The 71,167-nt window shown below is 43.2% G+C and overlaps 4 protein-coding genes across 8 annotated transcripts in view; 2 read left to right on the top strand and 2 right to left on the bottom strand.

The window, feature by feature from the left end:
• CST8 (cystatin 8) overlaps positions 1-5,693 on the top strand; it is a 10,189-nt gene extending 4,496 nt beyond the window's left edge. For both annotated transcript variants that reach the window (XM_077745483.1, XM_077745482.1), the window contains exon 4: positions 5,511-5,693. In XM_077745483.1, the coding sequence (XP_077601609.1) occupies positions 5,511-5,594 (84 nt within the window). In that variant the 3' untranslated portion in view covers positions 5,595-5,693. The remainder of the gene's footprint in view (positions 1-5,510) is intronic.
• Positions 5,694-20,564: 14,871 nt separating this feature from the next.
• Positions 20,565-34,859, top strand: LOC144216210 (cystatin-13-like). 4 transcript variants are annotated; one of them, XM_077745486.1, is made up of 4 exons: positions 20,565-20,773; positions 23,191-23,529; positions 30,637-30,750; positions 34,643-34,859. In XM_077745486.1, the coding sequence occupies exons 2-4, from the start codon at positions 23,302-23,304 to the stop codon at positions 34,724-34,726; spliced, it is 426 nt and encodes a 141-aa protein (XP_077601612.1). In that variant the 5' UTR covers positions 20,565-20,773; positions 23,191-23,301; the 3' UTR covers positions 34,727-34,859. The 4 variants fall into 4 exon arrangements, with proteins under 4 accessions (XP_077601612.1, XP_077601611.1, XP_077601614.1 ...); XM_077745485.1 differs by having other exon boundaries at positions 23,188-23,529; XM_077745488.1 differs by lacking the exon at positions 20,565-20,773 and adding an exon at positions 20,789-20,909.
• Positions 34,860-40,086: 5,227 nt separating this feature from the next.
• LOC144216196 (cystatin-9-like) lies at positions 40,087-43,304 on the bottom strand. The gene is made up of 3 exons (XM_077745470.1): positions 43,037-43,304; positions 41,123-41,232; positions 40,087-40,218 (listed from the first exon to the last, which is right to left on the bottom strand). Exons 1-3 carry the CDS (start codon positions 43,302-43,304, stop codon positions 40,087-40,089), a joined length of 510 nt encoding a protein of 169 aa, XP_077601596.1.
• Positions 43,305-46,191: 2,887 nt separating this feature from the next.
• On the bottom strand, positions 46,192-49,397 carry LOC144216216 (cystatin-9-like). The gene is made up of 3 exons (XM_077745496.1): positions 49,144-49,397; positions 47,282-47,398; positions 46,192-46,376 (listed from the first exon to the last, which is right to left on the bottom strand). The coding sequence occupies exons 1-3, from the start codon at positions 49,381-49,383 to the stop codon at positions 46,287-46,289; spliced, it is 447 nt and encodes a 148-aa protein (XP_077601622.1). The 5' UTR covers positions 49,384-49,397; the 3' UTR covers positions 46,192-46,286.
• Positions 49,398-71,167: the final 21,770 nt, after the last annotated feature.

The following is a 71,167-nucleotide window of genomic DNA, read 5'->3' as shown; positions in this document are numbered from 1 at the left end:
CCCATTCATTCACTTAGATACTCATCAACGTTTACTTTGCACCGGTTGCTATTTTGGGTGCTGGAGATTAAGCAGTGACTAGGCCAGACAGTGTTCCCACCCTTCTAGACTTACAGTTGATTCTTGCCATGCTCAGCCATGATTTCCAGGAAGATCATGGAAGAGCCCAAAGATCCCCACCAAAGGGCTGGCCTGGCTCAGAAGCTCTGGTCTCAGAGGTGGGGAAAGTCCCAGATTCATGCAAGAGATTGGTGAAGGCCCTAGACTTTCTGAAGGTTTGACCAAGGGTTGTGTCTTTGTCTTTGTTTATACCAGTGGTTCTTTATGTGAGGAGGCACCAGAATCACCTGGAAGCCTCAGTAAAGCCAGATGGCTGGGTCCTACTTACAGAGTTTTAGATTCAGGTAGGCATTCAGTAGGTCTGGAGTGGGATCTCAACATTTTCATTCTTAACAAGTTTCTGGCTGCTGCTGCCGCTGCTGGCTGTGGGACCATACTTGGAGAACTATTATTTCATGTAGCCATGGCACAGGAAAGTGCAAGGGCTCATTAACAGTGCACTTCTACGTTTCACTAAAGCCGACATTGTCTGCTGAAACTGAACCAATCCATTCATTTCTAGTTAATAGTAGACACTTCTCAGGACAAACATTTAAACAGGGAGCATGTCTTCATGCCATCTGGCTTTTATGCTGCATTTGTTTATCTTTTACTGTTAGTAGAAGTATGGTTGATTCAAATTTATATACTCTACAGAGTCCATTTGGGTTATAGAAAAGTTGTTGCTTTTTACCTGTTTATAGAAAATCTTAGAGAGAATTAAGAATTGTCCTCAAGGAGCTCATTTATTGTATATAAGACTTCCATGGACGATCCCAAATTTTAAGGTGCATGTTTTTAAGACCATATTTGTCGATAATGAAAACTATTTTTTTTTCTTTACAAGTCTTCGGAATAACACTGGAAAGCAATAATGCTGGATAGTTTTTCTTATTCCTAGCTTTGATTACAGTGCTTTCAGTATTTATAACCTATTTTAAATATTATATCAAGTGCTGATTTCTGGAATTCCTCCAATTTCTTCTGCCAAAAGTTATTTTTTAAATTAAGAATGTTTCTTCTATCAATTATTCTTTCAGTGTCTATCAAGTGTGTTGAATAATTGTTCTTCTCTGATGCATTAGTGTAATAAGATATAGATTCACTAATATTGAGTCATTCTTACATGTCTAGAATATGGCCCTTATTGAAGGGGATTTTATAGCTTGGATTGCCAGTGGTTTGTTCTCCTCCATGTTGACTGACTGTAGGTTGTTCAAAGTGGCGACAATTACATACGTAACTAATATATAAGCTTGTTCAGGGAATCTCTATCTTCATTGCATTTTCTGGACAATTGCACATGAATATGGCATGGTACACTCCTTATTCCTATGACCCAGATAGCTTTGTTGAGCTTGGTGTCAATATGCACATTTATCTCTTTCATGGCAAAGTTGTAGCTCTCCCTGACTTCCCTGGGGGCACACTTCTTGAAGGTCACTTCCTGGGTGTGCTGTGAACATGGATAGTATTCTCAGGCCACCTCACTGATGCCAGAACAGTCCTTTCTTCTTCCTGCCTTTCTTTGTGGAGACAATTTTGTTGGGCTCAGTTTCAAAAGGAAGAACGTGATGGATTGTGTTTGCCCTTGTCTTTTAAAACATGGTGGGATTCAATGGTGGGAGGAGGAGTTAAGATTGTGGAGAAGTAGGGACACTGGGATTTTTCATGTTCCTCGAACACAGCTGTATTAAGGTCAGATCACTTGGAACACCCAGGAAATAGATCTGCAGTGTGGCGGAAGGATCTCCACAGTTGAAGGGAGACAGCTTGGCAGGATCAAGGTGTGTGTGTATGTGAGTTGGGGGAGATAAAATGGCAAAGCTATGGAGGAGAGGGAACCCTTTCTATGGATACACAAAAGGGAGAGAAAGAGACAGAGATTGTAAAAGTGCGGCTTGACTTAGCACAAGAGGAAAACCTCTTTGGACCATAGACCTGGAAGCTAGAAGTACCGAGTGTACTAGTTCTTTTTTGCAAACGGTCTTTAGAACTGTTTCAAAACTCCAAGGTTTTTAAATTGTGTGACTTTCTCCATAGCAGATCCATGGCATGAGCTCCTGGGGAGGAGGAAGCTAGCCCCAGAATGCATAGTGTGGAGTAGCAATCTCCAGAGTGCACGGGAGAGAACAGTCCTTTTCCTGGAGAGCTTAGGGAAGAGGGTTTATTGCCTCCCTAAAGACAAAATCCCTGCAGATGCCAGCCAAAGACCTTTCATCAGCAGGGTGGAGAGGCTGCTCCGGAGGAGGGGAGCAGATCTGTGCTGTGCTGGGTCCTTTAAGACTTCAGGTTTTGAATCCCAGCTGAATGCCAAGGAGAAGCTGCAGGATAATTGTGGCATAGGGCAAGCTCACAGCCATCTCTGTTCTGTGAAGGCTTCCTGAACAGCGGTGTTGAGACATTTGGTCTGGGAAGGAAAGATTGGGCCGATGCCATTTCCCTCCCAACACCAACAAGGTGGGACTTCACAGAGCAGCACAGTGGCCCCCGTGGAGGCAGGACACACTTACACCAAACTCTGCTTCTGTGCCTGGCAACTGCTGATTTACTGGGGCAAGACTGACTGATCCAACGCAGCTGGCCTCTCCTCCAACCAGCACAACTACCAGCCCCAGGCACCAACAGGCAACTCTTTCTTTTCTCTTTTCCTTTGCTTCCTCTTCTTTTTTTCTTTTGGAATCAAGTTCATAGTTTCTGATTTCTTTTTTGTAATTTCTTATTATCTATCTCTGTCTGTCTGTCTATCTATCATCTATCTATCTATCTATCTATCTATCTATCTATCTATCTATCTATCATCTATCTAATATAACCAGGCTTTTTTAATTCTATTCTTTTTCCATCTTTTCTATTTTCTTCCATTTTTTTTTCTTCCTTTCTCTTTCCTTGAAATCAGCCTTATAGCTTTTTTATTCTCTGTTTGGTTTTCTTTTCTCCTCTTTCCTTTCTCTTTTTGTGGGATCAGGCTTTCCCCCTTTATCCAGGGTTACTTCAGCAAATCAAAGCCTACCTAAAGTCCAAACACTCCACCATTGCAAGCAAGGAGGAATTCTGCAGAGGACTGACCAATGGGATAGAGCAGCCAAAACCCAATAGCAGAGTGCACACAGTATACACCAGAAACACTTCCTAGAGTGCCAGGCCCTGGACAGAGTATGACCCATTTTTAATACAGTAGTACTCTCAGGTGCAGGACACATAACAAACTTTTAAAACATGCCAAAGACAGAAACTTAGCCAAAATGGCAAGACAGAGGAATTCTCCCCAAAATAAAGGAAATCACAGCCAAAGAATTGCTCACATATCTGAAGAATTTAGAACAGTAGTCATAAAACTAATAGCTTGGCTTGCAAAAAGCATGGAAGTCACCAGAGAAACCCTTGCTACAGAGATCAGAGACCTAAGAACTAGTCAGTATGAATTTAAAAACGCTGTAATTGAGATGCAAAATAAACTAGATAAAGTGACAATGAGGATTGCTGTGGAGAGAAAAGATGAAATAGAAAAAAAAATACATGGAAAATAATGAAACTAAAAAAAGAGAGAAAGGAAATTACTAGATCATGATGAGAGAATTAGAGAACCGAATGACTCCATGAAGCAAAACAATATCCATATCACAGGAGTCCCATAAGAAGAAGAGGGAGAGAAAGAGACAAAAGGTTTATTTGAACAAATTGTAGCTGAGAATTTTCCTAATCTGGGGAAGAAAACAGGCACCTAAGCCCAAGAGACATAAGGAACTCACTTCAAAATCAATACAATATGGTGAAATTCAACATGCCATCTTTTTTATTTAGGAATTTTGATTAGATATACTCTTAAACCTCCCTAATGTTAAAAAATTAGGGGTGCCTGACTGGTTTAATTGGTGGAGTGTGTGACTCTTGATCTTGGGTTGTGGATTTATGTCCCTTATTGGATGTAGAGGTTACTTAAAAAAAATAAAAAGAATCACTTGGAGCATGTGGTGACACCACACACACACACACACACACACGTTCCATGGCCTCATCCCAAACTTACTGAGTCAGAATTTTCAGGTACAGACACCCCACACATTTCATATCACTGGGAAAGTCTGGAAAACATTGCATCAGGGACAGTAATTGTTTAATATGCAAATGCCTTTAATTTGCTAGTATTTTATTTTTAGGATTTTTGTTTTAGGTAAGTTTAAATTTTTTGACATTTATTTATTTTTGAGAGAGACAGAGTGTGAGTGGGGGAGGGGCAGAGAGAGAGGAAGACACAGAANTATATATATTAATTAAACAATTTTTAATTTAAATTCAAGTTAGTTAACATACTAAGTGTAGTCTTGGCTTCAGGAGCAGAACCCAGTGATTCTTCTCTTACATATGCCACCCAGTGCTCATCCTGAAAGGTACCCTCCTTAAGGCCCATCACCCATTTAACCCATCTTCCCACCAACACTCCTCCAGCAACCCTCAGTTTGTTTTCTGTTTTTAATAGTTATATTTTAGTTTCAGGATTTTTCTGGTCTGGTATAATTAGAATGAGGGCTTCCCATCTTATTTGTGTGTGTTCTGATCAATTTGTGGACCACGGGAGCTTTGGGTTCCCAAGATTTGGTGTAATTTGTCTATAAAATTATCTTGTTTTGACATTTTTTTGTGTGGGTTTCTGAGAAAAAATGCCTCTTTAGTCATCCTTTGCATGTGTCCAATACTCAGCAGATATAAAGCTTCCTTTAGTTTGACTCCTAATAGCTCCTTGGGAGTACTTCAATCTTCCCAGTTATTTAGGACACTCTTTGCTGGAATTTTCCAGGAATGTTATCTATGTATCATCTATCTATCTATCTATCTATCTATCTATCTATCTATCTATCTATCTATCTATCATCTTCTATCTATCTATCATCTATCTATCATTAGTCTATCTACGTATCTATCCATCCATCCATTGATCTATCACACACACATCAAATATTCATTTGTTATTTCCATAGTATTTTGAAATGGAGAGAAGAACTCTTTGGAATAAAAGACGGTAGGTTCTAGAACCCTTTAAACTGCTCTTGTTATTAGAAAAAAGTCATTATTTAATTAGGACAATATACATTAGTTTATATCTGACATAAATTTGCTTTATTTACATTATGGAAAATATTAAAGGGAATTAAAAATAAAATTAATTTTATAGCTGATCTCCCAGCAAAACATGATGATTGTTAGTATTTGCTGTCTATCCATGGTGGTTTGGGAACAGAGACCCTTCCAGGTATCTGCCCTTGGTTAGAAACATCTAGCATAGTCTTGGGAGCATTTCTTGATGGCTGATGACTTATATTCTAATATATTCCTAAGGTAACACCTAGCAACAGGACATTTTTTTTTCTTTTTGGAATTACTGATTTTGTTGTGGTTGTGGTCTTTTTCAGAAAATAATGTGTAGTTTTTTGGTCGGAGCACTCCCTTGGAATGGTGAATTCACAGTGATGAAGAAGCAGTGCGTGGATGCTTAGGGGTTTCTGGATCTTACCCCACACACACACACCATCTCTACCTTGCTCTGTGAAGAGATAAATGGCATGCACTGGTATTACCAACATAGTTTCCTCATACATGCCTCTCTGCTTGTTTTGTTTCCTAGTTTCTTATTAGGCGATAAAAAAGATTAGTATGTCCGATTTCTTTCTTTCTCTCTCTCTTTCATTTTTTCTTTCTTTCTTTCATTCTTTTGTTTTTTCTTTNTTTACCTCAAGGGAGGCCCCTTGACTTGGACCAGCTTGGTGGACCACCACCAAGAATAAGTTCGTCCTTGACTTCAAAGGATGGAGTGAAGTATGATTCCATTCCCACTGCAAATCTGAGGAGGGATCCCTTTTTGATTAGGTTAACAACCCCTTCCAGAGTTCTGAAGCCAGTGGGTATTAATTCAATAGATTTCTTCCTCCTGAGGATCCTGAGCCCACAGTTCACCTGGGCTGGGAGAGCCCCTTGGGAAGAGCAGCCTTTCCCTATGGGGTCTCTGTGAAATAGGGAATGTGCGTTTCTTATGTAAATATCAACAATGGTCATACAGAGAGAGGGTAACGGCAATAATGCCTTCAGAATAATCTGTGTGTGTGTGTGTGTGTGTGTGTGTGTAGATAGAGATTGAGAAAGAGGTAGGGAAAGAGGGAGAGAGAGATATGATTGGGAATGTGGAGAAGGAAATAGGCAAACTAGTATGATAGCAAGAGATTAAATTCTCTTGAAGAAAATAATCATTAAAAATAAGTCTGTCTAGGGGTTCCTGGGTAGCCTCAGTTGGTTAAGTATCTAACTTTTGATTTCAGCTCATGTCATGATCTCACAATTGTGACATTGAACCCCACATCAGGCTCTGTGCTGGGCATGGAACCTGCTTAGGATTCTCTCTCACTTTCTCTCTCTCCTTCTGCTCCTCTTTCCTGCTTGTGCTCTCTTTCTCAAAATAAATAAACTTTTAAAAGTTCTGTCTGTTTTTTGTTCTCAGCACTGATGGGGATGGGGGAGAGGAAGGGAGGTGATGGGCATGGAGAAGGGCACTTGTGGGGATGAGCACTGGGTGTTATATGGAAACCAACTTGGCAATAAACTATTAAAAAAATAAAAAAGTCTATTTAATGTGGAATTATTTAATAGATACTGAGTTTTGCAAGATGAAAGAATTCTGGAGATTAGTTGCAGAATAATGTTAATATACTTAATACTACTGAATTGCACACTTAAAAATGGTTAAGATGATTGGGGCTCCTGGGTAGCTCAGTTGGTTAAGCATGTGACTCTTGATTTTGGCTCAGTCCATGATCTCATAGTTCATGAGACTGAGAGCCCCACATAGGGCTCTGCATGGACAGCACTGAGCCTGTTTCGGATTCTCTCTTTCTCTCTGCCCCTCCCCTGCTTGTGCTCTCTCTCTCAAAATAAATAAACTTTTAAAAATGGCTAAGACAGTAGATTTTATATGTATTTACCATGATTAAAATTTTAAAAAAGTAGATGTGTCTGTTTTAACTGCGGTGTTGGGTATGATTCCAGAGGCCAATTAAATTTCAAATGTGCACATGTACAGTCCAGGTTTCACCTCACAGGGCCTGACAGGTGGCAGGAATTTCAGTATTTCTGCCCCAGAGTGAATGAGGCCATGAAACTCAAAGACCATTCTTTTTGTCTCTAGTTCTTGTGTTTTACGTAATTGATGTTTCACATGTGGGACAACTTACTAGTTGGAATGGAGGGGACAAGTGACATTCAATTTGCAAAGCCCTTGCTCTTCCTCTGGCTGTCTCTGCTCTCCCCTCATCAGCCCCCATGATTCTCTTCCAGGCACACACACCTTATGCCCACTTTTCTCCGAGGAAGCTGCTGCCCTGCTTCCTCTTCCCCCTTTCAGGCTCCTCATCAGAATTTGGATCTGAAACATATTTTTGCATTACTTGGACCTAATATACTTATCCTGATTAAAAAGGCTTTTTTTCTTTAGGCCAGGAGGGCTCCATCAAAAATCCCCCCACCCCTACTCCTCTACGCTGGACACACTGATGGATCCCCCCATATGGGAACAGCAAACCCAGCACGCAGCCTTGGAGGGGCTTGCAGGATGGGTCAGCTTACAGCTTCATGGGTCTCTGCTATTTGTGGAAAAGTGTAAGTACATGTAAGTATCTTAGAAAAGACTGTTTTTGGAACAACATCATGGAATTGTCTTTTCTTATGGACAGGTGGGTGGGGAGTAAAGGGAATCAGATGTCTGGAGCAGGCAGGACCAGAGACATGCTTTGTTTGCACATGTGCTTATGTGCAGGCTTAACTTTCCTCTGCTGGATTTCATGTTCTTATTGCTAATATGTTACTGGAGTTCATTCTCTCTCTCTCTCTCTCTCAGACACACACATACACAAACACACAGACACGCACACATTCACTTCCCCTGTGGAGGAAGAGAGGAGTCCCCCAAGATAGGACCCAAAGTCTCCACTAGGTACTACTGAAACTCCACCAGTGGGGCCTGGACCCCAATCACTGTCTGTCTGGGTCTGGGACACAGGAGCACTGGGGCCATGGGAGGTCAGGGACATGAGGCTTGACCAGACAAGCCACATGGCATTGGATGCTGCCCAGGCTCAGCACTGATATTGAGGGAGGGTGTCCTGTGCCCATTCTTGCAGGGTGACCGGTCTAGGCCATGCTGTGTGTGAGAACAAGGAATGAATGCACTTAGTTCAATCCTGGGCTGAGCTTCTGAGGCCCTACAGGCTAGTGGGAAATGAAGTCAGAGGCTGGGTCCAGCCAGGACCAGAAGTGAGCGCTCTGGGGATACATGGATGGCAGTGGAAGGGAGCTCAGGGCCTTGGACCTAGGAAAGGGCCAAGTGGCCCATGTGGAGAGTGCAACCCGTCTTGGTCTCCATCTCAGAAGATGTGAGTGCTGTCCCAGGCGTATCATTTCCTATTTCAGTATCTCCACTTCTGAACCTACCCCTGGTCTGTTTACCATGAGAGCATCAGGACTGCATGGCTCTCAGGGCCTGCTGGAATGGAAGCAGTCATTTGCCATGTGATTCTTCTATGCAGTTGGTACATTTAGATCGAGTAGATGCAATTCTAGTGTTTCCAGAGGAGTCAGGGACAGTCGATTAAGACCCAGAGACAGATGGCAGCTGATGAAAGTGTGGGAAGTATGGAGAAGCCACCACCTCCATCCCCATGCTCCATGGTGGGGGCTTCGTGGGGATGGGCCAAACTCTGGAAATGGACCCAAGGCTCAAAGAAGGGGCTGGCCCTCTTCCCTCGCCCTTCTTCACTTCTTGCTCTCCTCTGTCCTTTGTTGAGAAAAAAATTACCTGAAACTTAGAATAAGCCACAGAGAAGTCAGCACGTGCTTTCCATGTCATTTTGGACATTGTTCAGTGGGTCTAACGAGGATTATTGAGTTATCCAGCGAATGTAACTCTGTGATGTTCTGTTCATTATTGAGTAAAAGCCAGACTCTAAAGTTACATGTTTACTTGTGAGTCTTTTTGTCCCCGAGAGGTGCAAATGATTACTGCCTAATAGAAAAGTTCACCCCAGTGGTTATGGTTTTATTGCTCTCTGGGAAATAAGCCAATTTTGTAATTAACCTCAGTAATTCCCCTTTGACATTCTATATTTGCCAGTGAGAGTATCAGGTTTGTAACTTCTGAAAATTATGTCTTGACACTTCCATATGACCCTCTCAAAGTTCTCCACATGCCAGACATTGGGTATATCCTATAACATTCAGGACCTGCTGCCTTCCCACTTTGAGTTACATCCCTCACCAGGTTGACTCAGGGAGACTTTGAGATGGGCCTCCTCACACACCTGTCATTTGCTATGGAGGAGAGAAGAGGTCAATACCACAAGTGATAAATAAAAATATCAGGAAGTCAAAAACTGTCCCTGATGGATATAAATACTGGCCCCTTGATCAGTGGCTTCAAAGTTGTCAGGAACATCCATTAGTCATCTGGGAGTCTAGAGAAAGTGACACCAAGAATGCCATATTTGGCTCTTGGAGTTAAGTAAGGTCTCCACCTGCCCTTATTGCCACGCATTGCCAGCTGGGGACTTTTGGTTTATGAACTTATGATACCAGAAGACAAGAAAATGAGCAACTTGCTTTTGGAGCAATAGACTCCAAGTAGTTTTCATGAGGGAGAATTTAATGACCCAGAATCTGGCTGCTTCTGCAAAAATAACACATTGTTTTCTTAAAAAAGAAGGAAAAAAAGATTAATTAGCTTTTGTGGGGAAAAAAAAAGGAGAAAATCAGTTTCCTGTGGCAAATGTCAAACTTGTAAAAAGACTTGTTTTGTTGGGCAGATACTGATCTATGCACTGAAAACAAGTCAGAATAAATACATAAAGTTTTAGCAGTAAGTGTTAGCAGAATAGAAAAGTGGGTAGCAGTTACAAACCCATAAGCAGGAAATCCAGAGGAATGCCAATAATACACCCAAACCAAACCCAGGAGTTAAAGCATAATAAAGAGGAGCAACAAACTAAGAAAATCAAAATGTGATTGAAATTTGTAAACTGATAAAATGGAGACTTGAATTTATAAGAGTATGTTAAAAACAAGAAAACAGACCCCGAAGTGGGTCGCTTATGCTAAGCCCTTAGCACTAAACCAGGATTTAGTTTAGTTATAGTTTGGGTTCTCCCAGAAATGGGATCTTAAAATAGTCACCAGGAATCTGCTGATCAGCACGACTGATCTGCCTGCCATCCTCTAAAGGAAAGTAGCCTGGTGATAACCAACCTGATTTTTTGCCTAGTGCAACCTCCTCATTCCTGCTTCCTCCTGGCTATAACAGTCTTTCATTTTTTACAGTTCCTCTGGGTTCCTTTCGATTGGATGCTACTCAATTCATGAATCATTGAATAAAACCAATAAGATGTTTAAAATTTATTCAGCTGAATTTTATTTTCTAATAACTGTCACGCCTGTAGGATATTCATAAGGGACACATCTACAATAAACTAATCCCAGCATGCTGAAGATTTGTTGATGGATAAAGATAACCAAAAGAACTAGTAATTGAAGAAAGCAGGGTAGAAAATATTAATATCAGATAGTAGAATTTAGGCAAAGAGCATTAAGTGTGATGAAGAAGAATTCTTTCCATGGAAAATTTATTCTAAGATACCAAGAAAATACAAATACAATGTCACTGATGGACACCCAAGTAGAATATTATGGAAATAATGAAGAATAGAATTGAGAAATCTCTTTCATAAGTTGGCACATCAAGTAGAGGGGAAAATCAAGGAACTAGATGAGGTAAATAAAATAAGGCCATTTTGTTTCCAAAAGACATAAAAATGAGGATGTTACTCTACTCTATGAGGGAAGAGGTCAAGGAGAGAGAGAGAGAAGCCCAGGACTGTGGGGCTGGAGAGAATGACCAGGAGGTGCCATATGGCACCCCTTTAGGTTGAGGGATAGGAAACATGGCCCTTCTGCTGACTGTGGGTCCTTTGTACTCCCTGTTCTTGTCCTTGGTAAATGGCACTACCATCTACTGTCCCCATGTCTCCTGTGGAGTGTGCTCCTGATTTCCTGTCAGGGTCTGAAAGTGGCATGTTCCCAGCGGCTCCCAGTATCACTCCCCACCACCTCCTAGCTCAGCCAGTGCCAGTATGTGATTGTTGTCACGACTCCAACCCTTCCCCTTGAATATTCAAAGGGCCATCAAGGGCACTTGTGCATAACCAGGACCATTTCTGTTGTTATTTAGTGCATTTTCCTCACTTTCAAAATTAGATAATTAGATGTTGATTTCCATAGATCAAAGGAACATAACAAAAGTCCTCTCTTGCCCTGTTCTCCAACCTTCCGAGGGACCCGAGGGACGTGCTGGGGCTGGGTCACCTCACTGCCATCAACTTCATTCAGGGCCAGTGAGAGGGGCCCTTACAGCCTTGCCCAGGGAATCAGACCTCTCCTGTGGGCCCACCGGTATGGTTCATCAGGAAGGAGAGGACACTTTCAGTGCCTGGATGGCCCTTCTGCAGACCTGGTGACATTATTGGCAGTGGGGACTGGACTTCCCCCTCCCTTTTGTACTTCCACTCCTGCCCAGAGCCATTTTATTCTCTCACAAGAAGCCATCTTCACTCCACACCATGACACAAGAAGTGTTCCCACCCTGGGGTCAGTACCCCTTTGGCAGGGACTTTTCGCCCACCATAGTCTTTACTCTTTTTTTTTTATGTTTTATTTATTTCTGGGAGAGAGAGACAGCATGAACAGGGGAGGGTCAGAGAGAGAGGGAGATACAGAATCTAAAACAAGCTCCAGGCTCTGAGCTAGCTGTCAGCACAGAGCCCAACGTGGGGCTTGAACCCACAAACTGTGAGATCATGAACTGAGCTGAAGTTGGATGCCCAACCGACCGAGCCACCCAGGTGCCCCCCATTGTCTTTACTCTTGACTAGGACTATTTCCCAGTGACCGACAGCCTCCCAGATCCCTGGCTGCATCCCTGGGGGCCCACCCTGGGCCATAGAAGGATGGGATTCTACAATCCATAGGGAATGGAAAACAGAGGCAACTGGGAACCAGGGCATGAACAGAGGAGCTGTGTGGTCTAGGTTGCTACCCTTGGCTGTAGAAACAGTCTTGGATGGTAGGAGGTGGAGGGTGGGTGGAGGCCGGCCTGTCCCCACAAAAGTTTTACCATCTCTGCAGTCAGGCAGTGCCTGGTTACTTGGTGACTAGTGCTAGCCAATAGCCTTTTTCTCAGACATAAGCATATTTGAGCACAAGGAAAATGAGTTTTCTAGGTCTTAGCTGAGCCATAGGAGCCTCACTGGCCATGGGAAATGAGATCAAAAAACGGTTGGCTTTGTGGTCACCTCCTGGATACTAACATCTCTGAGCCCCAGGCTGCTGACACCCTCAGGGGCAGGGGTACAGCAGGGAGCTGGCTCAGAAGACAGGAATTCATGTCCCAAGTTGGCCATTTTAAGGCCTTCACCACATAAGTTCGTCTCAATTGGCTCACCTTGAACTTGGGAGAATGGCATGCCTGTCTATCTCTGCAAGGTGGTTGGCAACCAGGAGAGGGAGTGGGAATGCAGGTACTGGACCAGATTTAGTGCACTTCACTTGGAGGCAGGGCTAAATGCCCCATGTATAGCTATGGGTCTGTTAAGACACTTACATTTGTGAATCACTAGTGGACTCAGGCCAGGGCAGTGGCCTTGGGGACAGGTGATAAAAGAAGAAAGATCTGAGTTCTTGCCTGAGTTGTCTCCTCCCACTTGCTCACTGTAGGCTTTGTCCCACCAGAGAGCTGAAAAATGTTAGTTCTATGTCTCCTTTATTCCTGAGCTGACATAGAGCTTGATTGTAGCAACTTTGAACTAGGCCAGGGACAAAACATAGACTGCAATGCTCCCGGCCAAAGAACAGGGATTCCTTGGATTGGCAATAGGGACGCTTAAGTTTGGGAGCTTCCCAGCTTTTATTTAGACACAAAGGCACATCTGTAGCATGCACCTTCTCATTCATGTGAATGGGAAGATGAATTTGTGAGCCACTCTTAGAAAAAGAATTGTTAGAGGGTAATGACCTCATTCCCTGCCCCACACAGCCTCCCCTTTTGGACACTGTAGTGATGGCCTCTCAGAGCTTTCTGACACAGTGGTCTTACCCCAAGGTATGCACACACGTGCAGGTGCCCAGCTTGCTCTGCCCTGTTCTGCTGGGAACTCATGACCTATACCTGACTCCTCAGTGTGTATGCAAAAGAAGACCCTTCTGCATTCACTTACTCAGCCTCTCCTTTCCACTGGGAAAATAGTAGGAATGCAGGGCTTTTCTCATTGCCAAGATAGGGAGCTTGACCTATGATGGAACTAACTTCAACTTGCTTCGTGTTACAGCAAATTTCACTGATAATAGAAGGCCCTGGGACAGGCTACAGGTCAGAGAATTGTTTTAAAGTTCCAGGAATCACTCTTCCTGCGAAAAGGAGATTTGATTTGAAATGAGGGTGATTTCTGCAGAATCCGTCCCAATTCAGGCACCCTGGTAACAAGACTTAAAGAATATAAGAATATCTATAAGAATAATCACCAAGTCAGACTATCATACCTATAAGTCATAGCTGGAATTATAAGTCAGCTGCTCCAAAGGGACAGCTGAGTGCCAGGAAGGATAGGCAACTTTTCCAAAATGGGATGAGAGCCTAGATGTCTTGACTCCAGGGTTGGTGTTTTATGTGTTTTTCTGGATTGGCACCATACCTGGCTATTACTAGCTCAGCAGCTCATCATCTATCTTGGCAAATGGCCAGTAAATAATGGACAAGCTGAAAGAATGGATGATGGGATCACTTTACTTCCCAGGTTCATTTTCTTTTCAAGGTCATTAATCCAAATGTAATAGGGATCCCTTGAGGCAGAACTTGAAGCCTTAGTTGCACAGCCTGTCATGGGGGGGTCTCTTCATGGGAAATGGCACCATCCATGCTCTTGGGAAGATCCTCAATTATGAAGGTGGAGAAGCTTCCAGGGAGGTCAAAGTGGAGGGAAAGAAACCTGGAGAGAGAGAGAGAGAGAGAACTTAATTCCATAACTTAATTTGATCCTATAGCCTGGGTGGCTCCAGAATTTCTTCAAAGAAAGCATACACCCATAGCAATCTGGGTGGAAGAGGAGTTGGAGGACTTGTCTAGATCTGCTTTCCTACAGTTTATATAGGAATGAGAAAGGTACATTTGTTCATATCAGGTGGAGGAGCTATTGATGGAGAGATGGGCACCAAGACCCTTGGCCTCTACCACAGCCCACCATGCTTCTTACTGGGACCAGTACCCCTCCTTAGGTACAACCTTTGATACAGATTGGGACTATCCATTGAATGCCTCTCTCCTTCACCCAAACCGTATCTAGTATGTTGAAATTGCTCTGTACTGAAAAACCTAATGAAGATGGTGACTTCCATCTTGTAAACAGTTTGTTATTTCTCATTACACCAGATGCCTGATCTCTATAGCCAAAGATCTAGGATGGGGAAGTCTATCAAGACAGAAAACTTTAGATAATAATTCTTCTACTCCAGACAAGAGAAAACTATGACCCCATCCTCACATGTCAATAAAAGTTTAGTGGAGAGCCTAGATTTCCACCCTCATGGGGTTGTAATGAATGAGGCTCTCCACTCTCTGTGGTGTCAGTGGAGATGATGTGGGGAATCTGGATTTCTACCTGACAGTAAAGAGATAACTGCTCATGTCCTTTCTTTCTCTCTGGAATGGTGTCAGGAGAGGCTTAGTGATGAAAATTAGGACTTCCACCATCATCCAGTAGCAGTGAAGGCATCCTCATTACCAAATATGTGTCCATGGAGACCAGGTGGGGAGTCAAACCTACTGCTTCCCAGAAGTAATGAGAACTCCTTTCTCCACCTCAGTATCAGTGGGGGATGAGTGGGGAACTTGAATTACCTCCACCAGGCAGTAATCAGGCAGTGCCTCTGCTTCTCTTGCTGAATAGGTACTAGAGAGGCTAGCTAAAACAGGAAGTTCAAATACGATCCAGAGTCACATAATATGATATGAAAATGTCAGGTTTTAACAAACAAATTTGTGTTCATACCAAACAGGAAGATCTCAAACTGAATCAATAGAGGCCAGCATCCAGATGATAGAGGTGTTAGGTATATCTAACAAAGATCTTAAAGTAGCTATGATAAAAGTGGTTCAACAAACAATTATGAGCACAAATGAAACACTCCTAGGACAAAAAATAGAAAATCTCAGCAAAGAAATAGAGAACATCAGCAAAGATATAAGATGTAAAAGAGAACTAAGGTGAAATTTTTATAAATGAAAATATAATACCTGCAATTAAAAAGAAAAAAAACACTGAATGGATGGGCTCACTATCAGAATGCAGGGAAGAGAGAAAATTATACTAAGCTTGAAATAGAATAATAGAAACAATACAACCTGAACAACACAGAGAATATAGGTTTTAAAAAAAACAGAGCCTTAGGGACCTGTATGACTATAAAAAAGTATAAAATTTGTTTCATCAGAGTTTTAGAAAGGGGGAAAGAGAGCACAAATGAAAAAAAAAACTTTAAAAGAAAATGGCTGAAAACTTCCTACATCTGGCTAGAGACATAAATGCACAAATTCTAAAAACTGAGCAAATCACAAACAGAATAATTCCAACAAAATCTATAAAAAAATTGTAACTTAAACTTCTGAAAACTACAGATAACTAAAAAAATCTTTAACTAGTCAGAGAAAAATGACATTTGAACTATAAAGGCAAACCAGTTTCAGCGGCAGCAGATTTCTCATTAGAAACCCTGGAGCAAGAAAGAACTGGTACACATTTTTTTCCATCAAAGTAGACCCAGTATCCTATATTCGATAAAAGAAAATCCTTCAGGGATGAAGGGGAAATCAAGACATTCTAAGATGAATGAAAACAAAGAAAATTTGTTGCCAGGAGACATACCCTAAAATTATCACGAAGGGAAGTTTTCTAAACAGAAAAGACAGAAAAAGAAAACTCCTTAGGACATCACAAAAGAAAAAAGAACACAGGAAACAAAGATGTAGCTAAAAAATAGGCTTTTCTTCTATTCTTGAGCTTTCTAATTATATTTGATGGTTGAAGTGAAACTATAAGATTGTCTGAAGTGGTTCTAAATATACGTAGAGGAGATATTTAAGACAATACATTAAGTAGGAAGGTAATGAGATACAGAAAAATGTAAGGTTTCTATACTTCACTTGAACTGGTAAAATTATAGAGCCACCAGACAGTGATAATTATATATATAATTAATATATATATAATGTAATACTTCCAGTAACTGCTAAAGAAGCTGTCACTTCTTTTGAGATATCACCCCAAAACAAGGTGAATACAAACGAGATTTGAAAACATTTGTCAAGTAGTCCATTGGAAGGAAGAATCAATGAAACAGGAGAAAGAGAGAGAGAGAGAGAGGAAGGACAACAGAAAATAAAATGACAGACCTAAGTCATAACATATCAATAATTAAATTAAATTTAAATGGTCTAAATACACAAATTAAAAGATGGAGACTGGAAGAGTGGATTTAAAAGCATGACTCAACTATATGTTGTCCAAAAGAAACTCAGTTTGAGTATAATCATGTAAGAAAGTTGAAAGTAAAGGATGGATAAAATATATCAGGCAAACATTAAGCAAAGGACAACAGAACTGGCTATATTAATATCAGAGAAAGTAGACTTTTGAGAAAAAAATTTAAAAAGACAGAAAGGGACATAATGTATGATTTTAAAAAAGTCAAGAAGTCATAACAATCCTAAATGTGCATGCACCAAACAACAGAAGTGCTAAATATGTAAAACGAAACCAATAGAACAGAAAAGAGAAATATCTAATTCCACAATTACAGTTAAAGACTTCAATTGTCTTTAACTTTGTCAACAATAGATAGAACAATCTATAGAAAACCTAGATATAAAATCCTGAAGGATACAGAAGAACCTGACAATTTCCCTGACCAACAGGAGTAATCAACATTCATAAACAGCTGACTACACGTTCTTTTCAAGTGCCCACATAACATGTACAGAGATGGACCACTTCAGGGGCCATAATTCACATCTTATAAATTTAAAATTTAAAAAAAAAAAGGAACTTATGGGGCACCTGGGTGGCTCTTTCGGTTAAGGTTCTGACTCTTGATTTCAGTTCAGATCATCAGATCTCAGTTTGTGAGTTCAACCTCTGTGTCAGGCTCTGTGTTGACAGCACTGAGCCTGCTCCAGATTCTGTCTCCCTCTCTCTCTGCCTCTCCTCAGCTTGGTCTCTTTCTCTCTCCCAAAAATAAATTAAAAAAAAAACACCCTCCCTCAAAAAAAAAAAAGCCTTAAAATCAAACAGAATATGTTCTTTGAATACATGGAATCAAACTAAAATTCAACAACAGGAAGATCACAGGAAAATTTCCAAATACTTGGAGACTAAACACACTTCCAAATAACTCATGGTCCAAAGAAAAAGTTTCAATGAAAATAAAAAATATACTTAACTGAATTAAAATGAAAATACAACGTATTTAAATTGTGAGACACAGTAAAAACAGTGCTAGAGGGAAAATTATAGCACTAAATAAATATATTAGAAAAGAAGAAAAGTTGCAAATTCTCACCTAAAGAACCTAGAAAAAGAAGAGCAAAATAAACCCAATATAAGCAAAGGGAGGAAATAATGAACAAAATCAATGAAATTGAAAACAAAACAAAACAAACATCAATGAAATAGAGTTGCTTCTTTGAAAAGATCAATAAAATTGACTAACTTCTAGCAAGACCATCAAAAAAATGAGAAAAGTCACAAACTACTAATATCACAGGGGGAAACAGTATCACTACAGACACAGTTATGAAAAAAATAAGGGAATGAACAACTTAACTTGCATACATTTGACAACTTAGATGAAATGAACCAATTCCTCATAAAACACAAACTACGACAACCAAAGGATATATAGATGGCAAATAAGCCATTAAAGGTGTTCATCATTACTAGTCATTAGGGAAATTGTATTTAAGTCCTAATGAGAAACCACTATACGCTATCAGAATGGCTGGAGAAAAAATTGCGACACTGCCAAATACTGCTGAGGCTGAAAAACTGGTTAATTCCAACCAACATTGCTTGTGGGAATGTAGTGCTGTAAAGCCCCTCTGGAAAACTATTTGGCAGTTTCTTTAAATATTATGTGGCACCTGGGTGTCTCAGTCAGTTTGCCTGACGTCTTTTACACAGGCTAAGTAAAAGAAGCCAGACACCAAAAGCCCGTGTATCATATGATTCCATATATGAAATGTTCAGAATAGGTAAGTCTATATATAGAAAGATTAGTGGTTGCCTAGGGCTGATGGGAGTGGAGAGGCTGGGGGTGACAGCTTAGTAGCTCTGGGTTTCTTTTTGGGGTAATAAAAATGTTCTAAAGTTGATTCTGGGCAACAATGCAACATGTGTACAAGTCATTCATGTTTTGCTACTTCATTTCTTTTTATTGCCAAATAATATTCCACTGTATGCGTATACCACAATTCGTTGATCCATTCGTGAATTAGTACACATTTGGGTTGTTTCCACTGTTAAAAAAGAGGGGCGCCTGGGTGGCTCAATCCGTTAAGTGTTCAACTTTGGCTGATGGGGGTGGGGAGAGGTGGGGAAGGGGGGGTGATGGGCATGGAGGAGGGCACTTGTGGGGATGAGCACTGGGTGTTATATGGAAACCAACTTGACAATAAACTATTAAAAAAATAAAGTTGATTGTGGGTTTGGACATTAAACTCTGTGAGTATACTATAGGCCATTGAATTGTTTGTGTACATGGATCGATGGTATGGGAATTAAATTTTGATAAAGTTGTTTAGAAGACCACCCTATACATGAACAGTGAGCCCAGATGCATCCCAGCTGCCCTTTGAACACAAGGGACACCTTGAGTGACAAGCACCCAGCTGGGTCTTGAAATCCTGATGCCTGCAATCATGAGCAAAATGACCTTCAGATCTATGAGTCCACACCCATCACAGCATTCAGCCATTCTCCCACCCCACATTCCCTCTAACTTTCCAAGGATCACCTTCTTCAGAAGATGTGGGATCACAAATGCCTGGGTTCCTGTCCAGATCTATGGCATCTGCAGCGAAGGGTGTGGGTATTTCTCTGCTTTGCACTGTGCAACTTCATCTGGACACAGATGTCAGGTAGAAGGTGGATCGACAGAGGTGGCTAGAGAGAGGCCTCATCACAGGCCAGTTGTTTCCAATAATTGATGTGTGGCCAAGAGGAGAAATGGATTCCTTTTGAGTGTATTGTCTGCTTGAATTCTTGACTCACTTTGAGCCAAATCATTTAGGAAATAGTCTTTTTCTTTTGGATTTTAAAGAGCTTTTTCCATAAAGAGAATTTAGCCCTTTGCCAAATATCAAATATCTTCCAAATAACTTAGTCTGTGTTTCCATTTATCTCTTGACTCTGTGTATATGTGTGTGTGTGTGCAACAAAATGTGTGGCCAAATCAATCAGTCTTTACCATTTTAGTGTCTATGTTTTATACGTGCTTAAAAGGGCTTCTCAAATAGAGCACACAACTTTGTTTCAAACATCTGAGCGCTTAGCCAGGTGACTCAGATTTTATGGGCCCAAGGATCTGACTTCCTGTTTGGAGTTTTATCTTATACATCTCAGGTATGATCTTCTTTATGCTGATCTATATTTTGTTCTGGAAACAGAAATATTGATTCCCAAGTTTCTGAGTTCTTGGGAGCTCCCTCATTGTCACTGTAAGCTCTAACTGCCAAGTGGAATGGAGGGTGCTCTTCAGTGGAGCCTGGCTTGGGGCCTGAGAATCATCACCAAGAGAGGGAACCCCAGTAAGGGGGAGGGAGGCAGAATTGGGAATTCAAAGTTAACGATGGGAGTAGATATGGCTAATGGGTCCATGGGGATCTGCTCATTTGTTCATCCCACGGAGGTAAGTTATGCAAGCACCATCATTGCCAAATGATGCTGTCTACCTGGTGTTTCTGTGGGCAGCTCCTGCCAGCCACAGGTACCACCTCCTCAAGGACTTCTTGGTCCCAGATTCCCTGAGCCTGGCAGTGTGGTGCCTCATCCTGCTTTTAGGACTGTGGAGTCACATAACAGAATCTGACAGAAACTGCCATGGAAGTGCTTTAATTTCTAAGGGGTTTAGTCCAAAGACCAGGAATTTAGAGACAAGAGGTATGAAACAGGTGAGATTTCTGCACCAGAGACAGACACTGGTGCCTTTTGCTGAGCCTGTGGGCCTCTGAGAGCTGAGGGACCTGTCAGAGGTGTCTCACACTTGGGCAGCATCAGAGGGGCTGGGCTTACCTCACAAAGGGGCCATGGATGTGACCACTTGGCTATGGAGAGCAGCCAGAGGGCAGAAGCACCGCTGAGCTCAGGCCTGACTGACACTGCGACCAGGGGCATGAACTGAGTGTGCTGGGGCCAGAGAGTGGCCCACAAAAGGAAGCCACTTGGAGCTCAAGTCCTCAGGAAGGAGAAAGATACGACCTGTGGGAGAGGATAGCCAACTCAAGCCTCAGCAAGCAGAACGTGGTGAAGAGCTTGGTTCTGAGGTGTGCCTGGGGAATAGCTGGTGGGGAAGGACTGTGATGCCTGGGTGGTCTTCAAGTGTGCCCTAGGGAATTCATTCAGACATCGTGGAGCAGCTTGAGCAAGTCCCATGTGTATCAAGTCAGTGCAAATCATCAGGTGAGAGGCTAGGAAGGGAAAGGAACCAAATTAACACACTTCAGGTATGGAGGCAAGCAAGGGAGATGGAAAGGCCATGTTGCCCAGACCTCTGCTGCCTCAGCCTCCTCACTGATGGGGTTATGAGGCCCACAGTGGGGGTTTTATCAAAGTTGTGCAGCAGGTCAGAAACATACCCTGGCCCTGAGGAGACACACAGGCAAGTCTGCCTGTCACAGCCGTACATCCTGAGGATTTGGTTGGTGGTTCCTGGAGTGAGGACACATGAGGCCAGGATGGCATCATTGTTGGGTGGTTAACGTAAGACCTCATAACTATTCTGTGCTTCATGTGTCTCATGTGTAGTTGGTGTCTGATGGACATCAGGTATCTTGTTTCTGCCATCACATTCCTTGTTCAACTTAGGTGAGATGTAGTTACCATTTGTCTGTGAGGAACACAACTTATGGATTCTGCCTTTGTCTTTGCTGGGGGAGGAAAACTTTATCCTTCAATATTCTTCTAATCAGACTAAGAATCAAATTGACATTCAATAGATTAACAGGAGAAAAATAAAATTTAATTTCATACATGTAGGGAATCCAGACAGACATGGAAATTCCAAAGACAGATAGGTAAACTGAGGTATGTATGTCATTCTGAATTAAGGAAAAAGGATACAGGGTCTGGAACTTCAAAGGGAAGGAATGTAATCTTCAGAAAGAATTAAAAAAATAGATGTTTTGTAAACAAATCTTTGTTGAGCTCACAGAAACAATGGGACACAGAGAGGACTTTGATCCAACAGGCCTTGCTAGGTTCCTTCCTGTCTACCATATTTTGTTCACAGTATAATATAGTTGTCTGTGGTGGTAGCTATCTCCCTGGAGCAGGCCCTCTTTCTAAATTCTTTTTGGGAAGTTGAAGGAGGGGAGGAGGTTAAGAACTTTTCCTGAATCTACTAGATTTTTTTGTTTTTTATTTTTTATATTTATTTTTTAAAGTTTATTTATTTAGGGGTGCCTGGGTGGCTCAGTGGATTAAGTGTCAGACTTCAGCTCAGGTCATGATCTCATGGTTTGTATGTTTGAACCCCTCATTGAGCTTTGTGCTGAAAGCTCAGAGCTGGAGCCTGCTTTGGATTCTGTGTCTCCCTCTTGCTTCACCCCTCTAGTGCTCTGGCTCTCTCTCAAAAATGAATAAACATTAATAAAATTTTTAAAAACTAAAGTTTATTTATTTATTTTGAGAGAGAGAGCTCAAGCAGTGGAATGGCAGAGAGAAAGGTGGGGAGCAGGGCGAGAATCTGAAGCAGGCTCCATACTATCAGCATGGAGCCCAATATGGGGCTTGATCATGAACCATGCTATCATGACTGGAGCCAAAATCAAGATTTGAGCTACCTGGAAGCCCTGTTTTGTATTTTTTATTAAGTCAAAATAATCTTTATGCTAAAGTGGCTCATCTTTAGGTGTCCTGACCTTGGCCTCTACATCTCTCAAGATATTTGTTTATTCATTACCTATATATAACACATTAAATATTGTTCCTCTGTCTCACAAACTACATCCTGATTCACCTTCTGTAGTAGAATGGAATGTCCTCAGAAGCAAATGCACATTACAAGCTGTGATCTACACATACTCATCTGTTAGGTTGAGGTAGATCTGAAAGTATGTGTCAGGCAGGCAAAAGCTCTGACACTCAGTCAAGTCACCTGAGGCATTTACTTGAGCTCTTTAAGCGTCCCACTTTCCTCTTGTGTAAAAGGGTCTGCTCATTATGTGGCCCCAAAAAGGATGATTAAATAAGAGAAACATGTGACATTCTTATCATGAGGGCTGGCACAACTCAATAACACTCCATAAATAGATCTCAATGTGATTGTTAGTGAGCCTAACTGGAAACAGGGGAGATTCAGGGGCACTTTTGAGGCCAGACAAAGGTTCTGGCTGAGGATTTTCATACATGATCCTGGAGAGGAAACAATAAGATGAGTTTTGAGACCCATGTTCTCCCTGTGGCAATGTGTCTGTTGCAGGTCCTTAAGCCATTCTGTGCACAGAGACAGGCAGGCACCTACAGTGGATATGTTGGGACCTCACAGATAAGGAGGCAGGGATCTCCTGGTAGGGAAGGGAAAGATTGTGAGTACATTGAGGCATGCATCCTTCCAGAAAGAAACAGCCAAAATGGGAATTGTGACTGCCAATTTCTCACTCATCTTCTCTTTGGGAAAGGAGAGAGAGAAGCCCATAGGACACAGAGATAACAGAAGTTCTCCCTCTTTCACTCCTAGCAGTGCCAGAAAGACCTGAGGGTGCAGTAGCAGCAGGGCCAGCCCAGCTCACATCCTGCTCCAACCTTGGAAGGACAGAAGGAACAAGGCCTGTGCCCCCTTGTCTGAGGTGCCATGGCCAGACTCTGCCTGAGCCTGCTGCTCCTGGTGGCCACTGTGGCCTTTGTGTCCAGAGGTGTCCATCCCTGGGGCAGGTCAAAGGTGGTGAGGAAATTCCAAGACATCCCTGAAACCTATGTCTATGTGCAACAAGCTCTGTGGTTCGCTATGAAAGAATTTAATAAGAGCAGCAAAGACAAGTACAGTTACAATGTGGTGAAGGTCCTGAAATCCCAGGAGCAGGTCAGTGAGCATTTTCTCCTTGCTCTTTCTCTCCAAGATGCAGTTGTGGGGGGTCCCATTATCCATGGAGGGTCACAGAGACAAGGGAGTAGAAAGCAGCTGAGAAATGTCTGTAGTCATATACATATTAATTTTGTTTTAGGGGTTTTTGGAGGAAAATTAATTAGTCTTCATCATTTATTATTCTGGGATGAAACATAAAATATCCATTAACATAATTGAAAATTGATTATAGTGGTATCAGAAAGCATAGGTGAGAACCGAAGAAGGGTTCTTGAAGGGTCCCATTTGGAACAATTTGGGCTGATAACATCAAAATGAGTAATTACAGGTATGGATTATAACAGTGAAAAAGCAAAGAAAGTGCACTCCCAGGTTTTAGGGGGGAGAAAAGGACCCAGGAGGACTCAGGACAGAGAAGGGAAGGCTTTTCTTTTACAGAAAAATACCTACCTGCAGATGTAAAAGTCTATGTAAGTAGGAAATCGTCATGGCCACAACTACTTTAGGCAAACATCATCAATGAATCCTACATCCACTTGGTAGGACTCCAGAAAAATTGCTGGGGTGATTCTTTCATTAATTATTAACAGGGAAAATATACGCCTACAATTAGGAAATCTGGTGAATGCCTCAATCACCCAATGTTCATCACCAACACTGGGACGAATTGACATCATGTGCCACTGATGTGATGTCATGGAAGGGACACAACCTCACCTGTCATGGTATTCTTGTCTAAAATCCATCCCCTGAGATGGAGAAATATCTATCATGTTACTTGAAGTCAAAAGAAAGCTGGAATAGCTATACTTATATCAGACAAACTGGACTTTAAAGTCAAGGCAGTAACAAGGGATGAAGAGGGCATTATAAAATAATTACAGGGTCTATCCATCAGAAAGAGCTAACAATTATAAATTTCTATGCACTGAATACGGAAGCACTCAAATACATTAAACAATTAGTCACAAACAGAAACAATCTTATGGACAAGAATGTGCTAATAGCAGGTGACTTTCATACTCCACTTACAGCAATGGATAGATAAACTAGACAGAAAATCACGAAAGAAACAATGGACAAAAACAGACACATAGACCAATGGAATAGAATAAAGAACTCAGACTGGACCCACATGGGTAGGGCCAATTTGACTTTGACAAAGCGGGAAAGAGTATCTAATGGAAAAAAGACAGCCTCTTTAACAGATCATGCTGGGAGAAGTGAACAGCAACATGCAGAAGAATGAAGCTAGAACACTTTCTCACACCATACACAAAAATAAACTCAAAATGGATAAAGGACCTGAATGTGAGACAGGAAACCATCAAAACCCTAGAGGAGAAAGCAGGAAACAACCGCCTTGACCTCAACCGCAGCAATTTATTACTTGACACATCCCCAAAGGCAAAGGAATCAAGAGCAAAATGAACTATTGGGACGTCATCAAGATAAAAAAAAAACCATCTGCATGACAAGGGAAACAATCAATAAAACTAATAGGCAACCGATGGAATGGGAAAAGATAGTTGCAAATGACATATCAGATAATGGGCTAGTATCCAAAATCTATAAGGAACTCACCAAACTCCACACCCAAAAAACAAACAATTCAGTGAAGAAATGGGCAGAAGACATAAACAGACACTTCTTCAAAGAGGACATCCAGATGGCCAACAGACACATGAAACGATGCTCAGCATCCCTCATCATCAGAGAAATGCAGATCAAAACCACACTGAGATACCACCTCACGTTGGTCAGAATGGCTAAAATGAACAAATTAGGAGACTCTAGATGCTGGCAAGGATGTGGAGAAACGGGCACCCTCCTCCACACTGGTGCGAATGTAAACTGGTGCAGCCCCTCCGGAAAACAGTGTAGAGGTCCCTCAAAAAATTGACAGTGGAACTCCCCTATGACCCAGCAATAGCACTGCTAGGAATTTATCCAAGGGGTACAGGAGTCCTGATGCAGAGGGGCACATGGACCCCAATGTTCATAGCAGAACTCTCAACAATAGCCAAAACATGGAAAGAGCCTAAGTGTCCATCAATGGATGAATGGATCAAGATATGGTTTATCTATATGATGGAATACTATATGGCAATGAGAAAGAATGAAATCTGGACATTTGTAGCAACGTGGATGGACCCTGAGGGTGTTATGCTGAGTGAAATAAGTCAGGCAGAGTAGGACAGATACTATATGTTTGCACGTATAGGAGGATTAGGAGGAACTTAAAGGAGGACCATGGGGAAAGAGAAGGGGAAAAATAGTTGGGGAGAGGGAGGGAGGAAAACCATGAGAGACTCTTGAATGCTGACAACAAACTGAGGGCTGATGAAGTTTGGGGAGAAGGGGAGGGGGGAGATGGGCATGGAGGAGGGCACTTGCTGGGATGAGCACTGGGTGTTATATGGAATCCAGCTTGACAATAAACTATTTTAAAAAATAAGAAAAATATTTCATTCTTGAAAGAAGGGAAGAAAAAATAAAATAAGATAAAAACAGAGAGGGAGGCAAACCATAAGAGACTCTGTATTCTATAGAGAACAAACTGAGGGTTGCTGGAAGGGATATGGGTGGGAGTATGGGCTAAACAGGTGATGGGGATTAAGGAGTGATGTTGTGATATGTGATAAACACTTGGGTGTTATATGTAAGTGATGAATCACTAAATTCTATTCCTGAAACCAATACTGTACTACTTGTTAACTAACTTGAATTTAAATAAAATCTTGGGAAAAAGAAGGTAATACGGAGGAACACTTAGACAAATCCATGTTATAGGACTTTTTGTAAGACCTCTTAAAAATGAAAGACCAGGAGAAAAAGCAGGAAAACTACTTGATTAAATGAGATGTAAGAAACAAGACAACTAAATGCAGTAAGTGGTCTTATATTATCTCTTGAATTAAAAAAAAAACATATACAAGATGTTATTGGAGTAGTTGGATGAATTGGAATACAGACTGTATCATAGAAGAGAGCATTGCACCAATATTGTCTCCTGAGAAAGATGATTGGACTGTGGTTTGGGGGAACCTCAGAGAATAATCAGTAGGTACACAGAAGGAAAGGGGTTCAGCCAGTCTGGCTGGAGTTTAAGGAAGGGAAGAGAGAGTGGCTGATGGGGGATGGGGGCTACCCTGCAACATCAAAGTGACGTGTAGTACAGGGATTGGTTTTTGCTCTTCCCTTTTCACTGGTTCTGTCTCCTCTTGCCCCTCTTCCTTCCAACTTTTGCTGTCCATCCCTCCAGGTCACCAGGAAACTTCTCAGGTTCCCAGTTTCTTAACAGGGTCAGGAAAGAAGGCTCACTTGGCAGCTTCATCCTTTATGAGGATGGGACATTTGGTCCCTTGTCTACCCTCCACCCACACACAGACCTTGGCTCTCCTCCTCACCACTGGGTGGCCGAAGTAAAGCCTCATAAACATCAATTGCCTCAGGGGTCTCATTTATATTTAGTGCCTGTCCTTAATGAAGTTCCCACCTTGTCCAAAACTATTCTACTCTCATGGACTTCTCTTTATCTAGGCTTTTTAGCTTCCACAAATAAATTATTCTGCTTTAAAGACAGGTATTTAATCAAATATACGCCAAGTTTTCATGTCCCTCAAATTATATATTATTTTGTACTGTGTGCTATTTTTGTTTTTTGCCATGAATGTACACTTTATTTCTCAGCTCACTATAAACTCTTGAATGCAGGTAAGAATTCAAAAGAATCAGGTTGAAAGAGTTAAAAAAGAGGCTAGAGTAGAGGTATTTGAAACTCCTTGGGACACCTGGTTAAGTGGTTAGGTGTCTGACTTCAGCTTAGGTCATGATCTCGCAGTTTGTGAGTCCGAGCCTCTCATCAGGCTCTGTGCTGAGAGCTTAGGGCCTGGAACCTGGTTCAGATTCTGTGTCTCCCTCTCTCTCTCTCCCCCTACCACACTTGCTCTCTCCCTCTCTCTCTCTCTCTCTCTCTCTTAAAAATAAATAAATGTTAAACAAAACAAAAGCAAAAAGAAAAGAGCTTGGTGATAATTCAGATTAAACTTAGTAACACACACAGTCTCTATATAAAGAAAAGAGCTATATTTTATTGGATGATTTAACTTAAATGTACAAAGATCTAAATCAGAAGTTGGCCAATTATAGCCTGCAACCAAGTCTGGCTTGCTGCTTATTTTGTATGCCCCATGAACTAAGAATGGTTATAAGAAATAAAAAAAGAGTATTTTGTGACATGAAAATTACATAACATTTAAATTTCTGTGTTTATAAATAAAGTTTTATTAGAACATTGCCATTTGCATTATTTGAGTGCAGTCTAAGGCAACTTTAGCACTGCAATGACAAGAACGTATGTTCTGAGCCTAAAATATTTACTCTCCAGTCCTTAAAGAAGAAGTTTGCAGCCACCTACTCTAGTTCATAGTTGACTGAGGCTCTGCTGTAGATTTTGTGCAAGGTGAATGATGGTAAAAATGAGCACCATGGGTCCAATTATATGCTAATTTGTTTCAAGAAATATAGTGCAGTAATGTAAATGTATTTTCTCTTATGATTTTCTTAATAAAATTTTCTTTACCCTAGCTTACTTTATTGCAAGAATACAGTATATAATATATACAATACACAAAATATGTGTTAATTGACTATTTTATTGTTAGGTCTTCTATTAGTAGTTAAGTTCTTGAGGAGTCAAAAGTTCCACTTGGAGTTTTGACTGTGCTTGTAACCCCCACGTTGTTCAAGGGTCAACTCCAGTTGCTTTTCCTTTTCTTTCACCCTTTTGTTTTAACGTTATTTATTTTAAGAGAGAGAGAGGCAGGCAGAGAGGGATAAAGAGAATCCCAGGCAGGCTCTGCTCTGTCAGTGCCAAGCCTAATGTGGTGTTCCATCTTACTAACCATGAGATCATGACTTAAGACAAAATCAAACATCAGAAGCCTAACTACTCAGGAGCTCCAGGACCTGGTTGTTTTTCATATGCTCATTCAAATCTCACAACTCATTACATAGGAACTATTCTTCCACTTTAAGGAGGAAACAGGCACTGAGCATGTTAGTAATTTGCTCAGGGATGCACAACTTGTATGTAGAAAAGTCAAGATTTAAACCCAGGCTGGCTGCTGGGAATAAGCACATGTTACTGCCTAAGTGATACGAATGAGGTGTGAGTAGTGAGACACTGTGGCTGGAGGGTCAGAGGGCCTGTCTATTGCAGGGCTAACTCAGCAGTCAGGACCTTCATTCCCCTCCCTTTTCTGGACAATCAGGGGTCAAGATAGGGTTGGTGGTCAGTTGGTGACTACTGAGTATGATTAAGAGCAGTTTGTTTTTATGATAATTTTAACTTGGAAGTATTATTCAATATAAAGCAGTGGTTCTTAAGTGAGCATGGATTTTGCTTGGCAGGGAATTTTCGCCAATATCTGGAAGCATCTTTGGTCATCACAACCAGAGGGGGCTGCTGCTGACATCTGTTAGGCAGAGGCCAAGGATGCTGCTAAGCCCCCTGAAGCTCCTGGGCAGCCCCCACCACAAAGATCGATCCAGCCCTAAATGTACTGATGTTAAGAAATTTATTATTTCGCTCAGCATAACACCCTCAAATAAGTCAGGCAGAGAAGGACAAATATCATATGTTTGCACGTATAGGAGGATTAGGAGGAACTTGACGGAGGAACAAGGGGGAGAAGAAGGGCGGAAATGGTGGGGGAAAGGGAGAGAGGCAAACCATGAGAGACTCTTGAATGCTGACAAAAACTGAGGACTGATGGATGTGGGGGGGAGGGGGGATGGGCATAGAGGAGGACACTTATGGGGATGAGCACTGAGTGTTATGTGGAAACTAATTTGACAATAAACTATTTGTAAAAAAAAAAAAAAGAAAAAGAAATTTATTATCCCATCATAAAAACAAGTTCTAGAAGTAGGTTTGGAAGTTGCTGAGTTAAAAAAATGGAAGTGAAAACTCAATTTCTGACTCATCATTTCCTGAGGGCAGTTGGTTCAGTCCTTCCAGACACTTTATATACACATACATACATAACTGAAAAATTTTAAAGTATATGTGATATTCAAGAAACCATACTTAGAATTCTGCCCATCACAACCATTTTGTTTAATGTTCAGGCAACTTTTCTTGAATGTCCAAAATGTTTACTGTATTTTCTGAATTGTCTCTGATTCTTCTAGGGTCAGTTATTGTGTTTAACTTGGCCATTCTCTTTAATACTTTCTCTCCCTTAAGTCTTGTAAAATTTAACCTTGTTTTTATTTTTAAACAATGAAAGTCTCCATTTGCCATTGTGCATCTCATTTCCGCATGGTTCTCCCTGGAATACAAGGCTGGTGGGGGACTCTGCACAGGTGAGGAAGAGGATCTGAAATCAGGGACTTAGGAGAGTGTATCATGTGGAATTGCTAAAATTACTGGGGAGAGAAGCTAGAGAGAGAAACAATACCCTCCAAGTAAATTTCAGTTCTGGAATGTCTTGCCTTCTTCCCCCAATATCTATTGCCTAAGTATGAAGATTTTTAAAAAAAAATTTAATGTTTTAGTTATTTTTGAGAGAGAGAGGGAGACAGCGTGAGCAGGGGAGGATCAGAGAGAGAGGGAGACACAGAATCTGAAACAGGTTCCAGGCTCTGAGCTGTCAGCACAGAGCCCAACGCGGGGCTTGAACCCATGAACCATGAGATCATGACCTGAGCCGAAGTCAGACGCTTAACAACTGAGCCACCCAGGCACCCCAGGATGAAGATGTTTTAAACTCTGCTGTTAATTTACCCAGCTCCAATAAGCAAACCATTACGTTTCTGGAGAAAACATTCTTTGGGGAATAGTTCTCTTGCTTTATCTTAGGGACAGTTGTAACTAATTAATATTCAACATCATGATGAAAGACAGGAGAGGGATCAAGAGAAGAACCCCTCCCCCTCCAGTTACCCCAAAGTTTCTAGCAAGGAAACTGTAGGAGGGAGGGAAGTGGGGAGATATTCTTTGCTCTAAGCAGTCAATGACATGTTCATTTACCAGAGATGACAGTTGATATCATGTATTCATTTATTATCTCTAATTTTTAAATTGCTCCTTGACAGGTCACAGAGAGTTTGGACTACTTTCTTGAAGTCAAAATTGCCCGAACAATGTGCAAGAAAATTTCAGGAGAAAATGAGAACTGCTTATTACAACAGGATCCCCAAATGCAAAAGGTATATGCCTCAAGTGGGGGCAGGGATGGTCTCAGTAAGGTCTGTGTACCAGACTGAGAACATCAATAGGACCAATCCTGATTTGATTTTCTGGTTTCCTTTCTAAGCCACATTCTGATCATATTCAGGATCCAGGATGGCCAGGTTCTAGACATAAAGACTGTGACTATCATTTTTTGCTGATACCACCTTCCCCTGACCCCTGCCAGCACACATGTAGACACCTAGTGGCTTAAAGCAACACCTGTTCATTATTTCTCACTGTTCTGAAAGCTGGACTAGGTTCAACTGGACAGTTGTAACTTTCTCTTTCACTTTTTCAAATTTGATTTAGTGATCTTTTCATAGAAGATCTAATTTTTCTCTTTCATAATTGAAGCTGCATATACAAGTATATATATATCTGTATCTTCACAGAAGACACCTATTTAGTATATCCTTAAAGCTGGCATGAGACATGGCTAAGCAAAAATAATGGCAGATTAGTGGTTCCTTAAAATTGCCCAGATGTGCAAATAAAATACATCTTTATATTCCAATGAATACCAAATGCAAGTTGAAGGCTACATCTAGAAAGTTGGCTATTATTATAAATTATTAGAACTTGTTTCAATTAAGTAACATTTTAATTTTTTTACATTTTTAAAAGTTTATTTATTTTGAGAGAGAAGGAGAGAGAGAGAGAGACTGTGAACAGGACAGGGGCAGAGAGAGAATCCCAAGCAGGCTCCAAGCTGTCAGCACAGAGCCTGATACATGGCTTGAACTCATGAACCACAATATCATGATCTGAACCGAAGTCAGATGCTTAACTGACTGAGCCATCCAGGTTCCTCAGTTAAGTAACATTTTAAAATTTTTGGTAGGGGCGCCTGGGTGGCTTAGTCGGTTGAGCGTCCGACTTTTCGCTTAGGTCATGATCTCGCGGCTCGTGGGTCCGAGCCCCGCGTCGGGCTCTGTGCTGACTGCCAGCTCAGAGCCTGAAGCCTGTTTCAGAGTCTGTGACTCCCTCTCTCTCTGTCCCTCCCCTGCTCACGCTGTCTCTCTCTCTCCTCTAGAAATAAATAAAAAAATATTTTAAAAAAATTTTTGGTAGATACTGAGAATGATATATCAAGTACCCATGTGCTTGATTTTATAACTGTTGTCATTTTATTACATTAATTTTAAATGTTTATTTTAACAAGAAAATGTTAAACACCCTTTCCTCTCCTCCCCCCCCCCCAAAAAAACTACTTAACANGTGTAGAGTTTTGTGTGTATTTCAAAAATTACAGAAATTTTGGAACTTTATCTTGCTCTTTGTTTTCCCCCACTCAACAATATGTTTTGAGATTTATGTTAGCACAATCTGATATTATTTATGCCAAATGGTTTTTTTGGGTCATATAATGTATATAGTAATTGGCTAAAATTATTTTTAATAGTGCATATTAAGCTATCATATGACTGTATTACATTGTGTAAACATCTTACTACTATAGAAACTTATGGTTGTCTTAAATTTTCGCTTTTAACAACAATGGAGCAGTGACAGTTAAGACAGGTGCTGACTGAGCAGGTTTGGGACTTCCTCAGTGGGGGGCATTCATGAGTGGGGCTGCCATACTGCCACACATACGGCTTACACATTCATGGGCTACTACATGTGACTCACAACCTCAGTTTTACTCTCCAAAGTGTTTGAACCATCAGTGGTGTGTGTGGTTGTTCATGTTCCCTCAGCATTTGGGGTTGTCTTAAATGTTTTCATTCTGATGTATGTGAAAGGAGATCTCACCATTTCACATGGTCACTTCCTGATTTCTAGTAAGCTTGAGATGTTTGTTTTTTTTTATTTTTTTAATGTTTTATTTATTTCTAGGAGAGAGAGAGAGACAGCGTGAGCAGGGGAGGGTCAGAGAGAGAGGGAGTCACAGACTGAAACAGGCTCCAGGCTCTGAGCTGGCAGTCAGCACGGAGCCCGACGCGGGGCTCGAACCCACGAACCGTGAGATCATGACCTAAGCGAAAGTTGGACGCTTAACCGACTAAGCCACCCAGGCGCCCCAAGCTTGAGATGTTTTAATATCTCTAGTAATCATTCAGATTTGCTTTTTAATATCTTTTTCCCCCCTGGAGCAATCTGAGGGCTTCTATCAGGAACCACAGCCAACCCTCTGACTTCAACTCCTCATGTCTCCCACTTTCCTGCCTCTATCTCTCCTTGGCTAAACCCAACTGGAAGCCAGAGGGTACCCATTGATGTGGTCTATAGAGGCCACAGGGCAAGAGTGCCCATTGACACAGCTCTTGGAAGTCAGAGGGCAAGGGAACCCTTGGCACAGACAGTGGAGTTCATAGGGTAAGGGTGTCCATTGACACAGCCCATAGAAGCCACTCGGTTTTCAAGATATGCCAGGCAGAAACAGGAGTGCAGGCATGGAGAGATACATGGAGAAGAGCCAGTATGGGGGCAGGGGAGGAGACAGTAAGACCAGTAGGAGGCTGTGATGTTGGTTAAGATGGTAGAGGTGCTGGGTTCTGAATGTCTGTGAAAGGCTTGGTTGGAATTTCTGATGGATTGGCCATGGAGAGTGAGAGAAGAATCGAGGATGACTTCAAGTCTTGTGAGGTTTAGAGACAGTTTGTCTTCTTGGTTTCCTCTTATGATCTCATCCTCTATGTTGAGCATCTGCCATTCAGAAGACGTCATCACCTTGACTGAATCCACTTCTTAGCACGTGGAGAATCTTTTCTGTCTCTGTCCTTGCACAGAGTCTTTTCCCATTTCATAGAACTCATAAATTTGACCTTATTTGCTTCCTTCAATTATTTATTGGGATTTAGAAAGGAAGAAAAGGCAAACATCTGAGCTCTTTGGAATATAAATTTAAAACTTGATATGATTTAAAATAGTTATTGGCCTGATTCATTTCATGTAGAAAATTTGGAACCTTCAAAAGTATTAAATCACTTAAAATCAACTATAAATACCCTTATGTAAAGTTACCACTGTCAATATGTTGTTATTTATATTAGCTTTCCTATATTTTATATTTGTATTTTTGTGTAGTTGGAATCATACCGTCTACTGTATTATAATCTAGATTTTCACTTAACAATAAACTCTAAGAATTTCTAAAACTGTAAAATTATTTGAGAGTATCAGATAGTGAAACTGTGATTTCATTTAATGCTTGTCCACATTTTACTAAGCCAATCTCTGAGAATGTTAAGTTTTCCTAATTTTTGGCCATATGAATAGTACTTTAATGAATATCCTTTATTTCTATTTATACATATAGCTAGTTATTGTTTCCTTGTAGGTAAATTTCTGGGAAGTTGAATTATTCATTTAGTGTTTTATCACCTCTTAAAGATTTTTGATATACATTGTTTAAATGTCCTCAAGATTGATCTTGATAATTGGGTTTTCAATTTCTCTGTTTTCTGATTGTTTCCTTTCTACTTTGGCTGATCCTACCTCACCAAGGCATATAGGACTCTGTACTATTCTTGTTGGGCTGCATCTCCTAGAAAGAACTCACTGGGCTTTCCATGCAAAATGGAGTCTCAGTGGGCTGCAGGGAAGTCAGTGTGGCTGGATGAGGGCCAGAACTGGATATGAAGATTTCTGAGAATAACCAGTTTCTGGGATCCAGCTATCCATGACGGCTTCAGATCACATGGAGATGAATTGGCAGCGGTCCAGCCTGGTGAACTAGGCTGGCTCCTCTGCCAGAAGGTCTCAGGTCCAAAAGCTCCAGAGGCTGTGGAGGCATGGCTGGCTCAGGCTGCCGTTAGCCACCCTGAAGCCAAATCCCAGTACTTGGAAATAGAAACTTCTGTTTATTTGTTTTGTTTTTATTTTTCTTTCTTACAAGCTGATTATTCTTTTTGTCTTTTTTAGATGTTTTATTGCACCTTTATTGTTGCAACCAAACCTTGGAAATTTGAGTTCACTATGCTCAAGAAACAATGCAAAGAGGTCTAATTATCTTGTGTGCTGTATAGGGGCTGATACTGAGAACATGATGCCTTTTTACAGTGTCGATCAGCCTATTCTAATTGACTCTGTCATCTACTAGCAGGGCAATCTGCTACCAATAAACAGAAGGCTGTGTAAACCTGTTTCCAATATCTCATTTAACTCTGAGCACAAATTAATTTCCACTGACAGCTGTTTCTTGAGGGCTAACTGGAGGACAGTTGTTTCTGGAAAGCTAACTAAGCTCAACTGTTTTGAGCTGGTGGGTTATTTCAGCCAGGTTCTGAGAGACTCACTTCTTTTTTTTTTTTTTAATATGTTTTATTTATTTCTTCTTTTTTTTTTTTACAAATAGTTTATTGTCAAGTTAGTTTCCACATAACACTCAGTGCTCATCCCCACAAGTGTCCTCCTCCATGCCCATCCCCCCCTCCCCCCCACATCCATCAGTCCTCAGTTTTTGTCAGCATTCAAGAGTCTCTCATGGTTTGCCTCTCTCCCTTTCCCCCACCATTTCTGCCCTTCTTCTCCCCCTTGTTCCTCCGTCAAGTTCCTCCTAATCCTCCTATACGTGCAAACATATGATATTTGTTCTTCTCTGCCTGACTTATTTTGCTCACTTCTTTGAGGGTGTTCTTTTCATAGATTTCCACAAAAGTCTCCCTGCCTAGGACTGCAGGGAAGATACAGCCCAATGACTTAGAAACAGTTTCAGACAACCAATCCAGCTGGAAGATCGTTGGGTCATTTGTAGATTTGCAATGTAATTTTGGTTTTGAAGTGAAGCAGAAAAAAATTCAAGGGGACTGATGTTTCATGAATAATAGATTGTTTTGTGCATGTGTGTGTGCACAGTAGAATGTGTTAGTTATCTAATGCTGTGCAACTAATCACCCTGCCCCTAGTGGCTTAAAAAAATTATGTCTCTCATGGTGTCTGTGGGTCAGGGATCTGAGGGCGGCTTAGTGGGGTGTTTCCTCTGTCTCTTGAGTGAGTGTCTGAGTGTCTACACTCAGTCATTGACTACACTGCCCTCATATGAGGGTTAATTTGGCTCTGGAGAATCCACTTCCCAAATAGTTCACACTCATAACTGCGAGTTGATGTTGGCCATTGACAGGAGATTTTTGTTCCCCTTAATGTCAGCCTCTCCACAGGGCCACTATGTGCTTCCTTCCGAGAGAATGTTCTGAGAAACCAAGATGGAAGCCAAAGGGCATTGAGCTCTTTGTGATCTAGCTTCAGATATAACACACCATCACCTCTTCCTTGTAGTATTGGCCACCCATATTAGCTCTGGTTCAGTTTTGGGGGACTCTACAAGGGTGTGAGACCAGAAGATGAGGATCTGTGGAGGTCATATTGGAGGTTGGCTACCACTGTGTGTGTGTTTGTGCACATGTGTGTATGTGTAGAGGTGGGCTAAGATAATGAAGAGAGTTAACATGACCAGAAAGGAGCACTTTCTGAAACCTGGATATGAAAACTACACCACTAATGTGCAGGACAAGGCCAGCCAGGGCAGTGTCAATAGTAGCACAGGAGCAATAACATATGTCATCTTAGACATATGAGAGATGGTGAAGCTCGGAGGCCACTTTGCTGACAGATAAACACTCTCCACACTAAGCCTCTCTGACTGAAGGCTTTCTCTCCACCTGTGGGAGGTGGCTAGAGTGCTGGGGAGGGAGTGCCCCAGGCTTTGTACCCCTGGAAGGAAACACCGAGGCATATTCTACCCATCTCTGCAAGGTGACAAGACAAATCCCTAGTTGCCCACATTGTCAATCTTCACTGTTGTATGCTACTTCCCATTCCTATTTACCCATTGTCCTTCTGGCATTTTCTACAATTATCTCCAAATAAAAAACTTGAACTTGAAGTTTTGTCTCAAGGTTAGCTTCTGGAGGAAACAACCTCACAGTGGAGTTCAGGTCAGCCTGGGACCACCTAGGATATGTCTGGGGAGGCCAGGCAACAAGGCACAGTTTGTCTGCACCTTCTCACCTCATCCAACAGTAGTGTCCTGGGGAAGGCATACCCTAGCCTCCATCTCCCTCCATGTGGTCGTGGAATTCTGGGGACACAATCAGAGTAGGTCTCAATCACATCCCTATTCCTGCAGCACCTGTATCTTGCAATTCTCTGCCCACCTCTGCCCCTCAGTCTCCAACCACTGTGGTGCACAGCCTGAACTGCCAGGACACTTGCTCTCTTGCTCTGTAGCTGGAGTTGGCCAGCCCCACTTGTTCCCATGAGCAGCCCCTGGTGCAGGACTTTCTCCCCTGAGCCCTGACAGTGTGGTTCCACACCTGGGAAGACCTAACACAGTCACATACTCTGGACTTATTGTTTGCATCTTACCCATAATACCTGCAAGCATCTGGGGCAAACCCGACTGTACTAACCACAGCCAAGTCAGCTGGTTAGTATTAGTGGGATACTGCTTGGGTTTAACTCTCTAAAACGACCTGGGCCCTTCTGATGCACTGAGTTAGTAAGAATGAAGAATCAGATTCAAGGCAATTACATAGACTGAGATTTCTGAGTTTTTATTTGCCTACAGTTGTCAGGGTTATATGTAAGCATGAAGAAAACTGGAATGTGTGGACGTACAGGCTCTGAGACACTTTCAGTATTGGCTTATTCCCTTCCAAGATTTGAAGGCTCATTAAGGCCAAGCCTGTGCCACTGGTGGTGGGGCAGCATGGGGGTGGGCAGCTGCCAGTGAGAAATTGCATCCAGCTCTCAAACTTCTCTGTAGAAATTGTGCTCTTTAGAAGACACGTGGATGACAAAAGCATTGGCTTTGCCACCATGTCCTCATTTTCTCTTTGATCACGGGAAATTTTGAAGCAAAGAGAGTAAAAAATGTACCTTGAAGCAGGGTATGCTCCTTTCCTGGGTTAGAAGAGGGCCAGGGAGAAGCCAAGGTGTTAGGATCTGAGGGGAGTCAGCATCAGGGACTGGAATAGATATCTGCAATATGCAGAGTCATGCTAAGGCTCATCCACAGGTCAAGGGCTGCAGGCTTCTGGGGGTACATTCTCATGTATATCACCTTCCAGCTCTCCCTCCCCCAGGTTCCAGTCCTCTTTATCCTTCTGGCGCCAATGGGAGAGACCCGGGCATCCTCCAAGCTTCCTCAAATTTTCCACTTCGCTGTTACTTTGTGTTCAGTTCTATATTTACTGAGGCTATTTCATGACCCTGACACCCTGGAAAAGTTGAGGAAAGTGTCCAATGTTCCCTGAGAGATGGTGAGGTAGCCACAGAGCAGAATATTGTTAATGTGTGACAACCATTTGACAACCAGCATAGCTATTTTTGAGGCTGCAGGTCTTGACCCAGAGACAGGTTGACAGGTCAACCAACAGCTAGGGCAGAGGAACCAACACTTGACTCACATTTCAGGAGAAGTAGGAGCCCTCCTGAGACTGAGCCATGGGCTGGGATTCTTTTCCTTTCAGGCAATTGGGACCTGGCCAGGAAGCTGACCTGTGTTCCTAGCAACTTTCTGCCTCTGCCTCTGGTAGAGTTTGCCTAAAGACCTACTCAGGGCAATACTGAGTATGCAGAAACCCATTTCCTTGTGCCTTTAATGTACAGACTCTGGCAAAGAAGCAGGAGGGACCACCCAAGCCAAAAAGGATGGACAGGATAAGGGAAAAGGGTCTTCCCACAAGAACTGGTCCCTCAGTCCTACACCTATTACAAAGCTGGAGCACCTGAAACATGTACTCACCCCCAGGTCCCTGGGGGCACAGTAGGGACTGGGACAAAATCCCACTCTCTGTAGATTCCCATGGGGGCGGGAGGGGTGGAACCATTAACAAAGCCCCATAAATGTGACCTGGGGCAAAATATAGTGAGACTCTGCCAGGAGCCACTATGGTGCCTGCCTTGTGGGCTCCACTCCCCTAGTCCTAGGAGGTGGTGTGAGATCACAAAGGGCCTATACAGGTACCTCTCACACCCCACCACAGGAGACTGTCTCCTAGAGCTACCTGATGATACTTCCCTGTTGGGATCACAGTGGGTAAAGAGTCCCCTTTATGCTCTCCCCCTCCTGTGGATTGAGGCACAACTCAGAACAGACCAGTGTGGGAGAAGGCAGGAAGGTGGTGAGTGGAAGGATCTTCAAAAAAATCTACATAAGTCTGGGCCTAGGCAGGAGGGCTATGGGACAAGAGAACAGCTGTGCCCATGCTGAGTGATGCTGGGCCAACAGTGAGGATGCCCACTGCTAGGCTCTCCCTGTCTCTGCCTGGAATACTGGGAAGCCAGGTCTCTATGGAGGAGGAGCCCTACTACTACAGTAGTAGCCCTGTCTACTACTACACGTCTGCTGAGTCCCTAGTGAGCCCCTGTGATGCGGACTGGAGGATGCAGGTAATTCATTTGGGAGATGATCATGGAGGCACACAGAAAAGAAGGGAGTCAGAGGAGGGAAAAGTCAGTGTGGCTATTGTTATGGGTCACTGAGCAGCCATGGATTTTGTCCTGCTGGAGAGTGTGATACGTTGTGGATCTTACCTCTAACAGCCTTTCTGAGGCTAGGACACTGAGTCTTTCTCCACTACAGCCCTACCTTGGGATGGAGTGTTACCTTACTTCTCCCCACTGAGGTGTGCCTGCTCTGCTTCTGGAGTGCCACTTGCACAGAGGAAGACCTGAGCAGAAATTGGGGGAGACAAGGATATTGGGATGAAGAAGAGTGTGTCAGCCACTGGGTAGTCCAACTGCATGGACACTGAAGGGATGACTAGTTGGGAGGTGCTCCCACAGTTGCAGAACAAAATGTGGCCCCTGCCTATGTGTAAATAGAACATCTTTATTTGTGTTCATATTGCCTATGGTACCCCAGGCAACACTGGTGAGTTGTGAACAAGACTATTTGACCCACAAAGGCCAAAAGTTTGCCCCAAATTTTCTTCTAGAAGATTCATGAAACAGAGGCCATGTGTCCTGAGGGCCTGGGAGCCTATATGGGTCCATCCTGTACTTTGGGTTCCCTGCAGGGTCGTGGTCATTGCACCTCATTGCAGGTCATCCCTCATGAGCCCAGAACAGCAGCTCAGAAGTACCTGTGCTTCCAGGTTGTGCAACCTGGAACTGGCTCCTGAGGTCCTGGAGGTAAAAGAACTCACACAATTGGGACCAGGAGGTTTCCCTGATGGATGATTCCTTCACTTGCTCATCCCCTCCTTCTGGAACCATGCCACACAAAGCTTCATGAAATGCTGATTTTTAATTATCTATTCTACGTGAATAAAATGGACAATGAGGAATTTCCATAATGGATGGAAGTGAGACCCAGAACAGAGCCTGGGGTTACACAGCCACAGAAGTGATACAAGAAACCACTAGATACAGAACAGCCAGAGACAGTCAGGATGTGACATCACTCGATGGACGCCTTCCAAGCAGGTTTTGTACAGGAGTTTGAAGGAGGTTTTCCAGGGCATAATGATAATAGTGAAGAAGCAGTTGAAAGTCTGAGGGAACAATTTCAGGTAAAAGGTGAATGGAGAGTGGTGGAAAACAGAGGTTTTAGCTCTCAACATAGCACACATTCCAACCACACATCCTGGGGTGAGCAGCTAGGGATGCAGGCTGTGGCCCTCAGGTGCATCCCCATCTGAGCTGTGCCTGTTCTGGAACTGGGACCTTGTTCTGACCTCAGGGACTCCTGTACCATGTTCTCATCCTTAGACAAGTGGGACTCCAGGGGAACACTCAGGCTGATGCAGTGTGACCCAGACCCCTAGTAGAGCATTAGGGTGCTCTCTCCCAGGAGACGCTATCTCAGAGGAGCCCCTCACACCAGGAGGTCATGTCCCAGAGCTGGGGCTCACCTTGAACTTTTCCCCTGGAGCAGCAGCTGATAGATCAGTGGGACACAGGTCAGGGAATGGGAGGGACAAGTGTGGGATCCCCCTCAACCCTCACATCCTCACGCACTCGGCAGAGACAAGGGAACCTCAGAAATAGCCACAACAGGCCAGGTGATGTAGCTCACCCTGACATGCCCTTCCTCCTGCAGGCAGAAAAGGGAGATGGATAAAGCTCAGAGAAGGGACTTTGTGTTTCAGCTCCAGGAGACATGTGGACCCTTGTGGCCAAGAGAAATCTGACTCCCCCATGACCCATGGGGCAGGCACCTAGAATGGGGTTAGTGGACAGAGTTAGTTATGAGATTGGCCAGGGGGCTACCAGTCAGCCCCGGGGCTTGCCTGCCCAGCCGGGCTCCTATAGTAACACAAGCCATGGGTGTGACAGGGCCGGTTCCCCCCTCATTCATCTGTGTCCCAAGGAATGGCACTGTCATCTTCACCTTCCCCTCTGCCCCAAGCTGTATCCTCAGCTATGCAACCTGAGGTTACCTGCTGCATGTCTTACATTGTTCAGCCCTGAGCTTTCTTGGAAGGGACAGTTGTCAATATCATCATCAAATTTCCCACATTCGGTTCTGTGGAGCTCCAGCTCCATGGAGAAGGCCAGGCTGTCTTCTATCTGTGGTACATGGAGACAATAAATGCCAACCCACCTCATGGTTCTGTTGAGTTGCTAGTGTAGATCTGTGCAGTGTAGGGAGAGCCCAAACACTCCTCCACTAGTGAGCTGCCTCTGGGGCTGGCAGCCTACTGGGGGTAAGACCAATCCTGGGAATTCAGAACAAAGAGGCCTGTGGTTGATATTCAGGCCAGGGGGAGATGCCAGCTGAGTCATACACAATACATCACACCCTGCAGCCCCAGGTTCCCAGATGTCCCTGAGAGATCCAGCCTGATATCCAGCATGCTTCTGAAGCAGCAACAGCACTCCTGGGGGCACAGGTGTCCAGTGCCCAGTGCCCAGTGCCCATGAGGGTGTTGGCTTTGTTTTTTTTTTTAATGTTTGCGTTATTTCTAGGAGAGAGAGAGAGAGAGAGACAGCGTGAGCAGGGGAGGGTCAGAGAGAGAGGGAGTCACAGACACTGAAACAGGCTCCAGGCTCTGAGCTGGCAGTCAACACAGAGCCCGACGCGGGGCCCAACCCACGAACCGCGAGATCATGACCTAAGCGAACGTCGGACACTTAACTGACTAAGCCACCCAGGAGCCCCAGAGGGTGTTGGCTTTGTAAGAGTTTGCTGAGTAACATCAGCTTCAGAGTGGGAGACTCATCTAAAGCCCCATTGTCACACCTATCACCTGCCAAACAACAGGAAAATGCCCTGCAGTGCTGCCAGAACACTCCCAGGTATGCACACACACACCCACAGATGACCATGGCTTCTGGATACTACTTGTCTTATTACAAAGTGCTGCTGGAATTCTCTCTACTCTTCTCCACTCTATTGTCCCTCATTCCATCCCATACCACCTACCCCACCCTCCAGTATCCCCGACACCCAAATTGAGTGTGAGTGCAGGTCTCGGAAACCCACAGCAGAGGTGCAGCCTGAGAGAACTTGGGCAGCAGACCCAGCCAGGAGCTGGCACCACAGTGCCCACAGAGGCTGGAGCTCATGCAGGGTGGAGCTTCCACTGCCTTTCCCTTTGGCTCTCAGGACAGAAGTATAGAGGGAGAGAGAAGAAGGTCCTGGGCTCCCAATGTGCAAACACACACACACACACACACACACACACACACACACATTCACAGACATACACATTCACACACACCTAAATACACATGAGCAGTCCTGCTTCTAGTACAGCGCCCACATGAAAACGGTATTCCTGGATGCATTCTGCAGATGCCTGATTACAAGAACAACACTCTAGGATTGAGATCCATGGTCTGGGAAGAGTATAGCATAGCATCCATCCCCTTAGGTGAAGACCATAGGGAGGAGCCCAGAAAAGAGACCCTGAGGTCACGTGGTTGCTTTGAATGAGGGAGAATCCTTGCTCCTTGGATCTTCAGGCCTCTCTCCTTCCTTCTCTCTTCCTGTTTGTTCCTCTGTTTGCTAATGATATTTTTGCCTTTATTTTCTTAGAATATTTCCTCTACCCATCTCCTCTGTGGGTCTTTTCCTTATTCAGGATCTTTATCACCTCCTAGTCCAGATTTTGATGTCACTTATTATAAACAATGTCATAAAATATGGAATGTCATGAAAATATATCTTCAAGTGACTAGACCTTGAGTGGAGTGTTTAATTTCCAAATTACTTCTTTTATGAAACTAACATTAACTGGACAGTTCATAGTTTCACTATATTTTATGGACTTCACATGGTGAGCAAGATCTCTTGAGAAGACATTCTTCTCGCCTCACCCTAACTTCAAAGCAAGTTCAGGTCATTAGTCCAGAAGATGTGGTCACCTGCCTCTTCCTTCCAGGTATTCAGGATGCACACCAGCCTATAGGCCTTTAAGTCCTTGCTCTGCAGGTTGAATATGTATAAGGCATACTCCACGGTGGCAGGGAAATGATTTTCCATGTCCTTTTGTTCATTGCTGTTCCTTTCCTCTTGGGAACTCCAGCTGTGAGTCCCCAGGAGCTGGAAACCTAAGAGAAGCAGGAGCATAGCCCAGGGCAGAGCCCATCTGCACTCCCAGTGTGGCATGGCTTCAGGCATCTGGGCACCCATGGCCTTTGCTCTCCCAGCTCAGGCTCCCACTGAGCCTCCCTGGGTATTTTTCCAATTCATTGGCTCCAAAACAACTCTTCTTTCAGGCCTCTTTCTGTTATTACACCCTGTTCCTTTGATCTGTTACTCTGCCTCCTCCATCCAAATATATCAGTGTGCCTGTTGTCCAGGAGAGAGAACAAGCCTCAGACATGGTGGGTTGGAAAAACCAGCAATGGTACAGAGTGGTCTCCTGTAGCTCATTCCCTTCCACAGCCTCCTACTCAGCACATTACTGGGGAGAGACTTCATTTGTGTGCCCCAGAATCAGAAGCTGAAACAAGCATACAAAAGTAAGAAGAAATGGAAGATGTTCTCAGAAGACATTGGTAGGGTATGGTCACTGAGGGAACCTGGGACAGAGCCAAAAATAATGTATTGCCAATACCCCACTTTGTGGGTGACAGAAGGCAAACCTGCAAAGGAACTCTCTAGGAAAGAGCCCAAAACACCTTCCTGAGGATCAGCAGCCTGAAGGGTGGGGCCTACAGGAGCCCATGGGTCCTGACAGGGCTTGGGCATCACTATCTTATTGCTGTAGCCCTGCATATCCTACTGGCAAAGAGACATGAGAAATACAGTAGGTGCTGACATAAAATGTGATACAGTGGGACAGTCCCAATACCTGCCATATATGAAAAGAGGAAAGTTTTGGCAAATCTAAAATTTAATGCCTGAGAAGTCAGAGAGAGAGGCAGGACAAAGAGATATGAACAAATCCATATATTCAGTACCAGGTACTCTTCCTGTAGACACAGTTACTGCCTTTGACAGAAGCCTGAGCAATGGGTGAGAATTGTGTAAGGCATACTTCTAGAGTATCTTTAGCTCCATTGCATTCCCATGAGCTTGTTGGAAACAGCAAAGTGTGGATCCCAGAAGAGATTTTTAGCACTGGGATTGTTCAATGACTCTGAGTGTGACCAGAGGTTGTACTTGAGCTTTAGACCAAGCACAGCTCCTGACACTGAGGAAGTCAGTCTGTCCTCTGTCCAGTCCTCCCACCAGGGGTCCCCCAGTGCTCTACCCTTACCATCTGCAACACCTGGTGCCTATTGACACCACATTGTGTGTGATCCCTGACACTCACACTGAACCTCCTGTCCACACAGAACCACACAAGCATGAATTTTCCATGTCATGTTTCTCTCCCATGTGAGGACAAGGAGGTAGACTCATTCTCCACCTCAAGCGTGGACATCTATATCTCCCTTTAAAGTCCTGTATTGTGGGTCTATTCCCTCACACACAACACTAGTCAGCAGGCAACTGCCAGAATGTTCTTATAGCAGTGGTGATACTGTATGTGAATGGAGGCTGGCAGCCTCTGGAGCAGTACAGTCACAGTGAAGTGATGTTAAGAGGGATGATCATCAGGAAGCTCTAGTACTCATTAACATGCATCCAATAACACCACCGAGTGGGACTATTCAACACAGCAGCTGATGAAGTTATGGAGAAAGTGGGCAATTGGACATGATATTGGAAGATGCCATCCCGTGTCTCAAAGCTGATACCAGGAAGGCTAAATATTATAAAGAAAGCAGCAGAGTTGAAAGAACTAGTTCAACTAGTTCAACTAGAGTTGAATGAACTAGTCTACTTGCACAATATCTGTAACCCTTTTCATCCAAAATAGAATATGGATTTTTGAAAAACCTGACAATCATGCAAATAAAGTGTTAGTTATAAAGCTATTTTCAGCCCAAGATTAGATTATAAGTGATGGGACACTGGGTCCATCAGCTTCACAGGCACTGGAGAGGTATTTGTGTCAGTGGAGGATTTGGGGGTGCAGCCATGGCCCAAGGACCTATGAGGCCCCTGTCTGTGTGTGTAAACACTGGAAGACAACACTGTAATATGTGTTCACATTCTCTATGAAGTTTCAGAGCAACACTGAAGAGATGAGAATAAGACCAATGGCCTTCAAAAGCCAAAATAGTTAAAGTCTTTTTAATAGAAATTGTCTGCCAAATATGCACCCAGGAGATTCAGAGAGTCTCATAGCATTTGGTAGAGCAGTAGGTAGGACAAATTTTAATTGTCTGTGGGCCTGCTGAGATTTCATGAAAATGCAGCCTCCTTGTCCAAAGGTGGGAAGCCCTGATGAGACATTCCTGAGGCTCTAGGAGATGCTGCTACTCCTGGTGGTAGTATCTGGATCATTCTGTCGGTGGAGACTACAGACCTCCCATACCCTCACAGCTGTGTGGACCAGGGAATGGGTGTGAGCAAGCCCCCAAGACAGAGGCCTCACGTGTCCTGAGGGCCTATCAGGTCCATTCTGTACTTTGGGTTCCCTGCCAGTCATTGCACATCTGGAGATGCTGGTCATCCCTCATAAGCCCAGAACAGCAGCTCAGAAGCACCTGTGCTTACAGGTTGTGACACCTGGAGCTGGCTCCAAAGGTCCTAGAGGGAAGAGAACTCACACAATTGGGACCATGAGGTTTCCCTGCTGGATGATACCTTCACTTGCTCATTCCCTCCTCCTGGAACCATGTCACAGAAAGCTTCTTGAAATGCTAATGTTTAGGGACTCTTAGGTGATTCAGTCAGTTGAGTGTCCGACTTCGGTGTAGTCATGATCTCACGGTTCGTGGGTTCAAGCCCAGTGTCGGGCTCTGTGCTGACAGCTAGCTCAGAGCCTGGAGCCTGCTTCGGATTCTGTGTCTCCCTCTCTGTCTGACCCTCCCCTACTCACGCTGTCTCTCTCTCTCTCAGAAATAAATAAAACATTAAAAAAAAGAAATGCGTATGTTTAATGATTTTTCTACATGAAGAAAAGGAGTAAGGAGGAATTTTCAGAATTCCTCAATAAGAAACACCAGATATTTGCAAAATAAAGAGAACAAAACTTGGACCTGCTGAAAGGCCATGTACAGGACATCACTGGTGTCCCAGAAGAGAGCAGCCAGAGCCAGGTGGGCTGTGGTCTTATTAGTGAAAGCCATCCAAGCAGGTCTTATTCCAGAGTTCAAACAGTGTTAACCAGGGCTCACTGGCGATGGTAAAAAAGCAGGTGATGATCTGAGGGTCAAACACAGGATGAAAGATGAGGGGAGAGTGGTTAGAAATAGTAGCTCCGGCATTAAACACAGCACACATCCCAATCACACATCCCATGATGAGCAGTTGGAGAGGCAGGCTGTGGCCCTCAGGTGCATTCCTGACTGAGCCCTGTCTGTTTTAGGCCTGGGACCTTGTCCTGATCTTAGGGGCTCCTGTGCCAATTTCTCATCTTTAGGTCAGTTGTGTCCAGGTGAATGCTCAGGCTGATCCAGTCTAACCCAGGCCCCTAGTAGAACATTGGGGTGCTGTCTCCCAGGGGGTGCTATCTCAGAGGAACCCATCACCTTAGGTGAGATATGTCCCAGAGTTGGGGTTCACCTTGAACTTTTCCCCTGGAGCAGGAGCTGATAGGTCAATGGAATCCAGTCAGGGCATGGGAAGGAGGGCCATGAGCCCCTTCTCAATCTCCATCCCATGGATTCTTTTCTCAGTGGGTCCCGAGAAAGCCATTTTGGCAAAGGCATGATGCCCATATCAACATGCTGCTTCTCCGAATTCTTTAGAGAAAGGAGATCAATAAAGACCAGAGAAGGGATATCCTATGGCATTCCCAGGAGGTCTGGACCTTCATGAGTCATGAGCAATTTGACACCACTGAGGCTTTGGGGGGGCAGGGGCAGGCAGCTAAGCATGGGGTGAGTGCTCAGAATCAGTTACCAGATTGGTCAGAGACCTGCCAATGGACCCCGGGGCTGGCCTGCCCAGCTGGGATCCTACTGCAGCACCAGCCATGAGTGTAATAAGGCCTGAAGCTCCCTCACTCCTCTATGTCCAAGGAATGGCACTGTCATCTTCACCACCTCCCCTCTGCCCCCTGCTGCATCCTCAGCTATGTAATCCGAGGGACCTGCTGTGTGTCTTACATTGTTCTTCTCTGAACTTGCTTGAAAGGGACAGTTGTCAATGTCTTCATCAAATTTCCTGCATCTTGTTCTTCTAAGCTGAAGCTCAAAAGAGAACGCCAACGTGCTGTCCTTGAACTGTTACAGACATGGACATTATTAACACGAGAACTCCCCTCATGGTACCCTTGAGCAAGTGCTAGTGTAGATCCATGCAGCATAGAGAGAGCCCCAAACACTCCTTCACTGGGGAGCTGCCTCTGGGGATGGGTCAGCTTGCTGGGAGTAAGGCCAATCTTGGAGAATTCAGAGCAAAGAGGCCTGTGGTTGGTATTGAGGATAGGGGGAGATGTCAGAGGAATCATACACCATTAATACATCACACCCACAGCCCCATGTCCCCATATACCCCAAGGAGACCCAGCCTGATGTCCAACGTGCTTCTGAAGCTACAACAGCACTCCTGGGGCACAGGTGCCCAGTGCCTGGCAAGGTGTTGTCTCTGTAAGAGTTTGCTGAGCAACAGCCCCAGAATGTGAGACTCATTTACAGCCCCATTGTCATACCTTTCACCTGCCTGACAACAGGAAAATGCCCTGCAATGCTGCCAGAACACTCACATATATGTATGCATGTGTGAGTGCACACTCACACACACAAGCATACACACACACACGCACATGGCTCCTGGATACCTCTTGTTCTATTACAAAGTGCATTCTGAAATTTTCTGATCTCTTCTCCATTCTACTCTGCTTCATTTCATCCTATACCCCCCACTCCACCCTCCATTACACCCAACACCCAAACTGAGTGCAAGTGCAGATCTGAGAAACCCACAGCAGAGGTGAAGCCTGAGAGAGCCTGGGTGGCAGACCCAGCTGAGAGATGGCACTGCAGTGTCCACAGAGGCTGGAGCTCATGCAGGGTGGAGCTCCCACTGCCCTTCCCTCAAGCTCTCAGGGCAGAAGTCCAGAGGGAGAGAGAGGAAGGTCCTGGGCTCCCACTGTGCACACACATATTCACTCACAGACATATATACTCACTGACACACACTTGCTGTATGCTCACACTCACAGACACACTACACAATAATGCACATTCACTCACACTTACATACACAAAGAGTCACACATTCACTCAAAAACTAATACGCATATACACACTTGCACTCAAATTCACTGACACACTCACACTCACACCCACACCTACACACTCCAAACCCCTTTACACTCACAACTAGACCTGTTCCTGTTAGAGCCCCTGTGAAAACAGCATTCCTGGCTGCATTCTGTAGATGCTCCGTTATAAGAACAGTACTCCAGGATTGAGAACCATGGTCTAGGAAAGGTATAGAATAGCTTCCTCCCCTCAAGTGGAGACCACAGGAGGAGTGCAGAGAAGAGGCCCTGAATTCACAGAGGATGCTCTGGATGAGGGATAATCCTTACTCCTTGGACCTCAGTCCCCTCTCCCTCCTTCTTTCTTGGCATCTGTTCTCTGTTTCTGTTTGCATATGTTTCTTAGAATATTTCTTTAATGTGTCTCTTCTGTCATTTCTCAGTCTATCTCCTTTTCCTTCTTTCTATCTTGGTCTTTTCCTTACTCAGGATATTTATCATTTAATAGTCCATATTTTGATCATCAATAAGTAATTTCTTAAAATGATGAAGAGGAAAACATCTTATATGCAGTATACATTGAGATGGGTGTTTACATTTTTAAATAGTTTCTTTCATAAACCTGTAACTAGCTATGGGGTTTGTATTTTTGCAGTATTACATATTTCAGATGATGACCAATATCCCTAGATAGGACTCCATACCTCTGACCCTGACTTCATAGCAAGTGCAGGTCATTAGGCCAGAAGATGTGGTACCTACCTGCTCTCTCCTGGACTTCACGATGTGCACCAGCCTGTAGGCATTCGTATCGTGGCTCTGCAGATTTAATATGTGTATGGCATACTCCACAGTTGCAAGCAAGTAACTCACCATAGGTTTTTCACCCTCACTCTCTACTTCCTCCAGGAACTCAGAACCTAAGAGAAGCAGCAGTATGGCCCAGGGCAGAACCCACCCACACCGCCAGCGTGGCATGACTACAAATACCTGGACACTCATGGACTTTGCCCTTCTAGCTCAGGCTCCCATCGAGTCTCCTTGGGAATTGGTCCAGTACATTAGCTTCAGAACAAATCCTTCCTCTGGACCTCCTCTTTGCTATTATACTCTGTTCCTTCCCACGTGTCACAAAGCCTCCCCCATCCCAAGCTGCATAATTGCCTCCTGTACAGAGAAAGGGACAAGCTCAGGCAGGGTGGTTTGGAAAGAACTAGCAATGGGAATGAAGGGTCCCCTGTAGCTAATTTCCAGCCACAATCTCTTCCTCAGCACCTCCCAGGGGAGGGACTTCATCTGGATGTCCCAGAACCAGAGGCTGAAACAAAGACACAAGAGCAAGAGGTAGAAGTGGAAGGTGATCCCAGAACACAAGAGTAGACTAAGGGCCACTGAGATAAGGACAGAGCCAAAAGGACGAGTTAGTTGCCAAGAGTCAGCTTTGGGGAAGACAGAGGCACCCTGTCCAGAGAAAATGAGTGTCATAGGAAGGAAAAAGTATGGAGGTTTGTTGGACCCACATGTCTGTGTCCCTCCTCAGCTCCCCAGCCGCCCTTGAGCAGTAGAGCAATCAAGGCTCACTGGCTCCTGGGATGATGCCAGGGTAGGGGAGTTTGGAGTTCCAGAAGCTCATTGCATCTCCATTTGTACTTCTCAGCCATGTGTTCAGCTTGGGGACCTGGCTGGGTGATATAAGAGTCCTCTCTCCAAAGGTGTTGCAGCAGGGTGACCCTTGACACACCCTGGACCTATAGATAGGTCCCTTTGTAGGAATTTGCTCCAAGGGAGGCAGGTGGAGTAAGAGACAAACAGACACAGAGCAAAGCCAGTAAGCTCACAGGGAAGGCTGAGCTGTGACCATTAGGTGAGCATAGGTGCCCTCTGGTGGCCATGGTTCTCAGGGCTCAGTGAACACAATTTCTTGTGTGCAGAGTCTGGATTCTAGAAAAAGCCTCCACCTGGAAGAGCAAATGAGACTCTCTTTGGAAGAACTAAAGAATACATTTTTCCAAAACAAGGCTTCAGCTTTGTGCCTGTTAAAGGCTTCAGTACATGTCTGTAGCTACTTGTGAGCTCAGGGGGACCAGAATACCCTGAAGGCCTGTAGACACCCAGGACCCTGAGTCTTTCCCTCACTCAGGATTCTGACCCAGTCAGTCTGGCAGGATGGGAGAGTTTGCATCTTCACCTGCTCCTGGGAGATGCTGATGGTCCTGGTCCTGGACCACATGTTGGGGAGCACAGTTCTGAGTGAGTCCCTGGAAGGGGTGCCGCTGAATTACAATGAGAAATCACTCAAGTGCAAGGGCAAGGGCTGAGGCTGAGGCTAGTTTGTAGAGGCTTCACTGATCAGGGAAGGAGTTGCCACTCCTTGCCTTCTGTAGGATGCAGACCCCCAGATGTTAGTGACCAGATGGTCCTGTGGATGGAGAGAAGGCTGCTTTGAAGCTGACAGCCTGTTCTCACTGCACAGAGGCCCTCAGAGCTGGCGTCCTTCCCAGAATGGGGCCTCTCAAAACTCATTCTCATATTAAACAATGCCCATAAATTTATTGATTCATCTTTTTTTCCCATTTTCCACTATTGTGATAAGTTTTGTGCCAAATATTTCTTTTCTATGTAGTAAAACCTTGATTTGCGAGAATAACTCATTTTAGAGTCATGCTTGTAATCCAAAGCACTTGTATATCAAAGTGAATTTCAAAAACCATTGGCTTAGTTATGATTATGTGATGTTCGGCATCACATTCTACTCATATTGCAAGACATCAGTTATTTATCAAGTTAAAAATTATCAGAAATGTTTGCTCATCTTGCAAACACTCGCACAAGTTATTCAAAATCTAAAGTTTTACTGTGTGTATTTTTATACCTGATTATTCTTTCTTTGTAAGCACAATTTCCAGATGTTCAATTGCTTATTCTATATTGTTTCACTTATTCAGAATTTTGAATACATATTGTGTAAATATTGTTTTTATTTCCCAAGTCATATTTGTGATGATTCTATCTACATTGGCTTCTCCAGATGGTAAGCAATTGCTATATCTTTTGATAAGTCCAAATCTCAATCACTGCCCTTTCTAGGAATACTCTGTACCTGTTGCTCTATCCTGGAAGCCCCTCCAGCCTTGATATAGGTCAATTGGTGCTATTTTCCCCTTTAGAATTACCCTACACCTTTATGCCTTATAAAGTTGCAGTATACCTGATTCTGCCATATATTTTCCATGTCATGGAGGTATTCATAGTTTCTTCAGAGATGTGGGGAGCCATGCTGAGTCTCACACATATGGCAGGGACTGCAGGCATCTGGGGTAGGTCCTTATGTATATCACTGGACAGTCCATTATCCCATGCTCCAGCCATCTTCCTCCTTTTATCCTTGTGGGGGGAAGCCTGGGCAGCTATTCTCCACTTCATTGCTACTTTGTGTGCAGTCTTATATTTATTTTCCCCAGGATGTCTCCTGACCCTGAAATCCTGGGAAAGCTGAGAGTAGTGTCCAATGTTCCCTGGCTAGAGCAAAAGAGACCACAGAGCTGAGTTTTTGATAATCAACATAGGTATGTTCTTCTCATGTCCCACATGATTCACGACTACAGGCCCAGGAATTCATTCTTTTGTCAGAAATCTTGGCTTTCAGGTAGTTCCAGGGAATGGAGATTGCCCCTCCCAACACATGGTGTCAGGAGCTCATGTCCAAATATGATTTGCCTTCTAAGGATGCCCAGTGTTCTGGCTGTTATCATTGTGAGGGGCCAATCACTGGTCCTGGAGGAGTTTCTAGCCCCCTGTGGTGAAGTTTGGAACCAAAGCCTGTCCCCACAGCCTATGAGCCCAGGGCACTGGCAGATACCTACAGTCAGTGATGCATCACTGGAGGTGGCATGAGCTCTGACCCTTACATGGGCAAGTGTACAGTCTCAAACAGCATTTCCTCCAGATTATTACTTTCAGGCATTGTCCACTTCCAGACAATGTGGAGCAGGCTTCCCAGTGTGCTAACTTAGTAATGTCCCCTCTCTGGTGAGCTCCCTGAGTGTTCTTGCCTAGCTGGGGCCATTTTTATCAAGTGTTGGGTTCCAGTGATTTTCAGGCAAATTCTCCATGGTCAGGGTTACATACTGCTCCTCTCTTAGGATATGTCAATATAAATGTCCATTCTTAGGTCATTCAAATGTTGTCATTCTCTCTTTTTTTTAATTTTTTAAAAGATTTTATTTATTTCTAGGAGAGAGATAGAGACAGCAAGAGCAGGGGAAGGTGAGAGAGAGAGAGGGAATCACAGACTCCGAAACAGGCACCAGGCTCTGAGCTGGCAGTCAGCATAGAGACCGACGCGGGGCTCGAACCCATGAACCGCGAGATCATGACCCAAGGGAAAGTCAGACGCTTAACCGACTAAGCCACCCAGTCGCCCCTCATTCTCTTTTTTAAGATGAGTTATTTCTATGGCATTGATTTCAAAATGATCAGTGAGTATCACCTTTCTGCTGGTAAGATATTCCATTCTAGAACATCTCTGCAGGATAATCTCATGACAAAAAGAGTCAAAGGCATAGAAGTGATTCTGTCCACCATCTCATTATTAAGATGGAAACAACAATATCCCAGGAAAATATTTAAAATCTAGTCCTAAGTGCTTGTTCCCAGACTGAAGTAATGTGTGTATGTGGCATGAGGACTGTAGTTACAGGGCAATTGGTTGCTCAGATGGTACCAGGATCTGAAAAGTTCACAATGCAATCAAGGTGACCTGTCTCAGCCTTTCCTGCCCTCACCCCCACTAGATTCATTGACCATCATATTGCAAAGTAGTTAATAACAAATCTGTTCCTTAGCACACACAAAGTTTTACTGTTGCTGTACTAGAAACAAGAAAAGGACATTGATATTTTAGTTCATCTTTTGAACAGTGGAGATCTTCTTTCTTGCTGGATTAAGGATGAGAGAATGAGAATCAAGATGTCCCCAGATCTCATCTCAGAATGTTGCAGGGGGCTGAGGAACAGGATCGGATTGTGCAAGGACATCAGGCAATATAAGGAGATCCAAGGGAAAAAAGTCAATTGGTGTGGGCTCCAAAGAAGCAACTTTCCTAACTAGTGGGGGTAGTAGGGGTTTGCATCGTAGTTTCAACCTGGTCTGTCTGTCTATCTATCTATCTATCTATCTATCTATCTATCTATCTATCTATCTATCTATCTATCATCTATCCATCTATCTATCAATCATCTATCTACCTATTTATCATCTATCTATATATCTATCACCTATCTATGAATCATCTATTTATCTTTTGTCTGATTCTACACGCATGCGTGCACACACACACACACACACATTCTTTTTCTTGGTTAAATCAACCTTAAGTATCTTAAATATTCAAGTGTGTCCTAGCTGGTACATCTTGCCCAGCGTTTCATGATGCTATGGTTGAGAGGAGATGTTAGCAGGGGTTGCTGTCACCTAAAGACTTGACTGGGCTGGATGATCTACTTCTAAGAGATCTGTCCCCATGATTTTTGGCTGGAAGCCACACTTTCTCACCAGCTGTGTTAGGAATACTCATGGGCCTTTTCTTTTTAGGAAACATTTTTACTTATTTTTTTCGTTTTTAAAAAATTTATGTCCAAGTTAGTTAGCATATAGTGCAATAATGATATCAGGAGTAGAAGTGGTTCCCCCTACATATAATACCCAGTGCTCATCCCAACAACTGTGCTCCTTAATGCCCCTTGCCCACTTAGCCCATCCTCCTACCCCAAACTCCTCCAGCAACCCTCAGTTTGTTCTCTGTATTTGTCTCTTTGTTTTGTCCCCCGTCCTTATTTTTATATTATTTTTGCTTCCTTTCCCTTATGTTCATCTGTTTTGTATTTTAAACTCCATATACTATTGAAGTCATATGATATTTGTCTTTCTCTGACTGATTTCTCTTGGATTAAATGGGATACTCTAGCTCCATTCATGTTGTTGCAAATGGCAAGATTTCATTCTTTTTGGCTGCTGAGTAATATTCCACTGTATGTATATAACACATCTTCTTTATCCATTCATCTGTCAATGGAGATTTGGATTCTTTCCATAATTTGGCTATTGTCAATAGTGCTTCTATAAACACTGGGGTGCATGTGCCCCTTCTAAACAGCATACCTGTATCCTTCAGATAAATATCTAGCAGTGCAATTGCTGAGTTGTAGGGTAATTATATTTTTAACTTTTGAGGAACCTCTCTCTACTGTTTTCCAGAGTGACTGCACCAGTTTGCATTCCTACCAGCAGTGCAAAAATGTTCCTCTTTCTCCACATCCTAGCCAACATCTGTTGTTGCTTGAGTTGTTCATTTTAGCCATTCTGACAAGTATGAGGTGGTATCTCATTGTGGTTTTGATTTGTATTTCCATGATGATGAATGGTGTTGAGCATTTTTTAATATGTCTGTTAGCTATCTGGATGTCTTCTTTTGAAAAGTATTTATTCATGTGTTTTGCCCATTTTTTAACTGGATTATTTGGGGTTTTGGGGGGGTGTTTGGTTTGATAAGCTCTTTATAGAGTTTGGATACTAACCCTTTATCTGATATGTCACTTGCAAATATCTTATCATGGGCCTTTCTATAGGTCTGCTCCACACCACAGCTGGATAAACCCAAAGCAGTGATCCAAGAGAAAGCAAGGGACTAGGGGGAAGCAGGAAACCTCACTGCCATTTATGAGCCAGTACCTGAATTTGTAGACTATCACTTCTACTTTATTTATTAGTTAGAAGCAAGACATTGAATTCAGCCAACACAAACTGGAAAAGGAATCAGACTACATGTCTTGAAAGGAAGAATATCAAAGATTTTGTGGACAGATCAATAAACTGCAACATATACACACAGAAAATGTATGAAGGTAGCAACATAAATATTTTACAATATGTCTTAAATGCCTATCAAATTCATTAGGGAAGAAATCAACATGAGAACTGAGAAGAGAAAAAGGGAGAATATGGAGAGAGGACAAAGTTGAGAGAACAGAAGGCAAAGCGGATAAGACTGAGAAAGAAATATAAGAAGGGCCGATGAGCAAGGTACAGGGGAAGCAAAAGAGAGACAGTGATGAAGGAGGCAGAACAACTCTCCAGAAGACTCTGTCTTGTCCTGGGAGGATGCCTTCTGCGAGAGCACAGGCTCCCAAATCTGCATTCCCAGGGTGGGTCTGCTGGCTGCTTAGTGCTCCTGCTAAAAGCCCAGGCTGAGGTCTCAGTGATCTTGGAAGCAAAGGCCAGCAGAGGCTGGTGTAGATGTTAATTACAGTCAATAAAAGGGAAAGCAGAAGGATTAGGGCTGAGGAGTATACATACATTCCATGATATGGAATTCCTTATGGACCAGGAGTTAGGCTGTAAGTAGAGAAAAGTATATGGGCAATGTTGATGTCTACCCCTTTTTGCATTGAGTGATATTCATGGAAATGCATTTAAGCCTTTACCAGACTTTGAGCATGCGGTCTGAACTCACTGAGTCTGGAAGAGGCCTGCATAGAACACAGGGGTTCAATGAGTGTGGCTGATTCATGCTCCCCTAGGATTCTTGGCTAGTGTATCCTGGGAAGGCAGAAAGAGCTGATCTGTTGGGGTCCCCTCATTGCAATCTTCACTCAGAGTTCTCATCCCGCAGCCCTAAATAGACCTGAGGTGCTTAGAGCTCCAAGCAGCTTCCATGCCCCTGAACAGCCTCATTTCCGGGCCAGAGTTCCTCTGGAACTTCCTCTCCTTATTCTGTAGGCTTTTGGAAGAGTGGTTTAGCTTCTTCTTGCGTCCTTGATAATTTTTATGTCTTTTTCCTGATTTGAGGGCTCAGCTGGCCTGGGGGCACTGAGCCAGCTCATTTCCTGCCTATGCCTTGTCCTAGCCTAGGAATTTTGGGGGCAGGAGGATAAGAGGTGAGCTGCCCCTGCATTCAGAGCTATCTTCCTATAATCCAGGGCTATGTTGTGTAAGGTGAATATCCCCAAGGACCATTCCAGGGGTGAAGCAAGGCCACCCAATGGTCTTATGTCCTTCTTGGGGTAAAGTTTATAGCCACTTGACTTACGTCAAGGTCTATACACCCAGTGATCCTCAGAGATTTTCAGGGGAAAGTCCAAGAGCTCAGTGTTGGGGCATGTGGTGACTTGAGAAACTCACCACTGAGAGTTTGGAACTGGTTCCAAAGCCAGGCTTATCTCAGGAGTTCCCAGGGATCAGGCACCATCCTGCAACAATGGGCCATGGTTCAGTGCTTCTGTGCTCCATTCACCAGGGAAAAGAAAAAGGAATTGTTTTACATTTTCTTATGAGTTTCCAAAAAGTTCTGAAGATTTCCCCTTCCTTCTTTTCTTCCTCTGGTGGCACAGTTTAAGTTTCATCTGATGAATAGCACCAGTGATGACCTAGCAAGCAAACATGGGCATGCATGGCCAAACAGCCCCATCTTGTCACTACATCCTGCTTCCCAGGTCTGTCAGTAATGACAGTTGGAAGCTTTTATCAAAGATGTGACACACACATTTCCAAATTCCCCCTTTTTTAATGTGTTGAAAATTTTATTAACATTCAGTTTAAAAAGCTTTACACCTGTGGCATGCCAAGATCTAGAAGGTTCTTAAAGAAGTTACCCATTAGGGTGTGGTCCTTGGTTTAGAAGTCATGGGGCCTTGGTAATTTTTTGTTAATTGGTTTAAGAATTCACAATCTTCCTCCAGGGCTGGTAATACTGTACCGCTTTCTTCTCCCTCACAAAAATGGTTCTCGATAATGTTCAAAGCAGTTAGGGCAACCTGGGGGTTCTCATGAAGTTGCAAAGCCTCAATTTTATCAACGCCACCAATTTCTTCTATCAGGAGACACATGTTTTCCTTCTCTGAAAGTTTCTCTGCTGCCTTGAGGATAAGAGAGATAACATCAAGGATTATGATAACAATTTTGGGGTCTTGGATGGTAAGCAGATTCACCAGTGGCTCCAATACTCCAGAGTGGACAAGCTGGATCAATTGGTCTATGGTGTCTCCAGTTGTAAAGTTAGCCACATCTTTCAAGAAATGTTGGCTCCACGACTTGAGTGGGATAATTTCCACATCACAGAAACAGCCATTATCATGGCTTTCTTTCTCACTTTCTGTTTAAATACAATTTTAAAGTTTAAAGAATACCAGAAATGTACAAATATAATCAAAACCACTTTACCTGCTTAACCATATAACACCTTCCAAAATTTGCTTGGATCTGATTGTGTTTGAGTCATTTCTTTCTATTCATCTAGTTAATAAAATGTTTTGCCATATGCAATGTATGCAATGAAAGTCCCTTGTAAATGTTCTTTTTTTAGAAACAACTCAGCTTTTTTTTTTTTTTTTGACCTTTACATCCCTATAAAACTTTAAAGAAAATATGTCTCATTTCAGGAGAAAATTCTTCGGATTAGAATTGCATTACATTGGTCATAAATAAGAAAATGAATCACCTTATTAAGTAATGAGAGGCTTTCCAAGCATTACAATGGGGTGCAGAAGCACGTGCACACACACATTTCTCAAGTGTCCTCCACAGTCATCAATAATACAGTGTGTTTCTTCAAATTATGTTGACTTGAAAATTATTCACTAGTAACTCACTGTTTTCTTTTTTTCTTTCTACCATTTTGAATGACACAATTATTCACCGGTAACTTTTTTTTCTCTTTCTACCATTTCACATAGGAGATTAAGCTACATATTCTATCCTCATATGGTTCTTGCCAAGTCTTGAAAGTAAGATATACCAGTTTCATAAAACAATTTTGGGAGTTTTGTCATAGAAAGACAGGAAGAATCATGAACTGTCCATTAATTAATTTAAAGATGTCAGAATACTTAGGTTCTCTGTTTTTTCGTGAGCAAATATGACATCATACTTTTCTGGAAATAGGCCCCCAAACCTCAGCTGCTTGACATGACAAAGGTTTGATTTTGACTTTTATAAATCAAATACAAATCAGGCAGCTTCTTTTGACATTTCTTTCCCACTATTGCCTCCTTTGGCATGTGATGAGATTTCCTTTGACAACTCAAGTCTTGAAATCCTTTTCATTTGCATGGTCAGAAGAGAAAAAGATATGCTTAGAGCACTTATCTTACTCTTAACCACCTTGGACCAGAGCCAGCATGACTCCACTCGTATTGTCATTGGCCAGAACTCAGTCACGTGGTCCCAACCCAACTGCCAAGGAGCCTGGGAGATGATTTTCCAATGTGCCCAGAAAGAAGGAATGTGTGGCCTGTACCAAGACTGGCTCTGCCATAGATTTCAAACATATCAGTTTAAATCTACTAACATGTTTTATTAAACTTTTTATTGAGATAATTGTATATTCACATGCAGCTGCAAGTTATAATACTAATTAATACCATGAATTCTTTACTCAGTTTTCACCAAAGTTACATTTTGTAATACTAAAGTAAAATATCACAACTCATATATTGACATTGATACAATCCCCTACTTTATTCATATTTCCCAGTTATATTTGCACTTATGTGTGCATGTACCTGTGTGTGTTGGTTTGTATACAATTTAATCACACGTTAAGTTCAATTATCTACCACTAGTTCCAACATTACAAGGAATCCTTGTGTTGTTTTTTTATAACCGTACCAATCCCCTCAACCCACCTCTAACACTATTTCCAGTTTCCATCCTTAGCCCTGGCAACCACTGTCTTCTAAAATTTCTAAAATTTTGTTACTTCAATATCATATAAGTGAATCATATAGTATGTAACCTTGGAATTAACGTTTTTTACTCAGCATATTTCTTTGGAGATTTGTCCAAGTTGTGTATATCAGTATTTTGTTCCTTTTATTCTTGAATAGTACCCCTTAGTTCGTATGCACTGTAGTTTGTTTAAATAGTCACCTGTTGAAGGATTTCTGGGCTGATACCAGTTTGGGGATATCACAAAAAAAAATAAGCTGTTATAAACACTCTTGTACAGGTTTTTGTGTAAATATAAGTTTTTCATTTTTGTGAGATTAAAACCCGACAGTAATTGAATGTTGAATTTTATAAGAAATTGTCAAACTGTTTTTCCAGAGTGAATATACCATTTTATATTCCCATCTGCAATGTATGAATGGTCTAGTTTTGNGATACCACCTCACGCCAGTCAGAGTGGCTAAAATGAGCAAATCAGAGAACTCTAGTTTTGTACATTCTTGTGGGTATTTGGTGTTTTCACAATTTTTTCTAATCCCTCTAATGAACATATAGTATATTTTGTTTTTTTTCTATTGAAAATACAGTTCACATATTTTACATTAGTTTCAGATGTAAACTATAGTGATTTGACAAGTCTGTACATTGTACTATATTCACCACAAATGTAGCTAACATCTGTCATCATACAATGCTCTTGTAGTATCAGTGACTATATTTCTTATGTTTTATATTTTATCTCTGTGACTTATTATTTCAATATCCCACTCCCCTTAACCTATTTTTTCCATGGAAACCATCAGCTCACTCTTTGTATTTATGGGTTTGTTTCTGCTTTTTTGCTTATTGTTTATTTATTTGTTTTGCTTATTAGATTACACATATAAATGAAACAAAATGGTACTTGTCTTTCTCTGACTTATTTCACTTAGTATAATACCCTGTATAGCCATCCATGTTGTACCTCCCTCTCTCTCTGACCCTTCTCTGCTCAAGCTGTCTCTCTCTCTCTCTCTCAAAAATAAATTTAAAAAAACATTTTAAATTTTTTTAACTTTTTTATTTTTTAAATTTTTTAAAAATGTTTTTATTTATTTCTGTTGGTCCTCCTCTGACCAACAGATGAGCTATTGGGGGTTAGGTATTAACAAACATAACAAAATGTTTTAGTTGTGTTTTTAGTCTTTTTATGAGTTTTTATTATGAAGAAAAAGTATAATGGACTTACAGACTAATTTACAGTCAGTTTATTTTACAGTTATTTTGTAGTGAATTAATTTTGGTCATTTCATTTTCACAATAATTTACTAACATATATTTTTTAATGTTTATTTATTTATTTTGAGAGAGAGCGAGTAAGCTATGGAGGGGCAGAGAGGGGAGAGAGAGAGAGAGAGAAAGAGAGAGAGAGAGAGAGAGAGAGAGAGAGAGAGAAAGGGAATCCATCCCAAACAGGTCTGCACTGTCCTGGAGCCCAATGTGGGACTCGATATCACAAACTGTAAGATCATAACCCGAGCTGAAATGAAGAGTTAATATGAAACCAACTGAGCCACCCAAGCACCACATGAACATATTTTTTATTAATAATATTATTATATTATTACCAGGAAATTTTATTGATCTGAAATTCATCAGGTACGGTTTTATTGATGGAATGCTAACATGTCTATGACATTGAAAAAATTTCTTTTGAGTGAGAAGGGTTTACAGTCTCTGTGGACACAGACTAGTTCACTCATCTTTCAACTCTGCTGCTTCTTTTATAATATTTAGCTTTCTTGGTATCAGCTTTGAGACACAGGATGGTATCTTCCAACATCATATGCAATTGCCTGTCTTCCCTATAACAGCATCAGCTGCTGTGTTGAATAGTCCAACTTGGTGATGTTATTGAATGCAGGTTCATGAGTACTAGAGCCTCCTGATGTTATGCCTCTTAGGATCATCTCACTGAGCCTGTACTGCTCCAGAGGCTGCCAGCCTCCATGCAACCACGTACAGTGTAACTACTGTGTTAAGAATGTTCTTGCAGTTCCTTCTGACTCATGATGTGTGAGAAGCACTAGGCCCATGATACAGGACTTTGAGGGGAGATATAGATGTCCACACCTGAGGTGGGTGATGAATCTACCTCTTTGTCCTCACGTGGGAGAGAAATGTGACTTGCAGCCTCCATGCTTCTGTGGTTCTGTGAGGACCGCAGATTCAGCATGAGTATAAGGGAACACACATGCTGCAGTGTCAGTAGGCACCAGTGTTGTAAGTGGTAAGAAGAGAGCACTGGGGTGGGGATGTCCCAGGTGGGTGGGCTGGATGGTGGATGAACCAAGTCCCTCAGCACTGGGAGCTGGGCCTGAGGTTGGGGTTGCAGTTCACCCTGCAGCAAGGCCTGTGCTCCCACCTTCTCCATCAGAGGGTCCTCCTCTGACCCACAGTCGGTGTCATTGATAATCACAGTGGTGAGCACAACTCCTGGAATCTACACTTTGCTGTCATCTCAGTGGCAGTGCCAAGGCGCACCTTAACTCTTGTCCTCAAGGTTGTGACTGAGGGTCAGACACCATGGACCTGTGTGCAAGTTCCACATGGACCTGAGTGGAGCCAACAAAAAGAAGTAGTCATAGTAGCTCCAAACTATGGAGACCGTTCTAGAAAACACAGCACATCTACTCCATAGCCCCATATATTGTCCCAAACAGCATCCTTTGGAGAAAGCATGGACAATGCAATCTCCATGTGGAGTTGGGCTATTGGGGTATAGATGGCTCAGGGCAGGGCCAAGGCTACAGGCCTTGCATGTGACAGAGCTAGGCTGGCCTTCTTGTTTCCAGGCCAGGGCCCCCACAAACTCCCTGGGACTCCTGGAGAACTAGGAGGAATTCATTACAGTTGTCCAGTGCTGAATGTCCCCCAGGATTCTCAGTGGTCTCACACCATGAAATGGCCTTTGTCACCCACTGCCTAGGGCAGAGAGGGTCAGCCAGAGAGTGGGGGCCTGCATCCTGTAAACCTGACCCTGTTTCACCTTCCATGAGTGAGTCTCACCTGTGTTCTCTCTCCTTGGGATGATGCCCATGGAGACAGGGTGTGCTCATGCACAAAGAGTACTGTGAGCCTGAACAGGGCTTCTGACATGGTCACACTTATACTTGGCCCAGAGCCTCAAGGGCTGTGGACATCTGGCTCTCCCTGAGGTAGGATGGCTATAGACAGCATGTTCCCAATGCTTTTTCAAGTTCACTCCACAGTTCTGGCCTGGGTCCCTTCCCTGGATATTCAGATATCTTCCCTTTCTCAACTCCAGGAAGCCAGCTTAAGCTTATTCAATAAATCTATCCAGAAAGGAGGAGAAGCAGGTGGGAGCCCTTTGATCCAGGTGGACAGGGTAAGAGAGGAAAGGTCTCCCCACAGTATGTGGTCCTTAATCCTATACATGCTAAAAAGCTGGAGCACCTGGGATATGGACTCACCATCAGGGCCCTGGATAGAATCACTGGGTGAGGGTGGGGGGTAGGACCATTAACAAATCCCCACAACTGTGATCTGAGGTAGGGTTTAGTGAGTCCATGCTGGGAGCCATGACTTGATGCCTTCCTTGTGGGCTCTGAACACACAGGAGACCCTTTTCTGGATCTACCTGATGGGACTTGAGTAGTATTAGTATGGTTGACTGGAAAACATTTTGGGATCATAGTGAAGAGCCTAAGTAACGTCATTTTGAAATTAAGGCCTCCATTAAGAGCAACCTCAGGCTGCACGTAGCCCCAGTTCCTCAGATTGCTCAAGGCTAAAGCCATCCTCGGACCGCCCTCAGATCAGCTAATTAAAAAACATTCCTGTGGTCTGAGTCAAGGCTGGGAACTGTAGACAGTTATTCTCTACAAATTAGCCAATTTCTCACCGCTTGCCTGAACCCCACGTGGGCCCTTTGAACTCACCTCATAATAGGTCATTTTCAAAGGATTCTGAAAAGACATGATTGGGTCCCACCAAAATTAATGAACACCTCACAGATACTGAATAGTCAAAGCTGTTACCATGGATGCTGAACAATTGTAATTGGTGCTTATGTGATGATGCTATACGTACAACGTGTGCACTGTAACACCCCCATCCCTTACCCCATAAAAACCCTGTTCACTATTGTTCGGAGCTTCACCTTGCTGCCACTACACTGGTAGGCGGGTGAGCCCCTGCTCGAGCTTGTAATAAAGACCCTTTTGTATTTGCATCGGTGTCGGCTCCTTGGGGGTCTCAGGGGACTCACTAATCGGGCACAACAATAGTGGCTCAAGAGGCCCCTTTATGCTTCCTTCTGTGGATTGAGATACAACTCAGGACAGACCAGTGTGAGATTAGGTAGGTGGTTGGTGGGAGGATCTACAGAAAAATTCACTCAAGTCTGGGACCAGGTGGGAGGGCTGTGGGGAAAATGTACAGCTGTGTCCACTCTGAGGGATGCTTGGCTGACAGCGAGGTTGCCTACCACGAGGTTCTCCCTATGGATCTACCTCAAATGTACCTTCCTGAGAAGCCCATCCAAGTCTCCACAGATGATGAGCGCTGAAGACGTCTGCCTTGAATCCCCATGGAGACCCTGAGATGCAGACAGAGTGCAGAGATGATTTGAGATGATGATTTGAGAGATGATCACAGGGGACATGGAGAAGCAGGGAGGAAGATGAGGGAGAAAGTCAATGTAGCTCTTGTTATGGGTCACCGAGCAGCCACAGATTTTGTCCTGCTGGAGAGTGTGACAGCCCTGTGGATCTCTGACCTGCCCGTATGGAGCTGGTCAGAGTTACACTCTACTTACAGAAAAAGTTTGCTAGTCATCTTCTAGGGGATTCGGGCTGAATCTCATAGCATCTGGTAGAGCAGTGCCTCTCAAATGGTAAGTGCCCATGAGTCTCCTGGGAATTCATGAACATGCAGCCTCCTTGTCCAAAGGTGGAAAGGCCCTGAGGGACTAGTTTTGAGTTTCTAGGACATACTGATGCTGCTGGTGTGACCTGGACCACTCTCTGGGTGGAAGCTATAGACCCTCTCACATCCTCACAGCTGTGTGGACCAGGAAATGGGCGTAAGCAAGCCCTCCAAGACAGAGACCTCACATGTCCTGAGGGCCTCGGGGCCTGTCTGAGTCCATCCTGCACTTTGGGTTCCCTGTCAAGTCATGGCCATTGCACCTCTAGAGAGTCAGGGCATCCCTGATGAACCCAAGACAACAGTTCAGAAGTACCTATGTTTCCAGATCCAGCTCCAGAGATCCTAGAGGGAAGAGAAACCACCCTCCTGGACACACCTTACTGCCCTGCTGAGATGAGTCCTTCACCTGCCCAGCTACTCCCTCTGCAACCATACCCCACAGATCTTCTTGAATGGCAGATGTTTAATGATCTATTCTATAAGAGGAAAAAATGGACAATGAGGAATTTCCACAATGCTTTGAAGTGAGACCTAGACACGTGCAAGAGAACAGCCTACATGTTGTTGCACCTACTGGAAAACCGGTGTCAAAAAGAAGAACAACGGGAGGACAGGTAGAGCATGGCCTCAATCAGGGAAGTCCTCCAAGCCGGTCTTGTTCTGGAGATCAAACCTTGTCCTCCAAGGCTCAGTGCCGATGGTGAAGAAGCAGACGATGGTCTGAGAGAATAAGCACAAGAAGGGAGAGTAGTGGGTGGATGGAGAGTAATGGGAAACAGTGGCCCCATATCTAAACCACCTATCCTGGGTTGAGCATCTTGGATGCAGGATGTGGTGTTCAGGTACACCCCCATCTAACTCCTGCATGATCTGGACATAGCACCTTGTCCTGACCACAGAAGCATCTGTGTCATACTTCCTAGCCTGGTCTGTGGTCTCCAGGAGAACACTCAGGCTGACTCAGTGAGACCCATGCCCCTAGTTCACCATTGGGGTGCTTTTTCCTAGTGGGTACTCAGAGGAGTCTCTGATGTTAGGTGGGCTTGTCCCAGATCTGGGAACTTTTCCTTTGACCAAGAGATAGTAGTTTAGTGGAACTCAGATCAGGGCGTGGGAAAAAACACAGTGGGTCTTTATTTAATCCTCACCCTTTCAAGGTCTTTTTTTTTCTTTCATAGTTTATTGTCAAGTTGGATTCCATATAATGCTCAGTGCTCATCCCAACAAGTGCCTTCCTCCATGCTCATCAGCCCTCTTCCCCTCTCCCTCCCCATCAACCCTCAGTTTGTTCTCAGTATTCAAGAGTCTCTCATGGTTTCCTCCCTCCTCTCCCCAAATGTTTTTCTTTTCTCCTCCCCCATGGTCCTCCGTTAAGTTTCTCCTAATCCTTCTATAAGTGGAAGCATATGGTATCTGTCTTTCTCTGTCTGACTTATTTCGCTCAGCATAACACCCTCAAGTTCCATCCATGTTGCTACACACGGCCAGATGGGGCCCCCCACAGTGCTCATCCTCACAAGTGCCCCCCTCCGTGCCCATCTCCCCCTCCCCCCCACATCCATCAGTCCTCATATTTTTCTCAGCATTCAAGAGTCTCTCATGGTTTGCCTCTCTCCCTTTTCCCCACCATTTCCCCCCTTCTTCTCCCCCACAGTCCTCCGTTAAGTTCCTCCTAATCATCCTAAACGTGCAAACGTATGATATTTGTCCCTTTCTGCCTGACTTATTTCGCTCAGCATAACAACCTCAAGGTCCATCCATGTTGCTACACATGGCCAGATTTCATTCTTTCTCATTGCCATGATTGGGATTGCATTGAATGTGTAGATTGCTTTGGGTAGTAATGACATTTTAACTATATTTATTCTTCCAATCCATGAGTATGGAATGTTTTTACATTTCTTTGTGTCTTCTTCAATTTCCTTCATACGTTTTCTATAGTTTTCATCGTACAGATCTCTTATATCTTTGGTTGGGTTTATTCCTAGGTATTTTATGTTTTTTTGTGCAATTGTGAATGGGATCAGTTTCTTTATTTCTCTTTCTGTTGCTTCATTGTTGGTGTATAAAAATGCAACTGATTTCTGTATGTTGTTTTTGTATCCTGCAACTTTGCTGAATTCATGGATCAACTCTATTTGTCTTCTGGTGAAGTCTGTTGGGTTTTCTATGTAAAGTATCATGTCGTCTGCAAGAAGTGATAGTTTGACTTCTTCTTTGCCAATCCTGATGCATTTTATTTCCTTTTGTCATCTGATTGCTGATGCTAGGACTTCCAGCACTATGTTAAACAACAGTGGTGAGAATAGACATCTCCAGGGACAGTTCTATTAACAGTTTCAACTGCTCTTTCTTTTCCCCTCGATTCACCACAGTTCCCCACGAGGGGAACTCACTCCCCTCCCTCCGTGTATCCGATCCTGGACTCCTTTTATCTTCCTCAGTTTGCACTCACGCACTTATGAGGTTGCCTTCCCAGTGTACTCTGTCTCTTTCTCTTCCCAAACTCCTGTGGCTCAGTGTTTTATGGCTTCAGGCCTTCTCTGTTTGAGAGATGAGGGCAAGTGAAATGCACGGAGCTCCCTATCTCTCCACCATCTTGCCTCATCTCCTAGAGTCAAAATCTTAAAAGCCACTCTTTTTTTTTTTTTAATAGTTTATTGTCAAATTAGTTTCCACATAACACTCAGTGCTCATCCCCACAAGTGTCCTCCTCCATGCCCATCCCCCCCTCCCCCCACATCCATCAGTCCTCAGTTTTTGTCAGCATTCAAAAGTCTCTCATGGTTTGCTTCTCTCCCTTTCCCCCACCATTTCCGCCCTTCTTCTCCCCCTTGTTCCTCCGTCAAGTTCCTCCTAATCCTCCTATACGTGCAAACATATGATATTTGTCCTTCTCTGCCTGACTTATTTCGCTCAGCATAACACCCTCAAGGTCCATCCATGTTGCTACACATGGCCAGATTTCATTGTTTCTCATTGCCATGTAGTATTCCATGGTATAGATAAACCACATCTTCTTGATCCATTCATCTGTTGATGGACACTTAGGCTCTTTCCATGTTTTAGCTATTGTGGAGAGTGCTGCTATGAACATTGGGGTCCATGTGCTCCTATGCATCAGCATTTCTGTATCCCTTGGGTAAATTCCTAGCAGTGCTATTGCTGGGTCATAGGGGAGTTCTATTGTTAGTTTCCTGAGGAACCTCCACACTGTTTTCCAGAGGGGCTGTACCAGTTTACATTCCCACCAACAGTGTAGGAGGGTGCCTGTTTCTCCACATCCTCGCCAGCATCTAGAGTTCTCTGATTTGCTCATTTTAGCCACTCTGACTGGCGTGAGGTGGTATTAAAAGCCACTCTTTCAAGGTCTTGACAGACCCAGGGGGAAGTCCAAAATATCCTGTGAGGTAAAGGTGATGTAGGCCACCCCAGTATGCTCCTTCTTCTGAAGGTAAGAAGGGAGGTGGATAAACGGACATTTTGTCCCAGTCCCATGAGACCTGGACTCTCATGGACAAGAGCAATCTGACACCACTGTGGCCTTGGGGTCAGGCAGCTTGAATGGGGTGAGTTAGCAGAGTTGTTTTCCAGATTGGCCAGGAACCTATCAGCGGACACCGGGGCAGGCCTGCCCAGCTGGGCTCCTACTACAGCACCAGACGTGAGCATAACAGGGTCTGAAGCTCCTTCACTCATCTGTATCCCAAGGAATGGCACTGTCATCTGCTCCACCTCCACCTCTTCAACATGTTGCATTTTTCAGCTGTGTAACCTGAGGCACCTGCTGTGTGTCTTACATTGTTCAGCTCTGGGTTTTCTTGGAAGGGACAGTTGTCAATGTCATCATCAAATTTCCCACATTCAGTTCTGCACAGCTTTATCTACATGGAGAATGCCAGGCTGTCTTCTGTCTGTGGTACATGGAGACATTAAATGCCATCCCACCTCATGGTTCTGCTGAGCAGCTGCTAGTGCTGATCCATCCAGTGTAGGGAGAGCCCCAAATGCTCCTCCACTAGGGAGCTGCCTCTAGGTCTGGGTCAGCATGTTGGAGGTAAGGCCAAACTTGGGAATTTAGAGCAAAGAGGCCTGTAGTTGGTATTCAAGCTGGGGGAGATGCCAACTGAGTCACACACTATCAGTACATCACACCCTGCAGCCCCAGGTCCCCAGATGTCCCAAAGAGACACGAACTGCTCTCCAGCATGCTTCTCAAGCTATAACAGCAGGAGGGTGTTGGCTTTGTAAGAGTTTGCTGAGTAACGTCAGCCTCAGAGTGGCAGACTCATATACAGCCCTATTGTCATACCTGTCACCTGCCAAACAACAAGAAATTGCCCTGCAGTGCTGCTGGAACACTCCCCTGTATGCGCACACACACCCATATACATAAGCTATGGCTTCTGTATGTTTGTCCTATTACAAAGTGTTGCTGGAATTCTCTCTACTCTTCTCCACTCTATTCCACTTCATTCCATCCCATACCCCCCACTTTACCCTCTATTACTCTCAACACCCAAACTGAGTGCAAGTGCAGATCTAGGAAACCCACAGCAGAGGTGCAGCCTGAGAGACCTTGGGTGGCAGACCCAGCTGGAAGCTGGCACTGCAGTGCCCACAGAGGCTGGAGCTCATGCAGGGTGGAGCTCCCACTGCCTTTCCCTTAGGCTCTCAGAGCAGTGGCCCAGAGGGAGAGAAGAAGGTCCTGGGCTGCCAATATGCACACACACACTCACTTCTCTGCAGGACTTTTGCAGGCCCACTTTTATGTTATTGGCACAGAGCACCCCATATGGGTTGCATGTGAAAGTCTCACTAACTGCTCATTGAGATGGGCCTAATTCCCTAGAATCGGCACCCTGTATTACTTTTTTGGGGTGAATTTTTAAATATATTTTTATATATTTTTTCTTTGCAAATTATAATTTAAATTCTAGTTAGTTAACATACAGTACAATATTGATTTCAATGGAGCAGTATTTAGTGATTCATCACTTACATGCAACACCCAGTGCTCAACGCCTTAACTTCCCTCCTTAATATTCATCACCAGTCTAGTCCATCCCTCACCCACCTCCCTCCATCAACCCTCAGTTTGTTCTTTATCTTTAAGAGTCTCATGGGTGGCTCATGGTTTGGAAGAAAAAACATTGCTAAAATGTCTATACTATTCAAAACTATCTACACATTCAATCCAATCTCTATCAAAATACTGCCGACATTCCTCACAGAGCTAGAAAAAACAATCCTAAAATGTATATGGAACTGGAAAAGACCCTGAATAGCCAAAGTAATGTTGAAAAAGAAAACCAATGCTGGAAGAATCACAATTCCAGACTTCAAAGCTGTAATCATTAAGACAGTATAGTACTGGCACAAAAACAGACACATAGGATCAATCGAACAGAATAGAGAGAACCGAGTAATGGACCCATAGATGCATGGCCAACTAATCTTTGACAAAGCAAGAAAGAAAAACCAATCTCCCTTCCAACAACCCTGTTTGTTCTGTCTTTAAGAATCTCTTATGGTTTGCCACCCTCTCTGTTTTTTATCTTGTTTTTTCTTCCTTTCCCTTATGTTCATCTGTTGTGTTTCTTACATTCCACATACGAGTGAAGGCATATATTTGTCCTTCCCTGACTTATTTTGCTTAGCATAATACAATCTAGTTCTATCCACATTCTGCAAATGGCATGGCTTCATTCTTTTAGATTGCCAAGAAGTATTCCATTATTGTATATATATTGTGTATATACACGTACACACAATCCTCTCATTAGATGCAGAATACACACACACACACACACACACACACACACACACACACACACATCTTCTTTATCCATTCATGAGTCAGTGGATGTTTGGGCTCTTTCCATAGTTCAGCTATTGTTGACAGCACTGCTGTAAACATTGGGGTGCATGTACCCCTTCAAGTCTGTATTTTTGTATCCTTTGAGCAGGTGCCTACTAGTGCAATTACTGGGTCATAAGGTAGTTCTATTTTTAACTTTTTGAGGCACCTCCATACTGTTTTCCAGACTGGCTACACCAGTTTGTATTCCCACCAATAGTGCAAGAGGGTTTCCCTTTCTCCACATCCTCACCAACACCTGCTGTTTCTTGTGTTATTATTTTTAGCCATTCTGATGGATGTGAGGTGGTGCCTCACTGTGGGTCTGATTTGTATTTCTCTGATGATGAGTAATGTTAAGCATCTTTTCATGTGCCTGTTAGCTATCTGGACGTATTCTTTGGAAAAGTGTCTATTCATGTCTTCTGCCCATTTCTTCACTGGATTATTTGTTTTTTTGGGGTGTTGAGTTTGATAAATTCTTGATACATTTTGGACACTAACCCTTTATCCAATATGTCATTTGCAAATATATTTTCCCATTCGATCATTCCCATGTAGTTATGTTGATGGTTTCCTTTGCTGTGCAGAAGCTTTTTATCTTGATGAGGTCCCAATAGTTCATTTTTGTTTTTGTTTCCCTTACCTCTGGGAGACGTGTTTAGTAACAAATTGATTCACCCAAAGTCAAAGAGATTTATGCTTGTGTTCTCCTCTAGGATTTTGATGGTTTACTGTCTCACATTTAGGTCTTTCATCCATTTTGAATTTATTTTTGTGTACGGTGTAGGAAGTGGTCCAGTCTCATTCTTCTGCATACCGCTGTTCATTTTTCCTACACCATTTGCTGACTGTCTTTTTTTTATTGGAGATTCTTTTCTGTTTTGTGGAAGATTTGTTGACGATATAGTTGTGGGTCCATTTCATGGTCTTCTATTCTGTTCCATTGATCTATGTGTCTGTTTTTGTGCCAGTTACATATTATCTTGATGGCTACAGCTTTATAATGTAGACTGAAATCCAGGATCGTGATGTCTTCTTTTTTTTTTTTCCTGTTTCCAAATTGCATTGGCTATTCAGGGTCTTTGTGGTTCCATACAAATTTTAGAACTGTTTATTTTAGCTCTGCAAAGAATGCTGGTGGTATTTTGATAAGGATTGCATTAAATATGTAGATTGTTTTCTGTAGTATAGACATTTTAGCCATGTTTGTTCTTCCAATCTATCTGCATGGAATACTTTTCCATTTCTCTGTGTCCTCTTAAATTTTTC

Source organism: Crocuta crocuta, unplaced genomic scaffold (genome assembly GCF_008692635.1).
Source record: "Crocuta crocuta isolate KB4526 unplaced genomic scaffold, BGI_CrCroc_1.0 scaffold178, whole genome shotgun sequence".
NCBI lineage: Eukaryota > Metazoa > Chordata > Mammalia > Carnivora > Hyaenidae > Crocuta > Crocuta crocuta.
The sequence above is the reverse complement of the archived record's forward strand: the minus strand, read 5'-3'. Positions and strand labels throughout refer to the sequence as shown.

Bases quoted from the DNA above. Each gene is read 5' to 3' on its own strand.
- LOC144216216 (XM_077745496.1), bottom strand. From the start codon at position 49,383: ATGAGTGTCCAGGTATTTGTAGTCATGCCACGCTGGCGGTGTGGGTGG. The intron at 47,399-49,143 runs GTAGGTACCACA...TGTCTGTAACAG, and splicing joins TGAAGTCCAGGAGAGAGCAG to TTCAAGGACAGCACGTTGGC. The intron at 46,377-47,281 runs GTAAGACACACA...TTTGACCCTCAG, and splicing joins CAAGTTCAGAGAAGAACAAT to ATCATCACCTGCTTTTTTAC.
- LOC144216210 (XM_077745486.1), top strand. From the start codon at position 23,302: ATGGCCAGACTCTGCCTGAGCCTGCTGCTCCTGGTGGCCACTGTGGCC. The intron at 23,530-30,636 runs GTCAGTGAGCAT...GCTCCTTGACAG, and splicing joins TCCTGAAATCCCAGGAGCAG to GTCACAGAGAGTTTGGACTA. The intron at 30,751-34,642 runs GTATATGCCTCA...TGTCTTTTTTAG, and splicing joins AGGATCCCCAAATGCAAAAG to ATGTTTTATTGCACCTTTAT.
- LOC144216196 (XM_077745470.1), bottom strand. From the start codon at position 43,304: ATGGGTGCCCAGATGCCTGAAGCCATGCCACACTGGGAGTGCAGATGG. The intron at 41,233-43,036 runs GTGACCACATCT...TACCACAGATAG, and splicing joins TACCTGGAAGGAAGAGGCAG to AAGACAGCCTGGCCTTCTCC. The intron at 40,219-41,122 runs GTAAGACATGCA...TTGTTCCCTCAG, and splicing joins AAAGCTCAGGGCTGAACAAT to ACTTTCAACTGCTTCTTCAC.